At 53.4% G+C, this 71,067-nt stretch overlaps 1 protein-coding gene, 1 long non-coding RNA gene and 1 other non-coding gene across 8 annotated transcripts; 2 read left to right on the forward strand and 1 right to left on the reverse strand.

Moving 5' to 3' along the window:
• Nucleotides 1-2,228: 2,228 nt before the first annotated feature.
• stard7 (StAR related lipid transfer domain containing 7) lies at nucleotides 2,229-51,701 on the reverse strand. 4 transcript variants are annotated; one of them, XM_072486033.1, is made up of 10 exons: nucleotides 51,591-51,701; nucleotides 37,328-37,414; nucleotides 23,790-24,276; nucleotides 17,243-17,424; nucleotides 15,564-15,613; nucleotides 14,343-14,453; nucleotides 11,814-11,896; nucleotides 11,466-11,565; nucleotides 5,136-5,220; nucleotides 2,229-3,010 (listed from the first exon to the last, which is right to left on the reverse strand). In XM_072486033.1, exons 3-10 carry the CDS (start codon nucleotides 24,242-24,244, stop codon nucleotides 2,835-2,837), a joined length of 1,242 nt encoding a protein of 413 aa, XP_072342134.1. In that variant the 5' UTR covers nucleotides 24,245-24,276; nucleotides 37,328-37,414; nucleotides 51,591-51,701; the 3' UTR covers nucleotides 2,229-2,834. The 4 variants fall into 4 exon arrangements, with proteins under 4 accessions (XP_072342134.1, XP_072342133.1, XP_072342136.1 ...); XM_072486032.1 differs by lacking the exon at nucleotides 51,591-51,701 and adding an exon at nucleotides 48,163-48,226; XM_072486035.1 differs by lacking the exons at nucleotides 37,328-37,414; nucleotides 51,591-51,701 and adding an exon at nucleotides 24,781-24,921.
• LOC140397007 (uncharacterized) lies at nucleotides 24,705-35,129 on the forward strand. Of its 3 annotated transcripts, none has more exons than XR_011936661.1 (4): nucleotides 24,705-24,857; nucleotides 31,154-31,348; nucleotides 33,038-33,253; nucleotides 33,904-35,129. It is a non-coding gene; the product is annotated as an uncharacterized lncRNA (long non-coding RNA). The 3 variants fall into 3 exon arrangements; XR_011936663.1 differs by having other exon boundaries at nucleotides 24,732-24,755; XR_011936662.1 differs by lacking the exon at nucleotides 24,705-24,857 and adding an exon at nucleotides 30,131-30,180.
• On the forward strand, nucleotides 31,475-31,611 carry LOC140397427 (small nucleolar RNA SNORA77). Its single transcript, XR_011936866.1, has one exon. It is a non-coding gene; the product is annotated as a small nucleolar RNA SNORA77 (small nucleolar RNA).
• Nucleotides 51,702-71,067: the final 19,366 nt, after the last annotated feature.

Raw genomic sequence — 71,067 nt, forward strand, 5'->3', positions numbered from 1 at the left:
TCTTTCCAAGGGCTGGTGCAGACTCGATGGGCCGAATGGCCTTCTGCACTGTATGAATCTATGGTCTCCCGCCATTGATTGGGTGGCACGGTCACTGTCTGTGTGGAGTCTGCGTGGGTTTCCTCCGGGTGCTCCGGTTTCCTCCCACAAGCCCTGAAAGACGAGCTTGTTGGGTGAATCGGACATTCTGAATTCTCCCTCTGTGTACCCGAACAGGCGCCGGAATGTGGCGACGAGGGGATTTTCACAGTAACTTCATTGCAGTGTTAATGTAAGCCTACTTGTGACAATAAAGATTATCTTTTGCATATCCTCTCTCCCGCACAGGAATACTATAATTTCAGTATGTTGAGGGCTGGAGCTCTGCACAGTATAGTTTTGGGCTGTGATTGCCATATTAATTCGCCCTGGTGTCCTAATCTGCTCTCTCAAAGCAAAGTTGAACAGAGGAGCATGCAACAACCATTCAGCCCTTCGAGCCTGCTCTCCCCCCTCCCCGGGTCTTAATAAAAATCTCCCTCACTTAGCCAGGTTAACTTCGGGTCTGTAACACACCTAGAGACTTTCCAAAGGGCCCCGGTACCCCATCGCAGGCGGAATACAAATACTAACGGTGACTTGGCTGTACAGAGCTTGGACATTGCTGAAGAGAGACGTGCTGCCGAAGCTTTTTGCCTGGAACTCATCAGGACGAACGCAAGAATGCCAAATTTCAACAACTCTCACCACATTTTATACCACAGGAGAAAAGGGTGCCAAAAAAAAGGAGGGCAGCATTTGACGAACAATCCTGACTGCGCCATTAACGACAATAATAACCAATTGAAGGTAATCAGTCCCGCCCGTTACACGTACACTTGCTGGGATGTGAAATACATTGAGGAGTCAGGCCCCGTTCCTCTGCAAAGGAATTTGTTCCCTTTTTTGAATTACCCGGGAGCTTGGGTCAGGTTTATTTTTCTGAGATACAGTAGCTTGTTCAAATCCACTGCACTGGCGGCGGGGTGGCGCAGTGGTTAGCGCTGCTGCCTCACGGCGCCGAAGTCCCGGGTTCGATCCCAGCCCCGGATCACTGTCCGTGTGGAGTTTGCACATTCTCCCCGTGTCTGCGTGGGTCTCGCCCCCACAACCCAAAGAAGCGCAGGGTAGGTTGATTGGCCGCGCTAAATCGCCCCTTAATTGGAAAAAAAAAAATTGGGTACTCTAAATTTATATTAAAAAATAAGGAAAAGCCACTTTGCTGGTACAAACACAGTTGGCAGTGATTGGCCCAGTGACCGGCCTGTCTCGAAGCCCCACAGCAGGAACAACTGAGCAGTCTACTCCTCCCAGTTAAGTCTCCTGCATTACCTGGCGCGAGACTGCCATCTCCTGGTGGAAAGTCAGCGTTGCTGCTAAACTGTCCTGACCAGCTCCTGCGAGTCCCAATCGAACAAAGAATAATACAGCAGAGGAACAGGCTCTTCGGCCCTCCAGGCCTGTGCCGGTCATACCACCCTTGACCAAAAACCCCCCAAAAGGGCAAAGGGAAACAAAAGGGGGAGGGGAAAAGTGCAGGTTACAGTGGAACTGAATTGGCAGGGGGTGGGGGGGAATAACGCATCAAACCCCCTTTCAAACTCGCTTCCCTTCGCCATTGTCAAACATTTCGTCCATTGTCCTCCATTATAGCAACGGGGAGCAGGAACCCCGGCTAATGTTCCACCTCCAGAGCGGTGGGAATGACACAGAGCTCGTTCAATAAAAGAACTGGCAAACGGACCCCAATAAGGCACGGTAGCACAGTGGTTAGCTCCAGGGTCCCGGGTTCGATTCCCGGCTGGGGAATCTGCACGTTCTCCCAGTGTCTGCGTGGGTTTCCTCCGGGCGCTCCGGTTTCCTCCCACAAGCCACGAAAGACGTGCTTGTTAGGGTGAATTGGACATTCTGAATTCTCCCTCTGTGTACCCGAACAGGCTCCGGAATGTGGCGACGAGGGGATTTTCACAGTAACTTCATTGCGGCGTTAATGTAAGCCTACTTGTGACAATGAAGATTATATTATTACTATTATAAGGATGTGTGTGAGCAGAGATCGGTGGGATCGTTGTGATGCAGATTGAGGGAGAGAGAGAGAGAGACAAACACTCTCTCAGAGAGAGAGAGTAAGTTTCTTTGTGTGTGTGAGAGAGAGAGCACTTTGCAGGTACAACTTTGGGCAGCACTTGTGCCGACGGAGGGGAAAACCATTACAAAATAATAAGTTTTTATTCAAAAATACTCCAACAACCTCTTGCAAAAAATAAGACACTAATTCGCTCGCGGAGAAACAAGCAGGGCGACCAACTGCAACAGAACCCTGTGTAAAACGTGGAATTTTTTTTTTTTTACATGATTGAACGATCAACTAGGAGCTGATGACATCACAAGAAAGTGATTCTCTCCCCACCACCCTCACCATTCCCCTAACTGGCTCCCGGAGGTTGAGCAGATTCAAGAGGCTGTCCCAACAAGGCAGAGAGGCAGAATTGGACCAAATTTCGACTCGACACTCGAACGTTTAATTTCAAATGCAGTGCTAGGATACGTAGGTGTGTGAGATTTTTTAAAAAAGTACTTTGACGTTTTGGAGATAACGGGACTCTTTCAAGCACACCCTCGGCAAACCTTGTAGGCCTCCGCCCGTGCATCGCCCAAGATGGCCGCCTCAACGCACCGGTCTTCTCGGGAAGCTGCTCGCTCGTGAAAGTCGCTCTTGTTTGGCAGCGTAACTCATAGCCAGATTCTCCCCCCTCCCCCTCGGGTGCACAGCACCTCACCACCGTCTATGTGGTCGCCGGTGGGGGGTGGAAATCTTACGCGTAGTCCATTTGCTGCGAACTACAGCTGCTCCCTTTGCGCTCGGGATTCTGCAGCTGCTTGGCGTCGACGCTCTCGGAGGCGCGGGAGCTGATGTAGTCCTTAATCTTGATCTCCATGTTCCTCGCTCGGACGGCCGCCGTGTGCAACTTCTCCAGGAAGTCGGGCATACCTGGGAAGAAGATCAACAAGGGAGTGACCCATGCATGTTGCCTCAATTGAACCTGCCTCACCACACTCTTCCAGACCGGGTTTTCCACCCCCCCCCAACCACTGCCTCACGGCGCTGAGGAGGCCTCAATTGAACCCGACTCCACCACACTCTTCCAGACCGGGTTTTCCACACACCCCCAACCACTGCCTCACGGCGCTGAGGAGGCCTCAATTGAACCCGACTCCACCACACTCTTCCAGACCGGGTTTTCCACACCCCCCAACCACTGCCTCACGGCGCTGAGTTCCTGGGTTCGATCCCGGGTCACTGCCCGTGTGGAGTTTGCACATTCTCCCGGGTCTGCGTGAGTCTCACACAACCTAGAGATGTGCAGGGTAGGTGGATTGGCCACGCTAAATTGCCCTTTAATTGGGAAAAAAAAAAGAATTGGGTACTCTAAATTTATTTTTTAAAAGAGCTGTTTGTCAGGAATTCTGGGGTTACATAATTAAGGGCACCGTGGAAGATTTCAAATCACAGACCAACCCTAACGGGCATCTGATATTTGGTGAAAGGACGCATTGGCGTAATGGGATTGTCGCTGGACTAGTAACTCAGAGACCCAGGTTGAAATCCCACCTCCGCAGATGGTGAAATTCGAATCCCGCGACATCCTGGAATGACCACCAAACCGTTGTCGCCTGTCCAAAAACCCATCGGGTTCACTAATGTCCCGTTTACACTCCTGCTCTGAAGTTCGGGATTCCTACAGGGAAGGAAACGGCAATTCTTACCTGGTCCTACGTGTGACGGCAACAAAAAAACCCGTCTGAAATGGCACACCAGTCAGTTCAATTAGGGTCGAACAATTCGACGAGGAATTTCGGCTCCCCATTGTTACCGATGGCAACGCGAGAACAACAACCAGGGAGTGGGTTTGTGCGCAGTACTCACTTCTCCAACAGCACCACATCCCCATTATATACTGGTGCAATCTATTAAACAATTAAAACCCCAATTCTAATTTAAATACTAGGGAACTCTTTCCTAATACCCTTTTTCCCTCTCGAGTGACACGATTTGGAGAAGAGCGAGGCCTCCCTGGTGGCCCTGGCTAATATTTATTCCTCAAAAGCTGATGATCACGGTAGCATTGTGGATAGCACAATTGCTTCACAGCTCCAGGGTCCCAGGTTCGATTCCCGGCTTGGGTCACTGTCTGTGCGGAGTCTGCACATCCTCCCAGTGTCTGCGTGGGTTTCCTCCGGGTGCTCCGGTTTCCTCCCACAGTCCAAAGATGTGCAGGTTAGGTGGATCGGCCGTGGTAAATTGCCCTTAGTGTCCAAAATTGCCCTTAGTGTTGGGTGGGGTTACTGGGTTATGGGGATAGGGTGGAGGTGTTGACCTTGGGTAGGATGCTCTTTCCAAGAGCCGGTGCAGACTCGGTGGGCCGAATGGCCTCCTTCTACACTGTAAATTCTATGATAATCTATGAATTATCCCTCTGTTATTTGATTCATAGATTCCCTACAGAGCAGGACGCGGCCATTGTCTAAAGACTCTCCCGATCCTTTGGTGATTTAACAATAATACCTGTTTCTGTAGAGAAGTTAAACCTGATGTCTTTCTGTAAAAAGTTTTTTTTTTTACTCTTATGGAATTGCAAGGAAAAATTAAGAGTTACTTATAGAGTACTGTATTCTTTGGGGATTTATTGGTGTTGATAGTTGTTAAGATGTTTACTGTGGGTTTATAAAGTGCTAACTGGTTTCATAAATAAACATTGTTTTAATTCAAAAGTACTTTAGCTCTCTGTTGCACTACACCTGTCGAGTAGGCCATGGCCCATAATAGAGCCAACCCCTGCCACACCAGCGGGCTAGAGGAGACGCCCCCCCCCCTCCCCCGATTGTGTCATTGTGGACTGGGCCCACGGGCGAATCTCCCAGAGACACGCTCCCAGCAGCACTGCGCTGGCCTGAAACGGGGATATTTTGTCCGATAGGACATGTTTGATTCCTCTCGGGATTCCGGCTCTGAACGAGGCACAGGCAACAGCCTCGGACTCTGCCCAGCGCCCTTGACCCTTGCCGCAGCGCCACCCCCGGGGGATGCTCAGGGACTTGACGTTTTGTCAGCTTACCGCTAGACATCATCCAGCTGACACAGTAACGCGGGAACACGGTCTGTGGGTCATCGCTGTACGTAAGGAGGTAGTCAAAGCCATTCTGAAAGTTAAAAAGAATTGAAGTTTCAATCATACCACTGTCAAACAAAGACCCTGGCGCACGCAGACAGTCACAGGGACTGGTCCGCACAGACGCGGCGAACAGCGCGCACAGTCGAGGAGAACAATGCACACGGACGGGGCAAACAGTGGTGCAGACACGGGGACCAGCACGGACAGTGGCACACATACGCACCGACAAGGGCACATATACGCTCGGACAAGGGGCACGCAGGCGCACGGACAAGTACAGGCAGACGCACGGACAAGGGGCACGCAGACGCACGGACAGGGGCACGCAGAGACAAGGGGACAAGGGCACACAGATGCGGGGACAAGGGCACACAGACGCACGGACAAGGGGCACTCAGAGACAAGGGGACAAGGGCACACAGACGCACGGACAAGGGGCACGCAGAGACGAGCGGGGACAGGGGCACACAGACGCGGGGACAGGGGCACACAGACGCGGGGACAGGGGCACACAGACGCGGGGACAGGGGCACACAGACGCGGGGACAGGGGCACACAGACGCGGGGACAGGGGCACACAGACGCGGGGACAGGGGCACACAGACGCGGGGACAGGGGCACACAGACGCGGGGACAGGGGCACACAGACGCGGGGACAGGGGCACACAGACGCACGGACAAGGGGCACTCAGAGACAAGGGGACAAGGGCACACAGACGCACGGACAAGGGGCACGCAGAGACGAGCGGGGACAGGGGCACACAGACGCGGGGACAGGGGCACACAGACGCGGGGACAGGGGCACACAGACGCGGGGACAGGGGCACACAGACGCGGGTACAGGGGCACACAGACGCGGGGACAGGGGCACACAGACGCGGGGACAGGGGCACACAGACGCGGGGACAGGGGCACACAGACGCGGGGACAGGGGCACACAGACGCGGGGACAGGGGCACACAGACGCAAAGACAAGGGCACACAGACAAGGGCACACAGGCGCGGGGACGGGCACACAGGCGCGGGGACAGGGGCACACAGGCGCGGGGACAGGGGCACACAGGCGCGGGGACAGGGGCACACAGGCGCGGGGACAGGGGCACACAGGCGCGGGGACAGGGGCACACAGGCGCGGGGACAGGGGCACACAGGCGCGGGGACAGGGGCACACAGGCGCGGGGACAGGGGCACACAGGCGCGGGGACAGGGGCACACAGGCGCGGGGACAGGGGCACACAGGCGCAACGACAGGGGCACACAGGCGCAACGACAGGGGCACACAGGCGCAACGACAGGGGCACACAGGCGCAACGACAGGGGCACACAGGCGCAACGACAGGGGCACACAGGCGCAACGACAGGGGCACACAGACGCAACGACAGGGGCACACAGACGCAACGACAGGGGCACACAGACGCGGGGCCAGGGGCACACAGAGGCGGGGCCAGGGGCACACAGAGGCGGGGCCAGGGGCACACCGAGGCGGGGCCAGGGGCACACCGAGGCGGGGCCAGGGGCACACCGAGGCGGGGCCAATGAGCACACCGAGGCGGGGCCCGGGGCACACCGAGGCGGGGCCCGGGGCACACCGAGGCGGGGCCCGGGGCACACCGAGGCGGGGCCCGGGGCACACCGAGGCGGGGCCCGGGGCACACCGAGGCGGGGCCCGGGGCACACCGAGGCGGGGCCCGGGGCACACCGAGGCGGGGCCCGGGGCACACCGAGGCGGGGCCCGGGGCACTCCGAGGCGGGGCCCGGGGCACACCGAGGCGGGGCCCGGGGCACACCGAGGCGGGGCCCGGGGCACACCGAGGCGGGGCCCGGGGCACACCGAGGCGGGGCCCGGGGCACACCGAGGCGGGGCCCGGGGCACACCGAGGCGGGGCCCGGGGCACACCGAGGCGGGGCCCGGGGCACACCGAGGCGGGGCCCGGGGCACACCGAGGCGGGGCCCGGGGCACACCGAGGCGGGGCCCGGGGCACACCGAGGCGGGGCCCGGGGCACACCGAGGCGGGGCCCGGGGCACACCGAGGCGGGGCCCGGGGCACACCGAGGCGGGGCCCGGGGCACACCGAGGCGGGGCCCGGGGCACACCGAGGCGGGGCCCGGGGCACACCGAGGCGGGGCCCGGGGCACACCGAGGCGGGGCCCGGGGCACACCGAGGCGGGGCCCGGGGCACACCGAGGCGGGGCCCGGGGCACACCGAGGCGGGGCCCGGGGCACACCGAGGCGGGGCCCGGGGCACACCGAGGCGGGGCCCGGGGCACACCGAGGCGGGGCCCGGGGCACACCGAGGCGGGGCCCGGGGCACACCGAGGCGGGGCCCGGGGCACACCGAGGCGGGGCCCGGGGCACACCGAGGCGGGGCCCGGGGCACACCGAGGCGGGGCCCGGGGCACACCGAGGCGGGGCCCGGGGCACACCGAGGCGGGGCCCGGGGCACACCGAGGCGGGGCCCGGGGCACACCGAGGCGGGGCCCGGGGCACACCGAGGCGGGGCCCGGGGCACACCGAGGCGGGGCCCGGGGCACACCGAGGCGGGGCCCGGGGCACACCGAGGCGGGGCCCGGGGCACACCGAGGCGGGGCCCGGGGCACACCGAGGCGGGGCCCGGGGCACACCGAGGCGGGGCCCGGGGCACACCGAGGCGGGGCCCGGGGCACACCGAGGCGGGGCCCGGGGCACACCGAGGCGGGGCCCGGGGCACACCGAGGCGGGGCCCGGGGCACACCGAGGCGGGGCCCGGGGCACACCGAGGCGGGGCCCGGGGCACACCGAGGCGGGGCCCGGGGCACACCGAGGCGGGGCCCGGGGCACACCGAGGCGGGGCCCGGGGCACACCGAGGCGGGGCCCGGGGCACACCGAGGCGGGGCCCGGGGCACACCGAGGCGGGGCCCGGGGCACACCGAGGCGGGGCCCGGGGCACACCGAGGCGGGGACAGGGGCACACCGAGGCGGGGACAGGGGCACACCGAGGCGGGGACAGGGGCACACCGAGGCGGGGACAGGGGCACACCGAGGCGGGGACAGGGGCACACCGAGGCGGGGACAGGGGCACACCGAGGCGGGGACAGGGGCACACCGAGGCGGGGCCCGGGGCACACCGAGGCGGGGCCCGGGGCACACCGAGGCGGGGCCCGGGGCACACCGAGGCGGGGACAGGGGCACACCGAGGCGGGGACAGGGGCACACCGAGGCGGGGACAGGGGCACACCGAGGCGGGGACAGGGGCACACCGAGGCGGGGACAGGGGCACACCGAGGCGGGGACAGGGGCACACCGAGGCGGGGACAGGGGCACACCGAGGCGGGGACAGGGGCACACCGAGGCGGGGACAGGGGCACACCGAGGCGGGGACAGGGGCACACCGAGGCGGGGACAGGGGCACACCGAGGCGGGGACAGGGGCACACCGAGGCGGGGACAGGGGCACACCGAGGCGGGGACAGGGGCACACCGAGGCGGGGACAGGGGCACACCGAGGCGGGGACAGGGGCACACCGAGGCGGGGACAGGGGCACACCGAGGCGGGGACAGGGGCACACCGAGGCGGGGACAGGGGCACACCGAGGCGGGGACAGGGGCACACCGAGGCGGGGACAGGGGCACACCGAGGCGGGGACAGGGGCACACCGAGGCGGGGACAGGGGCACACCGGCCCGGGGACAGGGGCACACAGGCCCGGGGACAGGGGCACACAGGCCCGGGGACAGGGGCACACAGGCCCGGGGACAGGGGCACACAGGCCCGGGGACAGGGGCACACAGGCCCGGGGACAGGGGCACACAGGCCCGGGGACAGGGGCACACAGGCCCGGGGACAGGGGCACACAGGCCCGGGGACAGGGGCACACAGGCCCGGGGACAGGGGCACACAGGCCCGGGGACAGGGGCACACAGGCCCGGGGACAGGGGCACACCGAGGCGGGGACAGGGGCACACCGAGGCGGGGACAGGGGCACACCGAGGCGGGGACAGGGGCACACCGAGGCGGGGAGAGGGGCACACCGAGGCGGGGACAGGGGCACACCGAGGCGGGGACAGGGGCACACCGAGGCGGGGACAGGGGCACACCGAGGCGGGGACAGGGGCACACCGAGGCGGGGACAGGGGCACACCGAGGCGGGGACAGGGGCACACCGGCCCGGGGACAGGGGCACACAGGCCCGGGGACAGGGGCACACAGGCCCGGGGACAGGGGCACACAGGCCCGGGGACAGGGGCACACAGGCCCGGGGACAGGGGCACACAGGCCCGGGGACAGGGGCACACAGGCCCGGGGACAGGGGCACACAGGCCCGGGGACAGGGGCACACAGGCCCGGGGACAGGGGCACACAGGCCCGGGGACAGGGGCACACAGGCCCGGGGACAGGGGCACACAGGCCCGGGGACAGGGGCACACAGGCCCGGGGACAGGGGCACACAGGCCCGGGGACAGGGGCACACAGGCCCGGGGACAGGGGCACACAGGCCCGGGGACAGGGGCACACAGGCCCGGGGACAGGGGCACACAGGCCCGGGGACAGGGGCACACAGGCCCGGGGACAGGGGCACACAGGCCCGGGGACAGGGGCACACAGGCCCGGGGACAGGGGCACACAGGCCCGGGGACAGGGGCACACAGGCCCGGGGACAGGGGCACACAGGCCCGGGGACAGGGGCACACAGGCCCGGGGACAGGGGCACACAGGCCCGGGGACAGGGGCACACAGGCCCGGGGACAGGGGCACACAGGCCCGGGGACAGGGGCACACAGGCCCGGGGACAGGGGCACACAGGCCCGGGGACAGGGGCACACAGGCCCGGGGACAGGGGCACACAGGCCCGGGGACAGGGGCACACAGGCCCGGGGACAGGGGCACACAGGCCCGGGGACAGGGGCACACAGGCCCGGGGACAGGGGCACACAGGCCCGGGGACAGGGGCACACAGGCCCGGGGACAGGGGCACACAGGCCCGGGGACAGGGGCACACAGGCCCGGGGACAGGGGCACACAGGCCCGGGGACAGGGGCACACAGGCCCGGGGACAGGGGCACACAGGCCCGGGGACAGGGGCACACAGGCCCGGGGACAGGGGCACACAGGCCCGGGGACAGGGGCACACAGGCCCGGGGACAGGGGCACACAGGCCCGGGGACAGGGGCACACAGGCCCGGGGACAGGGGCACACAGGCCCGGGGACAGGGGCACACAGGCCCGGGGACAGGGGCACACAGGCCCGGGGACAGGGGCACACAGGCCCGGGGACAGGGGCACACAGGCCCGGGGACAGGGGCACACAGGCCCGGGGACAGGGGCACACAGGCCCGGGGACAGGGGCACACAGGCCCGGGGACAGGGGCACACAGGCCCGGGGACAGGGGCACACAGGCCCGGGGACAGGGGCACACAGGCCCGGGGACAGGGGCACACAGGCCCGGGGACAGGGGCACACAGGCCCGGGGACAGGGGCACACAGGCCCGGGGACAGGGGCACACAGGCCCGGGGACAGGGGCACACAGGCCCGGGGACAGGGGCACACAGGCCCGGGGACAGGGGCACACAGGCCCGGGGACAGGGGCACACAGGCCCGGGGACAGGGGCACACAGGCCCGGGGACAGGGGCACACAGGCCCGGGGACAGGGGCACACAGGCCCGGGGACAGGGGCACACAGGCCCGGGGACAGGGGCACACAGGCCCGGGGACAGGGGCACACAGGCCCGGGGACAGGGGCACACAGGCCCGGGGACAGGGGCACACAGGCCCGGGGACAGGGGCACACAGGCCCGGGGACAGGGGCACACAGGCCCGGGGACAGGGGCACACAGGCCCGGGGACAGGGGCACACAGGCCCGGGGACAGGGGCACACAGGCCCGGGGACAGGGGCACACAGGCCCGGGGACAGGGGCACACAGGCCCGGGGACAGGGGCACACAGGCCCGGGGACAGGGGCACACAGGCCCGGGGACAGGGGCACACAGGCCCGGGGACAGGGGCACACAGGCCCGGGGACAGGGGCACACAGGCCCGGGGACAGGGGCACACTGACGCAGGGACAGGGGCACACTGACGCAGGGACAGGGGCACACTGACGCAGGGACAGGGGCACACTGACGCAGGGACAGGGGCACACTGACGCAGGGACAGGGGCACACTGACGCAGGGACAGGGGCACACTGACGCAGGGACGGGGGCACAATGACGCAGGGACGGGGGCACAATGACGCAGGGACGGGGGCACACTGACGCACGGACGGTGGCACACAGATGCACAGACATCATACCTCATCAAACGATCGATGTGGCTTGATCACCATTTGGGACTGATAAGTTGACACTCGCACATAATTGGGGCTCTCCGGAACCTCTGGATGCTCGACAGCCCTGAATAGAAAGAATGAGACCTCTGTGAAGGCTGCAATTGGCTGAGACAGACAGACAGACAGACAGACAGACAGACAGACAGACAGACAGACAGACAGACAGACACAGATATACAATCTCAAAGAATTTTCTGAAGACTTTCCGAGGATGGACAGACTGAATTTATTTAAACTATTACACACGAGAGGATGGGAGGAAGTCCAAACGTGTGCAGAGCAAAAGAGAAGTGGAAACCCTCAAACTCTCACCTTGACACCAGCACCATTATATTGCTATTCTGGTCCACGTGATAGCGTCGGATGTACAGGTAGTCCCGTGAGTAAAGGGGATACTAGGAGACAGAGAGAAACGCAGAATTAAAAAGCTCACCCCATCACCGCCAAGTCGTTTTAACCTCCTTTCTTTCCCCTGTACTTTCGCTCTGGGATTCATGGCAGCACAGTGGTTAGCACTGTTGCTTCACAGCGCCAGGGTCCCAGGTTCGATTCCCGGCTTGGCTCACTGTCTGTGCGGAGTCTGCACGTTCTCCCCGTGTCTGCGTGGGTTTCCTCCGGGTGCTCCGGTTTCCTCCCACAAGTCCTGAAAGACGTGATTGTTAGGTGAATTGGACATTCTGAATTCTCCCTCTGTGTACCCGAACAGGCGCCGGAGTGTGGCGACGAGGGTATTTTCACAGTAACTTCATTGCAGTGTTAATGTAAGATTATAATAAATACCAGTACTACAAGCCTTGCCTTTCTGCTCAAGGTGAATTGACATTTTAAAGTCAGCTGATCAGATAACCTTAGAGGGACAATATGATAAAACCCAACTTCAGAAAAATCACTGTGTCTTACACAGTCATCGCCCAGATAAAATCATCTGGCTTCATATCAAATGGCACCAATACCAACATCCTGGGGGTTACCATTGACCAGAAACTGAACTGGACCCAGCCACATAAATACTGTGGCTACCAGGGCAGGTCAGAGGCTGGGAATCCTGCGGAGAGTAACTCACTTCCTGACTCCCCAAAGCCTGTCCACCATCTACAAGGCACAAGTCAGGAGTGTGATGGAATACTCCCCACTTGCCTGGATGAGTGCAGCTCCAACAACACTCAAGAAGCTCGACACCATCCAGGACAAAGCAGCCCCGCTTGATCGGCACCCCATCCACAAACATTCACTCCCTCCCCCACCAACGCACAGTGGCAGCCGTGTGTACCATCTACAAGATGCACTGCAGCAACTCGCCAAGGCTCCTTCGGCAACATTCCAAACCCACGACCTCTACCATCTAGAAGGACAAGGGCAGCAGATACCTGGGAACCCCACCGCCTGGAGGTTCCCCTCCAAGTCACTCACCATCCCGACTTGGAAATATATCGGCCGTTCCTTCACTGTCGCTGGGTCAAAATCCTGGCGCTCCCTCCCTAACAGCACGGTGGGCGTACGTACACCTCAGGGACTGCAGCGGCTCAAGTAGGCGGCTCACCCACCACCTTCTCAAGGGGCAATTAGGGACAGGCAACAGATGCTGGGCCCAGCCAGCGATGCCACATCGAGAAAGTTTTTAATAAAGACACGTCCATATGTGTCGAGGGGACACCGAGCCAAACTCGAAAAACTTGATGTTCCGGACTGCTTTAGCCAGACCCCTGGTTGCAGTCGAGGCCATCGGGGTATCTCGATCAAGGCCGTCTGCACTGCAAGAGGTTGTCTGTCCACCACTGTCGGCAGCGCCCATTTGAGCGCTGGGCTGGCCATTAGGTGCCAAGGCCGGGATGCACTGCCCTGCGCGGCTGCTGGGTAGCACTGTAGCCACCTAAAGTGGCCAACTCCCGATTTAAAATGGCGAACGGCAAAGGCTGATGGGAAAGTCAGCCAACAAGACAAAAACCAGCAGCTGCAGGTTGGCTGTGTATTTACCTCTGCAAAAACCAGACAACATCGATACCAGCGACCATCAGCATAACAATGTAGCAGCCATCTGCATACTGATGAGCAATCCTCGGGAACAATAAGCAACATTTAGACACACAAAGCAAAACCAGACTCCTCGGCGCCAGCAGGAGCCGACACAAAAGGAGGTGAACGAGCACCTCAAGACCGCCCATCGATCAGGGAACCGCTCCAGTATTGGAGAAAATCGAACCAAGCGATTGGGACAAAGTCCAATCACTTGGGACCAGGTACAGGGTCCGCCCAGAAAGGCGGGAAGCCCCTGGGGACTATAAGAATTGAGCCCCAAGTTCAAATCGCTCTCTTCACCTCTGTGTCCTGCCCGGGTCACCCAGCAACACGAACCAACCGTGACCGTGACCGGTGCAGTGACTCCAGTGATCATCAAAATCGTAAGTCTCAATTCAACGCTCGCTACGAGATAGGCGCTCCTAGCTACCAATCCGTACCAACTTCGAATCCCGCAGACTCAGAATCCGAACGAAAGGCCATTTGTTTCCCTGACCTGGTGGGCCAGTCCAAAGTTAAGTATAGGCCTGTTAGTTATAGAAGTAGCTTAGACGTAGAATTTGTGCATGAGTAGCGATTACGGTGTATAATAAATGTGCTTTGATTTGAATCTTATTAATCGGTGTATTGAGTTATTGATCATTGCTCAGACTTGAACCTCGTGGTGGTATCATAAAGATACCTGGCGACTCGAGAGCAAGGGTAATAAAACAGAGCAATTGAACCAAGGAGAAAATCAGAAACAGCACTGACGCCAGGGGGAACCGAGACACAAAGGCACCCACGCACGCGCCCGTGCACACACATGCATACCAACCAGCTTACCGGGAAGTGCGTGACCCAGTGGACGATCTCCGATCCTGACAAATCATCCCGCTCGATCACTTCCAGTTTGATGACCAGCTCGTCCCATTTCTTCCTGTACTCCGTGTCGAGCTGTGCAGAGAGACTCCGTTAGACGGCACGGCAACAGGAGCCAGCCCTTTCCCACGTTAATCTCTAGCAGCGGCGTTGGGGGGCGGGGGGGGGGGGGAGGGAACACGAGAGACAACCTGTTCGGGGGCCATTGCAGCGAGGTTGCCCACAGACGAGAGGTGGGCCCATGAGAGCCATTGGGATTGAAGTTAAGGTACGGAGATTTGCGATGGGAGTTCAGAGGAGGGCTTCAGTGTTTAAACCGCAGGAAATGCCCCCGAGGCGATGCCCGACAGCTGCGGCCGAGGTATAGCCGAGTAGGAGGATCAGAACGAAAGCTGGCTCTCTCTCGCAGCAAAGAGCTGGAACGGCAACATAACAACACAACTGGGAGTTGGCCGGGAGGCCCAGTGGAAGGAATTGGAAGGCAAAACGAGACGCAGGGTGACAGGTCGATAGAACCTTGCTGGAGGGAGAGGGCGATTAACACCACTGATCTGCGAACCGTGAAGGGCCACACGGTAGCACAGCGGTTAGCACTGCTGCCTCACAGCGCCAGGGTCCCGGGTTCAATTCCCGGCTTGGGTCACTGTCTGTACGGAGTCTGCACGGGTCTCCCCATGTCTGCGCGGGTTTCCTCCGAGTGCTCCGGTTTCCTCCCACAAGCCCCGAAAGATGTGCTGTTAGGTGAATTGGACATTCTGAATTCTCCCTCCGTGTACCCGAACAGGCGCCGGAATGTGGTGACGAGGGGATTTTCACAGTAACTTCATTGCAGTGTTAATGTAAGCCCACTTGTGACATTGATAAAGATTATTATTCTAAAAGGAGGCCACCAGCAGCTCTAGAATTGATAACATCCAAGGTGCTAATCCCAGAAATCAACATTCCCATTTCTGCTGGTCTGGTGGGAAAAGAATAGGAATTTTTTTTTGGGGGGCGGGGTCTAGAAAATGTACCTTCCATTGATTTGATATATTAAGGATTGTATTTCAAAGCCGTTCATTGTCCACAAAGTGCTTTGAGACATCAGTGAGCGATATGGTACGGTGCTGTATAAAATGCCGGGACCTAACCGTCTTTTACTTAGATACAGGGAGACGCACTTTCCATTCGATTCCAACGCTGTACCTGCACATTGAAGAACTGTCGAGGGGTGACGTCGGTGTATGTTCCAAACACTGCGGAGGGAAACGCAATGAGAGACGGAGACACATCAACCAAACACCAGCTTACGAGGCATCGCAATGACTCCCGCTGACCGCCATTGCCCGCCTTTCCAACTCAAGACGTGCCAACCTGGAGCCTCTGAGGAACATGACGCCCCCCACCCCACCCCCGCACCATCCCGATATCCCTTGGTACCTTTAATACCGAGAAATCTATCTCTTGAATTTGCTCAATGCCCAAATCCCACCTTCTTGTGTGTGGGTTGTGCACTTTGCTAAGAAGAATAGAGGCACAGACTATTTACCAAATGGGAAAAGGATTTGGAAATCAGAAGCACAAAGGGACTTGGGAGTCCTTGTTCAAGATTCTCTTAAGGTTAACGTGTAGGTTCAGTCGGCAGTTAGGAAGGCAAGAAGGGGCTGATTTAGCACAGAGGGCTAAACAGCTGGCTTGTAATGCAGAACAAGGCCAGCAGCGCGGGTTCAATTCCCGCACCGGCCTCCCCGAACAGGCGCCGGAATGTGGCGACTAGGGGCTTTTCACAGTAACTTCATTGCACTGTAAATTCTATGATATCTATGAAGCCTACTTGTGACAATAAGCGATTATTATTATTATTGTTAAATGCAATGTTAACATTCATGTCGAGAGGGCTAGAATACAAGAGCAGGGATGTACTTCTGAGGCTGTATAAGGCCCTGGTCAGACCCCATTTGGAATATTGAGAGAGGAGTTTTGGGCCCCGTATCTAAGGAAGGAAGTGCTGGCCTTGGAAAGGGTCCAGAGGAGGTTCGCAAGAATGATCCCTGGAATGAAGAGCTTGTCATATGAGGAACGGTTGAGGACTCTGGGTCTGTACTCGTTGGAGTTTAGAAGGATGAGGGGGATCTTATTGAAACTTACAGGATACTGCGAGGCCTGGATAGAGTGGACGTGGAGAGGATGTTTCTACTTGTGGGAAAAACTAGAAGCAGAGGACACAGCCTCAGACTGAAGGGACGATGCTTTAAAACAGAGAGGAGGAGGAATTTCTTCAGCCAGAGGGTGGTGAATCTGTGGAACTCTTTGCCGCAGAAGGCTGTGGAGGCCAAATCACTGAGTGTCTTTAAGACAGAGATAGATAGGTTCTTGATCAATAAGGGTTATGGGGAGAAGGCAGGAGAATGGGGATGAGAAAATATCAGCCATGATTGAATGGCGGAGCAGACTCGATGGGCCGAGTGGCCTAATTCTGCTCCTAGGTCTTATGAGTGAAGGAATTCCTCCTCGCCTCAATCAGAAATGGGCTGTCCCTTTTTCTGAGGCTGTGTCCCCAGTGAGCTGTCCCTCCCCCAGACAGGGGAAATGTTCTTGCATGTACCCTGTCGAGCCCTGTAAGAATTTCCTATGTATCAAAGAGATCGCCTCTCAATCTTTTAAACTCCAGCGAATACCGGTCCAGTCTCCTCAATCTCTCACTGGATAATCCCACCATCCCGGGAATAATCCCGAATTGGGATTCCCGTCCTTTGGCAAGGAGACAGAAACGGTGCGCGAGACTGGACGCTGTTTGGTCGACATCCCGACAAGTCACTCTCGCGCCGAGAACATTTGCCATGCGGGTTGGCTACGCGGAGAAGGTTGGGACGTGCGGCTCTTACCTCGGTACTGGTAGAGGTGACTGCCTGGAATGGGCCGACGCCATAGCCGGAAGCTAGGCCTGTCCATCACCAGCTCCCACGCATCGTCCTCCTTACGGTGGACCGGCTCCCATTCCGCCAGCTCCCGGTTCCGCTGCTTCTCGGGGGCCGGGGCCTCCACGCTTTTGAAATCGCTCAGGCATCTGTGTTGGGACGGTAAAGCATTCGTCCGATTAGCAAATCGAGTAACAAACTGGCCTCTCCTTCCGCACGGACTGATAAACCCTTCAGAATCTTTTTCTTCCCCCGTTTTATGGGAAGTAGGCATCGCTAGCTGGGCCAGCATTTGTTTACTGAAATACCCTCCATTTCGGAGGACTTTTTTTTTTGAGAGCGAACCGCATTGCTGTGGGTCTGGAGTCACACGTAGGCCAGACCGGGTAAGGTTGGCAGATTTCCTTCCCTAAAGGACGTTCGTGAACCAGTGGGTTTTTGACGACAATCGACGATGTTTTCAGTCATTATTCGACTTTCAATTCCGAGATTTCTTCTTTTTTCCCCATAAATTTAGGGTACCCAATTCTTTTTCCAATTAAGGGGCAATTTAGCGCGGCCAATCCACCTACCCTGAACATCGGTTTGGGTTGTGGCGGTGAAACCCACGCAGGCACGGGGAGAACGTGCAAACTCCACACGGACAGTGACCCGGGGCAGGATCGAACCCGGGTCCTCAGTGGCGTGAGACAGCAGTGCTAACCACTGCGCCACCTTGCTGCCCCTCCGAGATTTGGTATTGAATTCAAATTTCACCATCTGCGGGTGTGGCACGGTGGCCTGACCCAAACTTTTACTAGATTGTGGTATGGGGAGCACACGGCCCACTCTACAGGTGTGGGACAGCAGAAATGGAAAAGTATTTTTTAAAGCAAAACAATGTTTATTCTATGAACTCAAGTTAACCTTTTTAAAACATGCAGTGAACATCTTAGCAACCATTAATTCAAATACAACACTAAGTAATGCTTACGCTGTCCTTTTAATATCAAGACTTACAAAAAACATAACCTTTAGCAGAAGCACGTTAGGTTAAAGTCACTACTCAGTACAATTATAATTCTGAATTCACCAAATGATCCAGAGATAGTCTTTTGATGGCAGAGAGAACAGCAGTACACCTGCTCGGTCTGGCTTCAGCTCCAACACTGAAAACGAAGCTAAAACACACCCTGCAGCAGACAGCCTAAAACGAAAGTAAAAAGCTGACAGACAGCCCAGCTCCACCCACTCTCTGACATCACTGCAGTAGTAAACACACATTTCTTAAAGGTACTCTCACTGCAGATATTTAAATACACACCCATTTATAAACACCCATTTCTTAAAGGTACTCTCACTGCAGATATTTAAATACACACCCATTTATAAACACCCATTTCTTAAAGGTACTCTCACTGCAGATATTTAAATACACGCCCATTTATAAACACCCATTTCTTAAAGGTACTCTCACTGCAGATATTTAAATACACACCCATTTATAAACACCCATTTCTTAAAGGTACTCTCACTGCAGATATTTAAATACACACCCATTTATAAACACCCATTTCTTAAAGTTACACTCACATGACACAATCCAGGAAAGACCAGCATTGGCACAATTCTTTGCCAGGGCACCTCGAAGGAATATCCCCCTCTCACTGCCCTCCCCAACCCCCCACCCACCACCCACCGCCGACTAGACACACAATATTCAGCTGGTTTTCTACGTCCCCTGCTTTTCATATTAAACATATTGGCAGCAATATACATTAGCAAGGTTGCATAGATTAACAGCTCAAAAAATGAAGGGCTTTGAAGCTAACTGCGGAAAACAGAAAATAAAAACATTATTCTGGGAAACGGGAGTGGCTCAAACAGTCCCCCGCAGGAACAGAAGATATCGCGACACGGTTTTTCTCCACATAGAGGGGAACACAGGAAATAAGTCACGCCATTTTCATCAAGCTTTCTATTTAAAGCAAAGTGTGATGAAGATCTCTATTTAAAAGAGGAATTAGCTGCCTGCAATCTGGACGTCCCACATATAGAAGCAGTGTGGTCTGTATTTTCCAGCAGTAACGACAGATGTGAGTGCAGAGAGGAGCCAGAGTACAAACCAGCAGAGAAACAGCAGGAAAAATAAACCCCGTCTCAATTAACTCCAGCACCTTCAGCATCACACCCCCTCCCGACGGCACAGTGGTTAGCACTATGGCGTCACAGCGCCAGGGTCCCAGGTTCGATTCCCGGCTTGGGTCACTGTCTGTGCGGAGTCTGCACGTTCTCCCCGCGTCTGCGTGGGTTTCCTCCGGGTGCTCCGGTTTCCTCCCACTGTCCAAAGGTGTGCAGGTTGGGTGGATTGGCCGTGATAAATTGCCCCTTAGTGTCCCAAAAAGGTTAGGAGGGGCTATTGGTTTACGGGGATAGGGTGGAAGTGAGGGCTGAAGTCGGTCGATGCAGGCTCGATGGGCCGAATGGCCTCCTTCTGCACTGTAAATTCTAAGTTTCTCCCAATTTACACCCACTCCCCGCACACACTGTCCCCCTTCCCTCTAGTCCCGCCGTTCTCCCTGTCCTTCGCCCCAGTCCCTCCTCACTCCCTATCCCCTCACCCCAGTCCCTCCCCACTCCCTATCCCCTCATCCCCAGTCCCTCCCCACTCCCCCTCACCCCCAGTCCCTCCCCACTCCCCCCCAGTCCCTCCCCACTCCCCCTCACCCCCAGTCCCTCCCCCTCACCCCATCCCTCCCCACTCCCTATCCCCCTCAACCCCAGTCCCTCCCCACTCCCTATCCCCCTCAACCCCAGTCCCTCCCCACTCCCTATCCCCCTCACCCCCTCCCTATCCCCCTCACCTGGAGTCCCTCCCACTTCCTATCCCCTCACTCCCAGTCCCTCCCCACTCCCTATCCCCCTCACCCCCAGTCCCTCCCACTCCCCCTCACCCCCAGTCCCTCCCCACTCCCCCTCACCCCCAGTCCCTCCCCACTCCCTATCCCCCTCAACCCCAGTCCCTCCCCACTCCCTATCCCCCTCAACCCCAGTCCCTCCCACTCCCTATCCCCCTCAGCTGCAGTCCCTCCCACCCCCTATCCCCCTCACCCCCAGTCCCTCCCCACTCCCTATCCCCCTCAACCCCAGTCCCTCCCCACTCCCTATCCCCCTCACCCTCAGTCCCTCCCGCTCCCTATCCCCCTCACCTGCAGTCCCTCCCACTCCCTATCCCCTCACCCCCAGACCCTTCCACTCGCCATCCCTCCTCACTCTGTCCCTTTTAGCTTCAGCGGAGCCTGAATTCCTTGGCTTGTTTTATCAGCTAACAGCATAGCTCATATTGTGTTTCTATTTCCAGTCTGTTCATGAGGTCACCTCGCAACAAGTCTCGAGCAAGCCAGGCCATTCAGCCCCATGATTAACTATCGGTTACGTTCCAAACCCAGGCCCTCCTCCAAACCCCCTTCCCTCTCACACCGAACCTCCTGCACTACCTCCCTCCCTCATCTGTTGAACCATCTTTCCTTTAAGCACACCGGCCCTCTTCACCTCAAAGCCTTCCCTGTGGGAGCGAGCGCCACGTTCACAGCCTACTCTGGGAACAGAAGCTCCTCCCTAATTCCCTGCTGGAGTTATCCGCGACTCCCTCACTGTGATCGTACCCGTATGTGGAAACAGTCCCGCACTGGCCCTCTCAAATCGCTTCATTTTAATATTTTTAAAATAAATTTAGAGTACCCAATTCTTTTTTTCCGATTAAGGGGCAATTTAGCGCGGCCAATCCACCTACCCTGCACATCTTTGGGTTGTGGGGCAGAGACCCACGCAGACACGGGGAGAATGTGCAAACTCCACACGGACGGTGACCCAGAGCCGGGATCGAACCTGGGACCTCGGCGCCGTGAGGCAGCAGTGCTAACCACAGTGCCACCGTGCTGCCCTCCCCACCCAACCTTTAAAGGGCAATGCAGCGTGTCCAATCCACCTAACTTGCACATAGAACATAGAACAGTACAGCACAGTACAGGCCTATCGGCCCACCATGTTGTGACGACCATTTATCCTAATCTAAGATCAACCTAACCTACACCCCTTCAATTTACTGCTGTCCATGTGCCTGTCCAAGAGTCGCTTAAATGTCCCGAATGACTCTGACTCCACCACCTCTGCTGGCAGTGCATTCCACACACCCACCACTCTCTGTGTAAAGAACCGACCACTGACATCTCCCCTATACCTTCCTCCAATCACCTTCAAATTATGCCCCCTCGTGACAGCCATTTCCGCCCTGGGGAAAAGTCTCTGGCTATCCACTCTATCCATGCCTCTCATCACCTTGTACACCTCTATCAAGTCACCTCTCTTCCTTCTTCGCTCCAGTGAGAAAAGCCCGAGCTCCCTCAACCTTTCTTCATAAAACATGCCCTCCAGTCCAGGCAGCATCCTGGTAATCTCCTCTGTACCCTCTCCAAAGTATCCACATCCTTCCTATTCCAAGTGTGGTCCAACCAGGGTTTTATAAAGCTGCAGCAAAACCTCACGGCTCTTAAACTCAATCCCCCTGTTATTGAAAGCTAACACACCATACGCCTTCTCAACAACCTATCAACCTGGGTGGCAACTTTGAGGGATCTATGTACGTGGACCCCAAGATCCCTCCGTTCCTCCACACTTCCAAGAATCCTGCCTTTAACCCTGTATTCAGCATTCAAATTCGACCTTCCAAAATGAGTCACTTCACATTTATCAAGGTTGAACTCCATCTGCCACTTCTCAGCCCAGCTCTGCATCCTGTCAATGTCCTGTTGTAACCTGCAACAACCCTCAACACTACCTACAACTCCACCAACCTTCGTGTCACCGGCAAACTTACTAACCCACCCTTCCACTTCCTCATCCAAGTCATTTCTAAAAACCACAAAGAGCAGAGGTCCCAGAGCAGATCCCTGCGGGACACCACTGGTCACCGACCTCCAGGCGGAATACTTTCCATCCACTACCACTCGCTGTCTTCTTTCAGCCAGCCAATTCTGTATCCAGCCAGCCAAATTTCCCTGTATCCCATGGCCCCTAACTTTCTGAATGAGCCTACCATGGGGAACCTTATCAAATGCCTTATTGAAATCCATATACACAACATCCACTGCCCGACCTCTTTGGACTTGTGGGAGGAAACCGGAGCAGACACGGGGGGAACAAGCAGACTGCGCACAGACAGTGACCTAAGCTGGGAATCGAACCTGGGATCCTGGAGCTGTGACGTAACAGTGCTAGCCACTGTGCTACCGTGCCGACCACCGTTCAGTACATGAGGCACCTCTTCAAAAATATTCAATCAAGTCATCAGACATAACCTGCCCTTTACAAACCGTCTTGACTCTCTCTAATCAACTGAAAATGCTCAAGGCCACATGGCTTGGGTCCCAGTCTATGCGGAGTCTGCACGTTCTCCCCATGTCTGTGTGGGTTTCCTCCGGGTGCTCCGGTTTCCTCCCACATGGCAAAGATGTACAGGTTAGGTGGATTGGCCAGGATTGCCCTTAGTGTCCAAAAAGGTGTGGTGGAGGCGTGGGCTCAGGTGGGGTGCTCTTTCCAAGGGCCGGTGCAGACTCGATGGGTCAAATGGCCTCCTTCTGCACTGTAAATTCTATTATGATATCTACAATAGTCCATAGGGGCAGCACGGTGGCGCAGTGGGTTAGCCCTGCTGCCTCACGGGGCACCAAGGTCCCAGGTTCGATCCCGGCCCTGGGTCACTGTCCGTGTGGAGTTTGCACCTTCTCCCCGTGTTTGCGTGGGTTTCGCCCCCACAACCCAAAGATGTGCAGGCTGGGTGGATTGGCCACGCTAAATTGCCCATTAATTGGAAAAAATGAATTGGGTACTCTAAATTTACAACAAAAAAAAAATCTATGATTGTCCATGCCGCCCAGTTTCTATCACTAAGCCAGTCCCACTTGCCCACATTTGGCCCATACCCCTCTATACCCACCCTGCCCATGTAACTGTCTAACTGCTTTTTAAAGGACAAAATTGTTCCCGCCTCTACCACTGCCTCTGGCAGCCCGTTCCAGATGCTCACCACCTTCTCATCATCATAGAATTTACAGTGCAGAAGGAGGCCATTCGGCCCATCGAGTCTGCACCAGCTCTTGGAAAGAGCACCCTACCCAAGGTCAACACCTCCACCCGATCCCCATAACCCAGTAACCCCACCCAACACTAAGGGCAATTTTGGACACTAAGGGCAATTTATCATGGCCAATCCACCTAACCTGCACATCTTTGGACTGTGGGAGGAAACCAGAGCACCCGGAGGAAACCCACGCACACACGGGGAGGATGTGCAGACTCCGCACAGACAGTGACCCAAGCCGGAATCGAACCTAGGACCCTGGAGCTGTGAAGCAATTGTGCTATCCACTATGCTACCGTGTTGCCCTTGTGCTGATAAATTCGGGCTACATTTATGCAATAACTTCGAAGGTTATTTCAGTTTTCTGCCTCCTGCCATTAGTGGATCGACACCTACCGTTGCAGTTCCTCGTCCCGAATCCTCTCGTTATCCCACATGAAGACGGCGGCGAAAGCTGCCACCAGCTTGCCGGAGCCCGAGTGCCGGCTCTGGAATCTCCGCCACAGGTTGGTGAACAGGCTCCGGCGGGAGTGCTCCGAGTACAGGTTGCTGTACAGCTGCCCGATCTGCTGGGCCCTCCGCAGCCGCTGGCCGGTTACGTAGCTGCACTGGCTCGCCAGGATCGACACCATCTTCCTCCTGGCCGCGCCTCCCGTGCCGCCGGCCGCCCCGAACCCTTCCCGCAGCAAGCCCAATGCCCGCCTGGTCCAGGCCCCCAGCCAACCGGCCTCGCCCCATCTCACGGCCTGGCTGGAAGAGCGAGCGGGCCGCAGCCACGGGTATGGACGGCCAGCGAGCGGCTTCGAGCGGGCCGGGTTCAGGATCGCGGGCGGTCTCCTCAAAGACAACATGGTGCACGCCGCGTGCAGTGGTCACGGCTCAGCTGGAACGAGAAGAGAGAACACATTGGTGAATTAGACAGTGCCTGGCAGAATACAGTACCTTCCATGTGCAGCTAGAACTTTTGCACAATTTACTTTTTTTTTGCAGGGGGGCTATTTTCACTGCTCTGAATGTTGCAATGTGACCATTCCTCCTGCCAGATGTTGCCAGGGGTTTTAGTGTGAGAGGTGTTCAGAGTGCTGACCCCCAGCACCAGGCTGTGTGAATGGGCCTGCTCAGCCGCCTGCCTGTCTGTCAATCACATACACACACCACGTGGGCCAGCGCACCCTAACCTGTTGCCTCCTCCCACCCCGCTGCCTGATTGGAGCGGCGCCCCCGCCCATTGGCCGGCCGCCCTGTCACTCACGTCGCGACCCCGCCTCCACCCCGGAAAGCTGCTGTGCACCAGCACCGCCCCGCCCCCCGCCGCCGTCCACAGCCCCCAGCCAGCGATTTCAAACATTCCGCCTTTCCGCGGTGAAGTACTTTTTTTTAAATTTACCGGGCGGCTGGGGGGGTGTCCGCTCTATTCGTCGATCGGATTATCCGTTGCGCCAAAAAGAAGTTGGAGGAATGAAGGCAAGGACTTAGACCGCAAACTCGGGCCCCGGAATCTGAATTGATTACGGCCCAAGACGTTGGGCGGGGGGGCGGGGCGGGGACTGAGCATGCGCTGGCTGTAAAAGGAGACGAGATACGCTGTGAGCATGCGCAAACGGGGGGGGGGCTCTCACACAAGAGACTCTGAGCATGCGCGAACGGGGGACACGATTGAGACGAGACGCTCTGAGCATGCGCAGCTTAGGGGCAACTAGGCTGGGAGACACAAGAGACGCTGTGAGCATGCGCAAAACGGGGTTGAGCCACAGAGACAGAGCATGCGCAGACAAGGCAGACACAGTCCTGAGGGCAGTTTTTCAGTCTCCCTTGTCCCTGAGGATAAGGTTCTTATGGAACACAGAATTTGCAGTTTTTAAACTTAGATTAGCCCCCTTCTCCAGCAATCCCACACATTAATATAGCCCTTTCACAGAACTGGGCATCAGGAGTGGGAACATTTATTGAAGAATCACAGCTGTGTTTTTTTAGCATCCCAACAACTTTGTGACCACCTCGAAGGGCTTTCGAGCCCACAAAGTACCTTGCGGCAGCGCAGTCACTGTTCTGATGCTGGAAATGCCAATTTGGGCCCAGCAAGCTCCCACAAACAGCAATCTGATAATGACCAGATGGCCTCTTTGAATGATATTCATTACGGGATAAATATTGGCCACAACAGCGAGCAGAATCCCCTGTTCCTCTTCCCAAAGTCCACCTGAGAAGGCAGGCATGTCAGATTTGTAAAAAGGCACCTTTGCCAGTGGAGCATTCACACAGCATTGCACTGGGAGCGTCAGACTTGATTTCTGCTTGGTGTAGGACTTGAAGGAAGTGTGTGCTGGCCTTGTAAAGGGTCCAGAGGTGGTTCACAAGAATGACCCACAGAATGAAGGACTTGTCATGAGGAGCAGTTGAGAACTCTGGGTCTGTACTCAATGGAGTTTAGAAGGATGAGGGGGGATCTTATTGAAACTTCTAGCATGCCGTGAGGCCTGGATAGAGTGGATGTGGAGAGGATGTTTCCACTAGTGTGGGCAGCACGGTAGCACAAGTGGATAGCACTGTGGCTTCACAGTGCCAGGTTAGATTCCCTGCTGGGTCACTGTCTGTGCGGAGTCTGCACGTTCTCCCCGTGTCTGCATCGGTTTCCTCCGGGTGCTCCGGTTTCCTCCTACAGTCCAAAGACGTGCAGATTAGGTGGATTGGCCATGATAAATTGCCCTTAGTGACCAAAAAGATTAGGAGGGGTTATTGGGTTACAGGGATAGGGTGGTGCAGACACAATGGGCCGAATGGCCCCCTTCTGCACTGTATGTAATATGTTCTAGTAGGAGAAACTAGAACCAGAGGGCACAGCCTCAGGCTAAAGGGATGATCCTTTAAAACAGAGATGAGGAATTTCTTCAGACAGAGGGTGGTGAATCTGTGGAACTCTTTGCTGCAGAACAAGGCTTTGGAGGCCAAATCACTGAGTGTCTTTAAGACAGAGATAGATAGGTTCTTGATCAATAATGGGATATGGGGAGAAGGCAGGAGAATGGGGGTGAGAAACATATCAGCCATGATTGAATGGCGGAGCAGACTCGATGGGCCGAATGGCCTAATTCTGCTCTTATGGTCTTGAACCCCCTTCAACTTTCTAAAGTGTTAACAGTAAAGGAGGCTGACACCATTGATCAGGGTAAATACAAATAATTATTTATCAGTCTGTAAAGAAAGGTCATTAAATGAGATAATTGCAGTGGGGAGGCGTTGGTGTAGTGGTATTGTCACTGGTCCAATTAACCACAGACGCAGTGTAATGCTGGGGTCCCAAGTTCAAATCCCACTGCAGGTGGTAAAATTTAAATGTAATAAAAATCTAGAATTAAATGTCTAACGATGACCATTGTCGTAAAAAGCCATCTGGTTCGCTAATGTCCTTTAGGGAAGGAAATCTGCCGTTCTTACCCAGTCTGGCCTACGTGTGACTCCAGACCCACAGGAGTGCGGGTCTTAACTACCCTCTTCCCCCCCCCCTCCCATCAAGGGCAATAAATGCTAGCGAAGCCTGCAATGTCCAGGTCCCATGAACGAATTTTAAAAATTGGAACTATTTCGATAACTAAGTATTCTCACGGCACCGAGGTCCCAGGTTCGAATCCCGGCTCTGGGTCATTGTCCGTGTGGAGTTTGCACATTCTCCCCGTGTTTGCGTGGGTTTCACCCCCACAACCCAAAGATGTGCAGGGTAGGTGGATTGGCCGCGCTAAATTGCCCCTTAATTGGAAAAGATTAATTGGGTACTCTAAATTTATATTAAAATTTTTAAAAAGATAACAAGTATTCAGCGATACAACGTTGGTTTGAATATCACAGGGGACTGTGCTGAGATCAAACTTTTCCATTATTCTTCCCAAGATTGAGGAATAAAATCATGTAAAATTCACTGTAATCTACGTGTGCTGTGAGGTGATAGTGAGCGATACAGCCCTGCCGCTAGGCCCCAAAGTAACAGTTTGGCCATTCCGCAACTTCCAGCACTTTGCAGGAAGATCATATCCAAAAGTCTAAAAGTGCAGAAACTAAAATGGGGATACAGGTCAGGCACTCGATGGGTGCAAAGTCAGAAAAGGCAATGCAAGGGGCAGACAGTGGTTGAGGAGGTAATGGGGCGGGGGGCAGCTAGTCCCAGAGGATGAGAAGTGTGGGAGAGGAGGAATATAGACAAAGATAGTGAGGTATGTAATAAAAAAATTGAAAAATGTGGCATTTGAGCTGTGGGTGTTGTCCTGGGAGGACTTAGGAATTTTGTTTGGGGAACCAATGTTGGACGAAGGCAGCAGATGACCAACTTGTGCTAGAGTCTTCAGAGGAATGGGACGTCACCAGTCAGTGCTTTGAAGCTCATCTGCCTGCCATTCAATTAAAAATCATGTCAAATCTTTGCGGGGGAGAAAAAAAGATGGTTGGCCACTATTTTGATCTTCGGGTGTGTGTGGAATCGACCCCAGTGGGAGTTTTTGTTGTTTAGGAACAAAAATGTTTTATTGGAAAGGGACTCGCTGTTGCTGTTTAAAGAAAGGCGGCAGTTGGCAGCGGGAGGCACGCGTTGGCGCTCGCGGCAGCCATTATGTAAAAAAATAACAAAGAGCAGTTGGGGCTGTTGAAAGCAGTCAGTTGGAGAAAAGCAGCCGGAGAGGAAGGCAGCCGACAACCGGAGCAGACGAAAAAAGCCAACGGCATGCGGAGGCTGGGCAAACGGCCCCGCAAAGCGAATAAAGTGCCAGTGGCTAAAGAACGAGGTCATGAAGAAATAAATAAAGAGCAGGAGGAAGAAAGAAGAAGGAAAAACCAAACAACCCAGAAAATATATCGGAAGACTAAAAAATAATGATTGACAAGGAAGACCTGAAGGTCTTACTACTGGCCCAATACATCGAAAGAAAAAGATCTGTTATATCCTTCCTAAAAGAAAAGTTTGAATCTTTTAATTTTGAAAATAAACTTTATTTCAGTTAATATCCTGAAAGAATTGCTAGTAATTCCAATTGTAAAGTTTACTTATTCTACTTAAAAAGCCTGATCCGTGTGTAGAGCTATTAAATGATAAGTAAATGAAATCTAGGAAGATATGGGTTATGCCGGTGATTAACTTCCAGTGATTAACCGGTCTACATCAATGGGAACGAAGTAGAAAGGGTCGAGAGCTTCAAGCTTTTAGGTGTACAGATCACCAATAGCCTGTCTTGGTCCCCCCATGCCGACACTATAGTTAAGAAAGCCCACCAACGACTCGACTTTCTCAGAAGACTAAGGAAATTTGGCATGTCAGCTACGACCCTCACCAACTTCTACAGATGCACCATAGAAAGCATTCTTTCTGGTTGTATCACAGCTTGGTATGGAGCCTGCTCTGCCCAAGACCGCAGGAAACTACAAAAGGTCGTGAATGTAGCCCAGTCCATCACGCAAACCAGCCTCCCATCCATTGACTCTATCAATAATTCCTGCTCGCTCGGAAAGGCAGCCAGCATAATTAAGGACCCCACGCACCCCGGACATACTCTCTTCCACCTTCATCCGTCAGGAAAAAGATACCAAAGTTTGAGGTCACGTACCAACCGACTCAAGAACAGCTTCTTCCCTACTGCCATCAGACTTTTGAATGGACCTACCTCGTATTAAGTTGATCTTTTCTCTACACCTTGCTATAACTGTAACATTATATTCTGCAGTCTCTCCTTCCTTCCCTATGTACGATACGCATTGTTTGTTCAGCATGCAAGAAACAATACTTTTCACTGTATACTAATACATGTGACAATAAATCAAATCAAATCAAACTTGAAAAATTAGTTTGATCCGAATAGCACCCACCTAAGTCTGTCTAGCAGTCAGGGACAAGGGAATCCCTGTGCACCACATAGAATTTCTCGACCCTTTTTGGTGTAGGGGAGATTTCTTGGTGATACCTTGACCCTTTGTGGTTTAGGGGAGATTTTGTGGTGATATCTCGACCCTTTGTGGTTTAGGGGGAGATTCTTTGGTGATATCTCGACTCTGTGGTTTAGGGGGAGAATTCTTGGTGGTATTAACTTCAGGTAATGTGAGAGTACAAGGATCTCTGTGAATTCGGAAGTCTGGGAACACTGAAATGTGTCTGTTTTAAACTCGCGCTTCGGCACCCAACACGTTCCTTATCTCAGCTGTTGCCTCACAGCGCCAGGGACCCGGATTCAATTCCGGCCTCGGGGTGACTGTGTGGAGTTTACACGTCCTCCCGTGTCTGCGTGGGTTTCCTACGGTTCTCTTCCCCTGGGTCCAAAGTCCCAAAAGACATGCTGTTGGGTGAATTGGACATTCTGAATTCTCCCTGTGTACCCGGACAGGCGCCGGAGTGTGGCGACTAGGGGCTTTTCACAGTAACTTCATTACAGTGTCAATGTAAGCCCACTTGTGACAATAATAAAGATTATTATTATAAGACGGTTCGAGTCCACAAGGCTCTTCTTCAGAAGAATATTGGCTCCTCTTCGGCTCGAAACGTCAACCCTATTGCTCTCTCCGCCACTACTGCCAGACCTGCTGAGTTTAATACGGTGATAAATGTTTTTACTTCAGATTTCCAGTTTATAATTCAGCTAGGCCTGAACAGAGAAAGAACTACAATTCCCGAGCTGCACTGCGAGGGAAGGGTGATTGACACACCCGGCAGCCAATAGACGAGCACCATAGCTTCTTAATCTGCCAATAGGAATAGAGGGGGCGGGGCCATGGCCTACTGAGTGAAGATGGCGGCTGCAGAGACAGAGAGACAAAGGTTATGGTTTCTTGTGATACAGGGTGGTATTTTCTACTCTTTTTTATTGTTTATTCGAACAAAAAGCAAGGGAAAAGTGCCTTCAGAGTAAAACAACCAGCAAAAAACACCTCCTGGTCCTTTAAGTATAAGAAAATCAAAGAAAACTGATCCAGGGAACCAAAACTGGTTCTGCTAAGATGCTATTGTCTGGAGTGCAATGTTCTGTGGGTTGCACCTCCGTCTGAACATGAGGAGCAACATGTCCCGCGTCAGAGCTGGCAGGAAGGGGATGGGCATAGGGAGGATGTTCTCTATCTCTCTTGACAATGGGCGGCACAGTAGCACAGTGGTTAGCACAGTTGCTTCTCAGCGGCAGGGTCCCCGGGTTCGATTCCCGGCTTGGGTCACTATCTGTGCGGAGTCTGCACGTTCTCCTCGTGTCTGCGTGGGTTTCCTCCGGGTGCTCCGGTTTCCTCCCACTCGTCCCGAAAGACGTGCTGTTAGGTGAATTGGACATTCTGAATTCTCCCTCCGTGTACCCGAACAGGCGCCGGAGTGTGGCGACTAGGAGATTTTCACAGTAACTTCATTGCAGTGTTAATGTAAGTCTAATCGTGACACTAATAGAGATTGTTATCTGGGGAAATGCGCTGTACGAAAGGACTGGAGTTGAGGGCATTTGCCAGGTCCACGGTGGGGGGGGGGGGGGGGAAGGGGGTGGAGATTGTAGTGGGGTCGGGGGACGACGACACATAATGGGTGGATTTGGACCTGGCCGGATCGCTGAATGGGCCGAGGAGGCCTTGTCTCAGCTGTCTGGAAGTCATTGTGACAATGGTGGAAAATAATCCCCCGCCCCCGCTACACCCTTCAGTTGTGACAAAGGGTAACCGTGCTCCTTCCGCACATGCTTCCTAACCGGCTGAGGGGGGTTTCCAAATGCTGCAGTATTTTCTACCTGCTCGAATTAAAATCAAACTCTTGCTTTCAGGGAGCAACCAGCTGTGCACTTATGTACCACCTGTAACGACGGAAGGGCGGCCAGATGCAAGGCTTTGGACGCAAGCGGTGGGAGTAGGCCGGATGGAGGTTTGAAATACGTGCTGCCGGTGCCAACTCGCAAACCAGGAAAGCTGCGAAGGCCTCCAGTCTCATCGTTATGGATGCCACCAAGGCTAAGAATGAGGTGAACCCAGTCCCAGCGACATGGTGATGCCGAGCTTGCCTTTCAGTCGCTTTGAGGGCGGACGGGAAGAATGACGGCAGCAAAATGTATTTGTAATCATTCAGGCCGGGCTGTCGGGTCTATTTTGCAGACTCACTCTGGGTTAGACCCTTCCCCTGGTCTGGCACTTTTTAAAGTCTGCTACAGGAAAACCCCAGGGCACCTGCGCATACTCTGTGTCCTATCAGGGGGCACAATTGTCACAGGTCCTCTGGGACAGTTGCAAGCATATTCCCAGAGCAAAGACAGTGCTGACTTTCTGGGATGGAAGAGGAAATGGGCATAAATCCATTGAATGCCAACAATTCTGGGTTAGAGTGTCCACCCGTGTTCTTGAATCCCAATTAGACTCTTTAGTCTGGATGGGAATTACCCACATCAATTCCTCTTCACTAAAGAGTGTGGGGGTTAGTTGCTGAATAAAGAGACATACTGTCTAAGCACTTTGTCCTGCACTTATCAGGACAGATGAAAGAATGCCAAATTTCAAAGGGAACATCAATGTATGTTTGAGAAAAGGGTGCCGATTCGTTGGCAAGTCATCTCTGCTTTGTAGAGATGTTGCCACGGAGAATGCACCACGGCACTATCGTCCCCGACAATTCTGGTGAATTCAAAACGGGTTCAATGCCTGTACATGTTCCTTTAGGGCAGCATTGCTGAACAAGCCTGAGTGCGCTAACTGTTACACCAACAAGCAATTTAAGATAGAACGCGTTAACATGGCTCATTTCTGCTTACTAGCAGTGATGTGCAGAGGCGCAGTGACGCGTCCCCTGCAACCAAAAGGAGCATGTCCAAGTCTTGCGCCTTTTCCTTACCTGGGAGCTTGGAGAGCCAATTGTTCCCCACTGCTTCCTCCATGGCAACGTCTGTCAATCAGAGTCCAATTGCCAACCAATCAGCACCCTGATCTCCTGCGGTATAAAGTATTGTGATCGTTTGAAATTTGGCATTGTTATGTTTGTCATGGTGAGTGCGAAACGAGAAGGCTGAGCAACGGGTCTCTCTTTTCAGCCGTGTTCAATATTAACTCGATTGGCTTTGTCTCCGGTTTCCTTCTGGTCAGGATTATATAGCCTGATAGCAATCGAATGGCCTCTGCTGTATCGTACTCCGTCGTGATGCTCTCCATGGGCTGTGACCACTTGTCAAGGTTCCAACAGGGGGAAGCACCATATAGGTAGGCATCCCACCCATCAAGAGAAAATGATGTGGTAAAAAAGTGCGAATTAACCATTTATTTAATCTGGAGAAGAATATTGTACTTTACTTACATTATGTCAAATCAACTGGGAATTGAAATGGATATATCTCTGTCCACTGTCTGAAAGAAAGCGCCCAGGTACAGCAGGCAGTAAAGAAGGCAAATGGCAGGGCGGCACGGTGGCGCAGTGGTTAGCACTGCTGCCTCACGACACCAAGGTCCCGGGTTCGGCCCCGGGTCCCTGCCCGTGTGGAGTTTGAACATTCTCCCCGTGTCTGCGTGGGTCTCACCCCCACAACTCAAAGATGTGCAGGGTAGGTGGATTGGCCGCGATAAATTGCCCCTTAATTGGAAAAAAACATTTTTTAAAGTTTAAAAACATGCTTGAATAAATTTGCAGATATTTAAACTAATTGATACTAATAGACCTGCTGTCTTTTTAGGAGATTTCAACACTGAAGCAGTCGCCTCGAATCATCCTCAAACCTCCAGGCTGTCAATTCAAACAGGATAAATCCGTTGACTGGGCTGCGGGCGATGTACAGTCAGAGCTCAGTGGAGCCCAAGGCTGCAGATGCTGGACAAGTGGGTAAAGGCTTCATAGAATCCCTACAGTGCAGAAGGAGGCCATTCGGCCCATCGAGTTGGCACCTTCGAAGGTAAGCCCAACCTAGGCCCACACCCCCGCCCTATTCCTACACCCCCACCCTCCGGGGCAATTTAGCCAGTCCATCTAACCTACACATCTTTGGACTGTGGGAGGAAACCGTGCAGACTCCGCACAGGCAGGGACCCGAGGCCGGGAATCGAACCAGTGACCTGGAGCTGTGAAGCAACAGTGCTAACCACTGGTCTATCGTACTGCCCGATAATCGGTTGAACTTGTAACTTGGCTCATTTACATTCGCTAGCAATGATGTCCATTCCCTAATAGCTACACTAATGGCCATTTTAAGGGTTCATAGCGCGGCTCATTTATACTTATTAAAACCGCCATGTATTCGTCCACAGAGACACGTACTCTGCAAACAAAAGAAATGTGGTCAGGCCTTGCCACTTTGCCAAATTACCCGGGGGTTTGGGGAGCCTATAATTTCCCATTGCTTTCCCCCACAGCAACACCTCAGCCAATCAGTGTTGACTTGCCAACCAGTCAGCACCTGTGGTTGGCCTGATGAGTGAAAAATGAAAAGCTTTGACGACTGTTTTCTGATGGTCCTCTGTGACAGTCGGCGTGAGGTGGTCACAGATCGAAGTCGTGATCTGGCACAAATTCATGTTTTCACCTTCCCCGCTTTTTTTTTGGCAGGCGTGTGGAGTCTCGGAGAGAAGTTGATGCCGAGCTGTCACGGCGTTTGCATTTTGAAATAAAGGTGTGGAGTTGAAGAAACGGGAAAAGGTTCACTTGGCTCCACAAGCTGTCCTGTCGAATAAATGTTGAAGGAACAAACGCCCGTGGTTTAAAACGACAATTGAAAATGGCCGCCTTGGGTGAGAGAGAGACCCCCCGTCCCATTCGGATCATTACAGCTTTCGGATGAGTCTTTACATTTAGAGTACCCAATTCATTTTTCCAATTAAGGGGCAATTTAGCGTGGCCAATCCACCTACCCTGCACATCTTTGGGTTGTGGGGACGAAAACGAGGCAAGCACGGGGAGAATGTGCAAGCTCCACACGGACAGTGACTCAGAGCCAGGATCGAACCTGGGACTTCGGCGCCATGAGGGAGCAGTGCTAAGCCACTGCGCTGCCCTGGATTTGAGTCTTTTTGCCAAATCTTAGTGAAGAACCCACAAAAATCCGGAACTGCACCATCGTGCTGGTATAGCTGATGTGTGCTATGCGGTGGCTGGCCAACAGGTGGCAGCAGCCACCAGCCGGGCAAGATGTTGGTGCTCTCTTTCCATCAAGTAAGGAACCAAAGGGGGCAGGACAGCACCGAGGCCGAGGAAAGATTAAAGACTGGTGTAAATGTGGTCTCCTCTAGCCGGGGTAGGTTCAGCACCTGAATGCGGCCCTGGCCTTGGAAGCACGGTCTCCCCTTGAGGGTCTTCCATTCGCTAATGGGGGTGGAGGCTAACCCTTCAGTCAACAGGTTCTGCCACAGACGGTGCACCGGAAGCCGCCACGTGGCGCGTCAGGTTGGTGTTGGCGCCTCTTGCCAAGCTGTTGTACCCTCCAGTTGTCACAGGAGGGCAATTCCGCCAGCTCGTGGCTCCCGGGTGAGACAGTCGCTGCTCAGGTCCTTCAAGTCAGGCATGCGAGCATGGGCGCCCCCCCCCACTGCTCGTCCAGCTCCAGCTACCTTATCCCTCAGGTCTTCCATGCTGCAGACATGCCCGAGGGGTGGCACGGAAGCACAGTGGTTAGCACTGTTGCTTCAGACCGCCAAGGTCCCGGGTTCGATTCCCACTTGGGTCACTGTACCACCCGAACGGGCGCCGGAGTGTGGCGACGAGGGGATCTTCACAGTAACTTCGTTGCGGTGTTAATGTAAGCCTACTTGTGACACTAATAAAGATTATTATTATTATCCGCCTCTGTTTGGTACACACTTGGAAACTCTGCCTTTAAGGTGGGGACTGACTGCCACGCTTGTGATTGAAATAGTTTTCCGGTAGTTGCAAGTAGCCCAGCAAGCGGTTGAGAACACAGGCCTTATAAAGCATCATCAAGTGCCCACAGTGCAGAAGGAGACCATTCGGCCCATCGGGTTTGCACCGACCTTCTGAGAGAGCATCCTACCTAAGCCCACTCCCCTGTCCTATCCCTAACCTGCACATCTTTGGACTGTGGGAGGAAACCGGAGCACCCGGAGGAAACCCGCATAGACACGGGGAGAACGTGGAAACCACACAGAAGAACCCCGAGGCCGAAATTGATCTCGGGTCCCTAGCACTGTGAGGCAGCAGTGCTGACCGCCGTGCCGCCCCATCATGATCTCTCTTGGCGCACTCCTGTGTGTGCACAACCTCTTCCGGTATGGGAGCTGCCCCATAGCGAACTGTAAACGGGTACAGCCGCCATGGGGGAAGGGACAAAACTGAGCGATGCGCGGGGACCCCCTAGTTAATGTGCCCATTTCGCATTCAGGGTGAACGCTTTATATTATTGAACTGTTTCAATACACGATGTTTGGCATGCACATTTGTCCGTCAGGACTTGTGCATCCTTCTGGTTTGGGGGGGACATTGCATTTGGGCGACACGGTAGCACAGGGGTTAGCATTGTTGCTTCACAGCGCCAGGGTCCCAGGTTCGATTCCCCGTTGGGTCACTGTGCGGAGTCTGCACGTTCTCCCCGTGTCTGCGTGGGTTTCCTCCGGGCGCTCCGGTTTCCTCCCACAAGTCCCGAAAGACGTGCTGTGAGGTGAATTGGACATTCTGAATTCTCCCTCTGTGACCCGAACAGCCGCCGGAATGTGGCGACGAGGGGATTTTCACAGTAACTTCATTGCAGTGTTAATGTGAGTCTACTTGTGACAATAAAAAGATTATTACCCGTTCGTGTTAAAAATCCTGATCGAACGTCACCGTGCCAACCACCACTGATTAATGCAGAGGACCTTGGTTGATAGCTGCTCATATTGCAAACTCAGCAAAATCGGGCTGAAATCAGTCAGCCGAGCTTGTACAGATAAGGAGCTCCTGGATTGCTGAACTGCTTATCTCAGAGCTGCTCGATGGGCACCACCTGTCCTGGGTATCCGGGAGGAAACTCTGCCAATCTCGAGTGACTCAGTGCTGGAGTTACCTTTGTACCATTGGTCAATGAGTAAACCAGACTAGGTAGGCCACCGCCACCTTTCCCACTAAATAGCTCAGATACGGAGATCTGCATTTATATAGCTCCTTTAATTTGAAACATCCCGCGATGCTTCACAGGAGTATTTAAGGAGCGTCCTAAAGGGGTAGAGTGAGGGAAATGCAGAGCTTGGGGCCTCGGCTGCTGATGGAGCAATTAAAATCGGGGACGCTCAAGAGCCCGGAATTAGGGGAGCGCAGATATCGCGGAGGGTTGTGGGGGCTGGAGGAGATACGGAGAGATGAGACCAGGGAGGGATTGGGAAACCAGAGAATTTTGAAATCAAGATGTTGCTTGACTGAGAGCCGGTGTAGGTGAGTGAGCACAGAGGGGGAGGGGGTGGGGTGATTAGGGGAATGGGTCTGGCCTCGGGTCAAGACTCTGGCAGCAGATGAGCTCAGGTTGACGGAGGGCGGAATGTGGGAGACCAATCGGGGGTGGGTGGAAATAGTCGAGTCTAGAGGTAAAGAAGGCACGGACGTCCTTAAGGGGATCAGGGATTATGGGGAGAAGGTAGGAGAATGGGGATGAGGAACATATCAGCCATGATTGAACGGCGGAGCAGACTCGATGGGCCGAGTGGCCTAATTCTGCTCCTGTGTCTTATGGTCGAGGGTTTCAGCAGCAGATAAGGTGGTGACATCAACGTCAGGGAGGTAGGAATAGGCGGCTTCAGAGATGGCTCGATTCTGAGGGCGCGGTCAAAGGAGGTTGTGTACAGCCTGGCTTAACCTAACTGTTGCCCGGAGAGATGGATGGAGTCGGAAGCTTGGGAACCGTGTTTGGAGTGGGAATTGGAAGCCCCCACGTCAGACTTCGCAATATTTAAGTGGAGGGAGAGAAGCCGTTTGGTCTGAATACCGTTGGGGGGGGGAATACCGGTGGAAGAGGGAAGGGAAGGCATTTCTGGGGGTCAAGGAGACTCACCTCCACCCATCCTCTGGAACAGGCCCAAAGGCTTCAGCATTCCACTTGACGGAAATTTGTTACCTATTCCGCTTGGATCTGTAGCATCTGACAAGAAAAATAAAGATATTAACACCTTGCGAATGCTATCTGCAAAAGACTTCTTACAAAATTATACATCGCTTGTGATACCTTAAGGATTGGCTAGAAAACCGTCAATATAGAAAATAGGTGCAGGAATCGGCCATTCGGCCCCTCAAGCCTGTACCACCATTCAATATGATCAAGGCTGATCGTGCAAATTCAGTCTCCCACTCCCACTTTCTCTCCGTGCTCCTTGATCCCTTTAGCCACAAGGGCCACGTCCAGCTCCCTCCTGAATATATCCAGCGAACCGGCTCCAACAGCTTTCTGTGATCGAGAATTCCACAAGTCCACAACTCTCTGAGAAGACGTCCTTCCTCATCTCAGTCCTGAATGGTTTACCCCTTTTCTTAGGCTGTGACCCCTAGTTCTGGGCGTCTCCAACATCGGGAACATTCACCCGGCATCCAGCCTGCCCAGTCCCATCAGGATTTTATATGTTTCTATGAGACCCCCTCTCATTCTTCTAAACTCCAGTGAGTACAAGCCCAGTCGATCCCGTCTTAGAATCATAGAATTCACAGTGCAGAAGGGGACCATTCGGCCCATCGAGTCTGCACCGGCTCTTGGAAAGAGCACCCTACTCAAGCCCTCGCCTCCACCCTATCCCTGTAACGCAGTAACTCCACCTAACCTTTTTTTTGGACACTAAGGGCAATTTGGCGTGGCCAATCCACCTAACCCGCACATCTTTGGACAGTGGGCGGAAACCGGAGCCCCCGGAGGAAACCCACGCAGACACTGGGAGAACGTGCAGATTCCGCACAGTCACCCAAATCGGGAATCGTACCTGGGACCATGGAGACGTGAAGCAACTGTGCTAACCACTGTGCTACCTGCTGTCCATATGCCCTTTCTTCATATGTCAGTTCTGTCATTCCGGCAATTAGTCGGGACACCCTCAATAGCAAGAATGTTCTTCCTCAAACTAGGAGACCAAAACTGCACACAATACTCAAGGTGTGGCCTCACCAAGGGCCTGTACAGCTGCAGCAAGATATCCCTACTCCTATACTCAAATCCTCTCGCTGTGAAGGCTGGTGTGCCATTCCTCAGCGTCTGCTGTACCTGCGTGCCAACCTTCAGCGACTGTTCCACCATGACATCCAGGCCTCGTTTGATAATGAATTGTATTTGACAATGAATTTTAGTTGATGATGAATTTAGGTAATATTTAATCATTTTGACTAGAGTAGGGCCTTGAATTTTTAAAATAAATTTGGAGTACCCAATTTGGGGGTTTCCAATTAAGGGGCAATTTAGCGTGGCCAATCCATCTAACCTGCACATTTTTGGGTTGTGGGGGTGAAACCCACGCAGACATGAGGAGAATGTGCAAACTCCACATGGACAGTGACCCAGGGACGGGATTCGAACCCGGCGGCGTAGGCAGCAGTGCTAACCACTGCGCCACATGCCATCCCTTGTAGGGCCTTGATTGACCGACAGGTGACTGGGGAATGCAGGGCAGGTATTGGTCTGAGTCTGTGATCCACCACACTTCGCATTCAGGATCAAGAGGTTGGATATGTGGCCATCTAAAATGGCCGCCCACAAAGAGTGATGGGAAATTTGGCCAAGCTTGACCACTGACAGGCTGTAGCCTGCAATATTGTTGTCCTGTTCTTTATGAGGACTGACTGAAATATTTACGCAACTCTGGAGTAGATTGGTCTGGTCACTGCAAGCTGATCAGTTGGCAGGCACTACATGGGAAGTTATGATGCCGATGATTTTGGAATGCTTTTACAATGGCAAACATGAGCTTCGGAAAATGTGATGTGTTCATGAGGCAAGTTGACTAATTTCCGAAGCAGTTCAAAACAACAGCTACAAAGGCCGTTTCCGCTCCTGATTTAAAAAAAAAATACATAAATTCCAGGATGGAAACGCCAACACGATGTATTAAGAACAGAATATTCAAGACTCTCTTCTGATCCGTGCTCCCTCAGCTGTGCACAACATGGGAGTTCACATCAAAGGAAACATTGTTGACATATTTCTGCCAGACGAGGCGGCCTTATCGAAAAGCCAATCCTGCATTTGAAACGCATTCCCTCTTTCGCTCTGCTCGCCCAACCCCTCCAGTCAATTCCGACAATTAACCCTTCTTGATCTGTCAGCATTGCAAGATAGATTCTCAGTAAAGGCTAATTTGGCTCCGTAATTTGGAGGGCAAAGATGGTTGTATTTCCTGCTCCTCATGGCTGACAAAATGGCCGCCCGACAGCTCGGCCAAGAACAGAGAGAACTGATTGGATGGAGCTCCAGGCGTGAAAGCAACCAGGAAACACGCATCCTTCAACCTTCCCGCCAGCAACAAGATAATATCTTTAGGGAAAAAGGAAATCGCCTTAAAAACCGCAATAAAATTGCATTTGGAGAAATGAATATGGCAGGAGCTTTAAAAGCCTACCTGATAAGATAGGGAAGCAAAATTGTTCCTTGCTGTCTAATGAGTCACAATCTTGCAACATTCACTGTATGTATTAACATATGAAACGTTACAAGGAGCATAATAGAACAAGATTTAACACCGGGCCACATAAAGAGATATGTTGTCAGAAGACCAAATATTTGGTCAGTGAGGTAGCTTTAAAAGGAGTTTCTTAAAAGGAGGGGGAATGAGGTAAGGAAACGGAGGGAATTCCAGAGTTTGGGGCCAGGGGCAACAGGAGCGGTTAAAATCGTGAATTCTCAATAGGCCAGAATTAGAGGAACGCGAATATCTCAGAAGGTGTGTGGAGGCTGGAGGAGATACGGAGAATGAAAATAATAGAACATTACAGCGCAGTACAGGCCCTTCGGCCCTCGATGTTGCTCCGACCTGTGAAACCACTCTAAAGTGGTTTCTACACTATTCCCTTATCGTCCATATGTCTATCCAATGACCATGTGAATGCCCTTAGTGACAAGCGAGTCCACTACTGTTGCAGGCAGGGCATTCCATGCCCTTACTACTCTCTGAGTAAAGAACCTACCTCTGACATCTGTCCTATATCTATCTCCCCTCAATTTAAAGCTATGTCCCCTCGTGCTGGACATCACCATCCGAGGAAAAAGGCTCTCACTGTCCACCCTGAAAATGAAAATCGCTTATTGTCACAAGTAGGCTTCAAATGAAGTTACTGTGAAAAGCCCCTAGTCGCCAATTCCGGCGCCTGTTCGGGGAGGCTGTTATGGGAATTTAACCCGCGCTGCTGGCCTTGGTCTGCTTTACAAGCCAGCTATTTAGCCCACTGTGCTGAGAGACGGTGGCGCAGTGGTTAGCACCGCTGCCTCACGGCGCTGAGGACCCGGGTTCGATCCCGGCTCTGGGTCACTGCCCGTGTGGAGTTTGCACATTCTCCCCGTGTCTGCGTGGGTCTTGCCCCCACAACCCAAAGACGTGCAGGGTAGGTGGATTGGCCACGCTAAATTGCCCCTTCATTGAAAAAAAGAATTGGACACGTTAATCAGTAACTCCACATCTTTTCCAGACCCCAGGGGGAGGCTGCCACACATGTAACAGAGTCAAACCCTTGAAAGCTTCTGCCTGAAACCCTGTTCCTGACATGAAACGGAAGAAGGAATGCAGGGTCAAATCTGAGTCAGTTCCAGCGAGCAGAGACAAAATAATTCCAAAGTCCTTCAGGCAGCAAAGCAAACAGAAAATACGGGTTGACCTTGCAGGAGGGAATAAAGTGCTGAGTGCAATCTTCAAGGGAAATGAGGGCACAAGACAATTGAATGCTGGTCAGAGGACATTTTAATGTCAGATTTTAAATTTGGGGTATCAACGCATTATTTAGAGGCAAGTAGCAAAAGGGCAGTGGGAAGCAGAGAAACAGTTGTGTGGAGTGCAGGGGTTTCTCTGTTGTGATGCCTGGAGTGCTAGCACTTGTGAGGAAAAGGGGCTGGACACAGGGAGCTAGTCTGTAAGGACAATGTGGAAGGTCATGGGTTTGAGGTGGGAGTATCTCAAGGCGAAAGGGAACCGTACCCGCGAGGGGTGGGCGCTGCAGAGTGATCCCAGAACGTGATCAGAAGTGGACCTTCTTTGTGGCTGACAAGAAGGCATGGGCGGCTCGGTGGCACAGCGGTTCGCACTACCGCTTCACAGCGCCAGGGTGCCGGGTTCGATTCCCGGCTTGGGTCACTGCCTGAGCGGAGCCTGCACGTTCTCCCCGTGTCTGCGTGGGTTTCCTCCGGGTGCCCCGGTTTTCTCCCACAAGTCCCCGAAAGACGTGCTTGTTGGGTGAATTGGACATTCTGAATTCTCCCTCTGTGTACCCGAACAGGCGCCGGAATGTGGCGACTGGGGGCTTTTCACAGTAACTTCATTGCAATGTTAATGTAAGCCTACTTGTGACAATAAAGATTATTATTTCATTCGAGTTGACAAGGAGGTAGCCATGAAAATGGGTGGGGGAATTTACACGCAGGGGGAGATTTGGGAGGGGATAAGACGGCAGTGAACTCAGAGAATCCCTATAGTGCAGAAGGAGGCCATTCGGCCCATCGGGTCTGCACCAACCCATTGAAAGAGCCCCCTACCTAGGCCCACTCCCCTGCCTAATCCCGTAACCCCACCTAACCTTTGGACACTAAGGGGCAATTTAACACGGCCAATCCACCTAACGTGCACATCTTTGGGCTGTGGGAGGAAACCGGAGCACCCGGAGGAAACCCACGCCGACACGGGGAGAATGTGCAAACTCCACACAGCCACCCGAGGCCGGAATCGAACCCAGGCGCTGTGAGGCAGCCGTGCTCAACCGCTATGCCACCCCAGGTAGATCAAGGTGTCATGATGGATTTGTGAGGACAGCGTACCCGAGAGGGGAGGAGTGAAAGGAGGCACAACGAAACAAAGTGGAAAAAGGGGGGGGGAAATAAAAGTGATGGGGCTCGAGAGTGGTGGAACAGGACACGCGAGATTGGATACATTGGCCTGGCGACTGTGCAATGGTTCGGAAATCTATCCTGACAGGAAATAGAGAATCAGGAGGGGACGACAGGAGGGAGACCAGTTATATTCTGTGGTGGGATAAAGTAGATGTCGGGAGGGTGGAGTCAGCAGCGACAATCTCTGCCCGAAGCTGGAGTCCAGGAGCCATCTGAAGAATGGAATATCTCCCTGCGAATGGGGGTAAATTCCCGGGCAATGGAAATCCAGGAAGTGTGCAGGATTGGCAGAGAAATAAAGGGCGGGGGGGGGGAGAAACAAGACATGCTGGAGATGGAGATCTCCGCGAGGTCCAGCAACGTTTAGGAAAAGATCCAAAGGTCACGGAGGAGAGCAGAGATGGTCAGGCCAAGGGATGTGGAAGTTTAAAAGCAGTGGTTAACTTGTAGTTGGAGCTAGAGTAAAATGTACCAAGTATTGGGCGGCACGGTGGGTTAGCACTGCAGCCTCACGGCGCCGAGGTCCCGGGTTCGATCCCGGCTCTGGGTCACTGTCCGTGTGGAGTTTGCACATTCTCCCCGTGTTTGTGTGGGTTTCGCCCCCACAACCCAAAGATGTGCAGGATAGGTGGATTGGCCACGCTAAATTGCCCCTTAATTGAAAACAACGAATTGGGTACTCTAAATTTTTTTAAAACGTACCCAGTATTGGAGAGAAGAGATCTTAAACAATGGAGTGGATATGATGTGGAGATGCCGGCGTTGGACTGGGGTGAGCACAGTAAGAAGTCTTACAACACCAGGTTACAGTCCAACAGGTTTGTTTCGATGTCACTAGCTTTCGGAGCGCTGCTCCTTAGGTGAATGAAGAGGTATGTTCCAGAAACACATATATAGACAAATTCAAAGATGCCAGACAATGCTTGGAATGCGAGCATTAGCAGGTGATTAAATCTTTATAGATCCAGAGATGGGGTAACCCCAGGTTAAAGAGGTGTGAATTGCATCAAGCCAGGACAGTTGGTAGGATTTCGCAGGCCAGATGGTGGGGGATGAATGTAATGCGACATGAATCCCAGGTCCCGGTTGAGGCCGCACTCATGTGTGCGGAACTTGGCTATAAGTTTAAACAATGGAAGAACGGAGACTGGGGTTGGGGCGGGGGGGGAGCGATAAGGCCAAAAAGCTCCCTCGCGCGCATAAGATCTATAGGGTCACTCGTTTTGTGTGCATTCATTATCAAAGTTGGTCAGGTACTCGGCAGTGTACATAGTCAGGCAAGAGTGAAAACAACCCCCATTTTAATATAACGCCTCTCACACAGCAAGATCTCACGAGGAACATGATCAAATGAAATTCCTCACGGTCGCGTAGCTATCCCTGCAACGTTGTGGCAAAGATGGACACTTTGCTTTCTAAAAAGCAGCGGGGAAAGTGGACAGTTTACCTTGACTCAAAATGGAGTCGGGGTGGGTCAGGTGACCTTCTGCCTTCTCTGGGAACGAACATAAAACGGTCTGGGCAGCACGTTAAGATGTAAACAATTCTTTGAACATTCCTTTGTGGAGACAATGGCACGAGGTTCAAGTCGCATCGTGTCGGTGCTGATCGTGTCGAGAATCCTTTGGACGGACAATGAGAACGCCGCCATCTTAGCTCACATCGCGAGCCCTCAGCCCAGTCAGTCTGGGAGACAAAGACCACAAAATGCGAAGGCAAGGACCCTGCTTAGTATCTCTTTGCTGGCAGAAAAAGTGCAGGGGGGACGTTTAAGGGAGATGTGCGGGGTAAGTCTTTCATGCAGAGAGCGGTGGGTGCCTGGAACACGCTGCCAGAGGATGTGGCGGAAACATTAGCAACATTTAAGAGGCATCTGGATGGATACATGAATAGGGGGGAAATACAGAGATACGGACCGAGGGTAAGGGCAGGTTTTTTTTTTTGTTAGGGCATTTTTGTGAGGGCCACGAAGAATCCAGCACGAGTTGAAGGATAGAAAGAAATAACATTTATTTACAATAACATATATATACAACAGCAGCAGCAACTCCCTTGCTGCTCACTCTCCTCTAGCCGGTTCCAAACTGGCCAGCTCTATTTAGGCAGGGAATCTGCTCATGATTTCTCCGCCCCCCCTCATTGGGGACGCTCATACTCCCAAAGGATTGTGGGATTGCCATTAGTGCCCAGCCAGTGGTAAGCAGGCAGGTTATAACAGGCACACGATCGGCACAGGCTTCGAGGGCCGAAGGGCCTGTTCCTGTGCTGTACTTTTCTTTGTTCTTTGTCCAGTATGTTCTGTTATTTCAGATTCCAGCATCCACAGTAATTTGGCCTTGGAACGGAATAAACACCCTCTGTCGAAGCCAAAACGGAGCGGTGTGAGTCACATGACATTGGCGGGGCGTTGAGATCATTGAGGATTGTAGCACTGAAGGAGATTACAGAGATAGGAGCAATTTGATAACAAGGATGGGAATTTTAAAATCAAGGGACTTGCTGAACAGTCCTGAGTGTGCTAATAGCTACATTAACAAAGAACAAAGAAAAGTACAGCACAGGAACAGGCCCTTCGGCCCTCCAAGCCCGTGCCGACCATGCTGCCCGACTAAACTAAAATCTTCTACACTTCCGGGGTCCGTATCCCTCCATTCCCATCCTATTCATGTATTTGTCAAGATGCCCCTTAAACGTCACTATCGTCCCTGCTCCCACCACCTCCTCCGGCAGCGAGTTCCAGGCACCCACTACCCTCTGTGTAAATGAAAAATGAAATGAAAATCGCTTATTGTCACAAGTAGGCTTCAATTAAGTTACTGTGAAAAGCCCCTAGTCGCCACATTCCGGCGCCTGTTCGGAGAGGCTGTCACGGGAATTGAACCGTGCTGCTGGCATGCCTTGGTCTGCTTTCAAAGCCAGCGATTTAGCCGTGCTAAACAGCCCCTAAAAAACTTGCCTCGAACATCTACTCTAAACCTTGCCCCTCGCACCTTAAACCTAGTAATTGACCCCTCTACCCTGGGGAAAAGCCTCTGACTATCCACTCTGTCTATGCCCCTCATAATTTTGTAGATCTCTATCAGGTCGCCCCTCAACCTCCGTCGTTGCAGTGAGAACAAACTGAGTTTATTCAACCGCTCCTCATAGCTAATGCCCTCCATACCAGGTAAATCTCTTCTGCACCCTCTCTAAAGCCTCCACATCCTTCTGGTAATGTGGCGACCAGAATTGAACACTATACTCCAAGTGTGGCCTAACTAAGGTTCTGTACAGCTGCAACATGACTTGCCAATTCTTATACTCAATGCCCCGGCCAATGAAGGCAAGCATGCCGTATGCCTTCTTGACTACCTTCTCCACCTGTGTTGCCCCTTTCAGTGACCTGTGGACCTGTACACCTAGATCTCTCTGACTTTCAATACTCTTGAGGGTTCTACCAGTCACCAGTTTAAGATAATCAAGCTCATAATGCAACATATTTACAGCTGGAAGCGATGTACATTAGTTTGGAGGGATCCTTTCTCTGCAAACAGAAGGTACAAGATCAAGCCTTGCCCCTTTTTTTGAATTATCCAGGAGCTTGGAGAGCTAATAATTCCCTGCTGCTTTCCCCATGGCGACACCATAGCCAATCCAGCAGCACCTCTTTCTCTTGTAATCAAAACTGTCGCAACTGTTTGAAATTTGGCGCTCTTGCACTTGTCTGAATGCGTGCAAGGTGAAAAGCTTCGGGCTACCCGTCTCTCTTTTCGGCAAGGTGCACGTTCTGTGCAACCGAGCAACTTCCCACACGTAACGTCTCCCGTGAGAAAAGCCTGAAACTGCCGTGATTTAAATTGCCTTGTACGGCCATGCGACGCCAACATGGCCCTCTTATACGGAAAGGAAGAGGTACTTCACAAGGGGAACGCAAGCTTTCAAACTGGTCCGAGGAAACAAGCGACCGGCGTGGTGTAAACATTAACACGTTGATGCACACTGCAATCGGTCAGCTCATGCCTCTTGCCTGTGCAGAATAGCCGGCAGAGATAAAGACCCGCCAGGGTATTCTCTAATGAGCACTGAACCTTTGAGGTCTCCTGTGGATCATCATTTCTGCAAACAAATCGCTTCGTTGAGCACTTATTCCTCAGCAAATTTATTTTTTAATTTCCCACCTTCAAGGAGTCAATTAAAATCTTTTCTCGCCTGTGGTCTGACAGCCTGACGCTGGGTGACTTTGCAAATAAGTGAACTGCTTACAGCTCCCCAGTGAATCTTGACTCTATCTTTATTAAAATAAATTTAGAGCACCCAATCCTTTTATTCCAATTAAGGGGCAATTTAGCGCGGCCAATCCACCTACCCTGCACATCTTTGGGTTGTGGGGGTGAGATCCACGCAGACACGGGGAGAATGTGCAAACTCCACACGGACAGTGATCAGGAGCCGGGATCAAACCCGGGTCCCCGACGCCGTGAGGCAGCAGTGCTAACCACCATGCCGCCTTGCTCGACTCTCTTGATGCTCGCTATCCCCTCTGGGAGTCCTGACCAAGTTGCGCTCAACTGCAAAGTAGGGCAGCACGGTAGCACTGTGGCTTCACAGCGCCAGGGTCCCAGGTTCGATTCCCTGCTGGGTCATTATCTGTGCGGAGTCTGCACGTTCTCCCCGTGTCTGCGTGGGTTTCCTCCGGGTGCTCCGGTTTCCTCCCACAGTCCAGAGATGTGAAGGTTAGGTGGATTGGCCACGCTAAATTGCCCCATAGTGTCCAAAAAGGATAGGAGGGGTTATTGGGTTAGGCGGATAGGGTGGAAGTGAGGGCTTGGGTGGGTTGGTGCAGACTCGATGGGTCGAATGGCCTCCTTCTGCACTAAATGTTCTATGTTCTAAAAGATTTGCCACGTGCTCACATTTCCCAGGTTCCCAACCGGGGCTTGCGAATGGAATCCTCGGCCTAGTTGCAAACGGGTAACCTTAAGCCGCCAACACGTTCACAGCCAATTTCACAATCATGAGGGTTGCTGTCGCCAGCACGTGCATTGTATTTCCCCACAAGGCAAATTCAGCCAAATTCTGCAATGAAGTTGGTAGCACGACCCATCTCCAAGTCACTAACCTCTCCATTCAAGTCCCACAACAGGGCTGGAGTGTGAAATTCAAGGGTGGCACTCCAATACAGCGTACTGAGGGAGCACTTCACTGCCATCTTTCAGATGAAGCATTAAAGAGCGATATGTCCCTCACAAGTGGCTATTAAAGGCCCTGTGGCTCTACCTCGAAGGAGAGCAAGGGTGTCCTGGCCAACATTCACCCCCAGTCAACATCGCCAAAAATTAATTATCTGCTCCTGATCACCATACACATTCACTCTCTCCACCACCGACGCACAGTGGCAGCTGAGTGTATTAGCTAGAGAATGCAAATCGCCAAGGCTCCTTTGACAGCACCTTCTGTCCGTGACCTCGACTATAGGACGAGGGCAGCAGATACCTGGGAACACCACCACCTGGAGGTTCCCCAGGTAGCACGGTCGCACAGTGGTTAGCACAGTTGCTTCGCAGCTCCAGGGTCCCAGGTTCAATTCCCGGCTTGGATAACAGTCTGCGTGGAGTCCGCACGTTCTCCCCGTGTCTGCGTGGGTTTCCTCCGGGTGCTCCGGTTTCCTCCCACAGTCCAAAGATGTGCAGGTTAGGTGGATTGGCCATGCAAAATTGCCCTATAGTGTCCAAAAAGGTTAGGTGGGGTTACGGGAATAGGGTGAAGGGTGCTCTTTCCAAGGGCCGGTGCAGACTCGAAGGGCCGAATGGCCTCCTTATGCGCTGTAAATTCTATAAGTCTCTCACCTGCCTTGGAAATATCTCGCCCGTTCCTTCAATCTCGCTGGGTCAACATCCTGGAACTCCGTCCCTTTTAAAAAAAATAAATTAAGAGTACCCAATTCATTTTTTCCAGTTAAGGGGAAATTTAGCGTGGCCAATCCACCTACCCTGCACATCTTTTGGGTTGTGGGGAGCACGCAAACATGGGGAGAATGTGCAAACTCCACAATGGACTGTGACCCAGAGCCGGGATCGAACCTGGGACCTCGGCGCCGTGAGGCAGCAATGCTAACCACTGCGCCGCTGTGCCGCCCTCTGCTATAAAGTGCTTTGAGATGGTTATGAAGAGTGCTTTTTTAATGCAAGTCTTTTATTTTCTGCCAGTATTTAAGCAGAGAGTCGGGAACACTGATTTAGCCTCTCGATGAATAAATGCTACATCACACTGGGATGCCAGGAAGTATGTTAAGATTGATATTTTAATATTAAGGAATCATAATCTTTATTCGTGTCACAAGTAGGCTTACATTAACTGCGAAGTAGGCCACATTCGACGCCACATTCCGGCGCCTGTTTGGATACACTGAGGGAGATCAGAATATCCAAATTTCATTTGTGAAACAAGCACGTCTTTCTGGATTTAATATGAACTGAGTGGTGCAGAGGGCAGCACGGTGGTGCAGTGGGTTCGCCCTGCAGCCTCACGGCGTCGAGGACCCAGGTTCGATCCCGGCTCTGGGTCGTTGTCTGTGTGGAGTTTGCACAATCTCCCCCGTGCTTGTGTGGGTTTCGCCCCCACAACCCAAAGATGTGCAGGTTAGGTGGATTGGCCGCGCTAAATTGCCCCTTCATTGGAAAAATAACAAAAAAAGATTAACTGAGGTGAAGAGGGCAGACCCGAAATCAGAAACTCTTTCACACCACACCGACCCCTGCACACTGTCCAATCACACACTGGGGAAGAGGCAACACCTCTCTTTGCTCCTTATCGTTGGACAATATAACCAAATAGTGAGCGAGTCCAAAGATCAGGGGGCGTATCGCTCCCAAATTCTCAGCATTGTGGCTGGTGATAAGCGGGCACATAGCCCAGTGTTGAGTACTGAAACTACACCTTGTTTGCTGCTGGGCATTTACGTCAAGTACAAAACAACAGGAAGAGGCGAGGTGATCGATGAAGCCAGAGATGAGGAGAAATCCTTTCTCTCAGAGGGATGTTAGTCTGTGGTATTCCTTTTCCCGGAGAGTAGAGACAGGGGGCGGGATTCTCTGTTCTCCCGCGGCGATTTCAAAGAACAAAGAAATGTACAGCACAGGAACAGGCCCTTCGGCCCTCCAAGCCCGTGCCGACCATGCTGCCCGACTAAACTACAATCTCCTACACTTCCTGGGTCCGTATCCCTCTATACCCATCCTATTCATGTATTTGTCAAGATGCCCCTTAAATGTCACTATCGTCCCTGCTTCCACCACCTCCTCCAGCAGCGAGTTCCAGGCACCCTCTACCCTCTGTGTCAAAAACCTGCCTCATACATCTCCTCTAAAACTTGCCCCTCGCACCTTAAACCTATGCCCCCTAGTAATTGACCCCTCTACCCCAGGGAAAAGCCTCTGACTACCCACTCTGTCTATGCCCCTCATAATTTTGTAGACCTCTATCAGGTCGCCCTTCAACCTCCGTCGTTCCAGTGAGAACTAACCGAGTTTATTCAACCGCTCCTCATAGCTAATGCCCTCCATACCAGGCAACATCCTGGTAAATCTCTTCTGCACCCTCTCTAAAGCCTCCACATCCTTCTGGTAGTGTGGCGACCAGAATTGAACACTATACTCCAAGTGTGGCCTAACTAAGGTTCTGTACAGCTGCAACATGACTTGCCAATTCCTATACTCAATGCCCCGGCCAATGAAGGCAAGCATGCCGTATGCCTTCTTGACTACCTTCTCCACCTGTGTTGCCCCTTTCAGTGACCTGTGGACCTGTACACCTAGATCTCTCTGACTTTCAATACTCTTGAGGGTTCTACCATTCACCAGTTTAAGATAATCAAACTCATAATGCAACATATTTACAGCTGGAAGCGATGTACATTAGTTTGGAGGGATCCTTTCTCTGCAAACAAAAGGTACAGGATCAAGCCTTGCCCCTTTTTTTTAATTATCCAGGAGCTTGGAGAGCTAATAATTCCCTGCTGCTTTCCCCATGGCGACACCATAGCCAATCCAGCAGCACCTCTTTCTATTGTAATCAAAATTGTCGCAACTGTTTGAAATTTGGCACTCTTGCACTTGTCCGAATGCTTCGGGCTATCCGTCTCTCTTTTCATCACGTTCTGTGCAACCGAGCAACTTCCCACACGTAACGTCTCCCGTGAGAAAAGCCTGAAACTGCCGTGATTTAAATTGCCTTGTATGGCCATGATGGTGGCCAAGATGGCGGCCCCTACGGGCTGGATGACGTGGAAGATGGGGGCGGTCCCCGCGGGCTACACGCAGCGCTGCTGGGTTTAGAAACAGGTCGGGCCTGGCAGACTTTAGAGAAGTGGCCCTTCTTTCCGCACCCGTTGCAGATCGCGTTCCTCGCTGGGCAGCGTTGTCTGGGGTGCTTACCCTGGCCACAGAAGTAATATTTCGGGCCTCCACAGTTGGCGGGTCGCTGCGCGGCACAGGCTTGCGGCACCCCTGGGACGGGTGATCATAAAATAGAATTTACAGTGCAGAAGGAGGCCATTTGGCCCATCGTGTCTGCACCGGCTCTTGGAAAGAGCACCCTACCCAAGGTCAACACCTCCACCCTATCCCCATAACCCAGTAACCCCACCCAACACTAAGGCCAATTTTGGACACTAAGGGCAATTTATCATGGCCAATCCACCTAACCTCATTTTGGACTGTGGGAGGAAACCGGAGCACCCGGAGGAAACCCACGCACACACGGGGAGGATGTGCAGACTCCGCACAGACAGTGACCCATGCCGGGAATCAAACCTGGGACCCTGGCGCTGTGAAGCAACAGTGCTAACCACTGTGCCACCCTATTCTTCCACAAGCTGTGTGCCCATTGCTGGCCCTACTCTTTGCAAAGCCCTATCTGGCAGACTTACCCAGGCAGCTCTTCCTCCATTGCCCATCCAACCTGGCTACGTGTGTGTGTGTGTGTGTGTGTGTGAAGGGGGCAGAGGGAGGGGTTTATTTGGCCTTCTCACCTGGCTCCAGGTAGTGACCCTGTGTGACGTCACCACGCAGGATGGGCCAGCACCGTCGCGGTGGGGGCGACGTCACCGCGCAAGGGGCGGATGACGCCACCACGTAGGCACAGAGAGGGCGGGGCACGGCTAGGGCCCAACCCCCGCCGGCGCGCGCCGGTTTCCATGTCATTGGTGGCCAGTGCCGGCTGCGGGGAGGAAATCGAGCGGGGTTGATAGGGGCCGCGGGGGGCGGATCGTTCTCACCCTGGACATTGGAGGAGCCGAAGTTGGATTCGGTAAGAGGCGAGCCGGTCGTCCTTCGAGTGTTAACCCCTCAGGGGGAAAGGCGGGGTGGGGTGGGGTCGACCGACCGCGAGCGGCCGACCGGGTCAACGGTGGGGGGCGGGAGCTCAGCTGGCCGGAATCGCGTCACGTGGAGGAGGATGGGGGGGGGGGGGAATAGGGAGCGGCTCCGCGCCAATAGGGAGCGGCTCCGGGCCAATCGGGAGCGGCTCCGGCCCGTCAGTCAGCCGGAGTGGCAGCGGGGCGGGCCAATAGGGAGGGGGGATGGGAGGAGCGCTCGAGCTGAGGCTGAGAGGCGGCGGCCGCCTGGGGGAGGGGCTGGAGGGGGGGGAGGGGATGTCGCAAGGTCACCAGGTCACCCTGGGGGGGGGGGGGGGGGAGAATGGGGGCATCACCCCCCACCCTACCTCTCACCCTCAGTCCCCTCACCACCCCCTTCACCCTCACCCTCCTCAATGCCCCCCACCCCCCATCCTTGGGTTACAGCCCCTCCATCCCACCCCTCACGCCCTCCCCCTGAGGACATGGCTCAACCTCGGGGTGACCCCCACCTTGAGCATCAAGCTTACAGAGCACGAGGCCAAACCCTCGCCCGCTCGACACAGGCCCCATTGCGACCTCGCCCCCCCCCGTCTCAAATAGAAACCTGCCCGTCGCGGGGCGCGCTCTTTTCGAAAGAAAAACCCAACCGTAGGGGTGGCACGGCGACGCAGTGGTTAGCACCTCAGCCTCGCGCTGCCGCGGACCCGGGTCACCGTCCGCGTGGTGTTTGCACATTCTCCCCGTGTCACAACCCAAAGATGTACAGGGTGGGTGGACTGGCCACGCTAACCAGCAGGGGCTGGTTTAGCTCCAGTGGGCTAGACAGCTGGTTTGTAATGCGGAACAAGGCCAGCAGCGTGGCCCGTACTAGCTTACCTGAACAGGCGCCGGAATGTGGCGACTAGGGGCTTTTCACAGCAACTTCATACTTGTGACAATAATAGGTTATTATTATTATTAAATTTCCCCTTAACTGGGGGGGGGGGAAAGCATTGGGGAGTCTAAATTAGTATTTTTTTGAAAAAGAGACTGTACCAGACTTTCCCGATGGGGATGTGGGTGAGGCTGGCACTAATTTGCCTGTTCTCCCTCCCCACCCCCTGCCTACCCCATCACCCGCGCCCCTGGCGAAGCAATTTCTGAGGGCACTTCGCGTTCAGTTGCCGCGCAATGGATACAGAAAAATGCTGTCCCATTTCTGTTTTTATTCCAGATTTCTGGCGCTCCTCCCCTTGCCCAGTTTGGTACTCTGCAGTGTCTCACTCTTAACAATCTGATAGGTCGTGTTTGCAATATACGTTTCATGCCAAACGTGCAGCCCAAACATGTTCCAGGCCCTTGGGTGGGATTTTGACCTCGGCCTGTGTGCGTCAGTAGTCCTGCCTCTTGGGATGTGCCAGTCTTGAATGCTCAAGGACAAGTCCAAAGATGTGCAAGTTAGGTGGATTGGCCATGGTAAATTGCCCCTTAGTGTCCAAAAGATTAGGTGGGTTACAGGGATAGGGTGCTTGAATGGGGTGCTTGTTCCACAGGCTGGTGCAGACGCGATGGGGCGAATGGCCTCCTGCACTGTAAATTCTATGAAGCTATGACATCTCTGCGCTGGGATACCGGCAGTTTCAGGCAGACCAAAGGTCCTCCAGCACCATCTGGTATTTATCCCGGTGTGGGCCCCTGGGATAAGCCTGTAGAGTCCCGTGTCACCAGGCTGCTCGGGGATGAGGCCTTTACGAAAACTGTCCATCTTTCCGACCTTCCTTGCGAATCTTCACTCTAGAAACAGATGGGTGATTGTCTTTTCCCCACCACAGCCGAGGCCTCAAGGGCAACGAGTCGGGCTACTGAATCTCCTCGTGCGCAGGAAGAATCATAATAGGGAGGGTCATTCTTGCCACCAGCCAAGCTACGTCTTAATAATCTTTATTAGTGTCACAAGTAGGCTTACATTAACACTGCAATGAAGTTACTGTTAAAAGCCCCCAGTCGCCACACTCCGGCGCCTATTTGGGTCACAGAGGGGGAATTCAGAATGTCCAATTCACCTAACAAGGAAACCGGAGCGCCCGGAGGAAACCCACGCACACACGGGGAGAATGTGCAGACTCCGCACAGACAGTGACTCAAGCCGGGAAGCGAACCTGGGACCCTGGCGCTGTGAAGCAACAGTGCTAACCACTATGCTACCGTGCTGCCCACGTCTTGTTCGATAGTTCTGCTGATGGGGCAGGCTGCTCAGGGAGCTAGGCAACAGGTTCCACCATCGCCTTTCCCTGTGTGGCGTTGCAAGCAGACTGAAGGGTTGACATTTTTATGTGCCTGCTTCTTATCAGGAGAGGGCGAATTCACCGTGTTTTCTGGTATGTGCAGAATCAATGATCGAATTGACAAATTTTTGTAGAAAACAGGAGTTGGTTTTCTTTGCTCCATCTCCATCTGACACCTACTCGGCCTCTTTCTATCCCTCTTCTTTGAAGTGACTAGCGGCCAGTGGTTTTTTTAAGAATTTGTCTCATCCTGGTGGGCGAAATGTTTGTCCCGGGTGCACGGTTTCTTGCACACAAAGTAATATCAAGGGGACATTTTGTTCCTTGTACCCAGTGTCAGACTAATTAGGCTGAGGCCCCATGAGTGTGCTGTGGAACTGAGAGGCCTGGCAGCTCAGAACATGAACAAGTTGCCAATTGGACCTAATATTCCAAAAAGGCCTTGCCGTGACCGGTTGCACCGGTAAAAACGAAGGTGGCGCTTCCACACTGGCTTTGAATATCCCTCCTCGCCTAAATGTTTTCCAACAGGGCTGAGGGGGATGTGATTGGGGCTGGCGACGCAGTGGGACAGGCATTCGTAGCCAGCGCGAGCAATTGGGACACGGAATGTTGTTTTGTTTTTGGAAGAATTAACGCTTGGAACATCACACTCTGCTGCTGGCAGACAGGTTGGACAGACTGGAGCCGGCCAGCTCGCGGCAGTGTCCACGGGCACCATCGAGATCTTCCGTGACCAGTGGGCACCGCAAGGTCTCGAACGCTTTATTGACCCGTTATAATCCTATTTCAGTTTGATGTCTTAAGTTACATTTGTTTTTGTTTAAAATAGTACCCCTTTAAAGGGCTGCCCCTTTTATTTTGGTCTCCGCTTGTGTAATTTAGTTATTAGGCTCAGTCCAAATAGTTGGTGCTGGCCAGCCGGCTGCTGTGGTCTCGGAGGCCTGTCTGCCTCTTTCTCCCATGGCAGCGGAGAAGGGATGGTTAGCACTGTTGCTTCACAGCGCCAGGGTCCCAGGTTCGATTCCTGGCTTGGGTCGCTGTCTGTGCGGAGTCTGCAGATTGTCCCCGTGTCTGTGTGGGTTTCCTCCGGGTGCTCCGGGTTCCTCCCACAAGTCCCCGAAAGACGTGCTTGTTGGGTGAATTGGACATTCTGAATTCTCCCACTGTGACCCGAACAGGCGGCGGAATGTGGCGACGAGGGGATTTTCACAGTAACTTCATTGCGGTGTTAATGTAAGCCCACTTGTAGCACTCGTAAAGATTATTATAATTTGAACATGCCATTGAGCCAAATTTGCTGGAGGAGGATTGGATTGGGGCGTTGGTCGCTGACGGCTGGAATAGTTGAATCATGCCTTGGAAATTACTGAGAGATTGATTCCTAATGGGGTAGGAAGTGGATGGCGAAGATGTAGCCTTTGTGATGCATAGAATGCGGAATGGAATTGGGGCTAGCGATTGGGGTGGGGAACGGATCAACCCTGTCATAATAATCTTTAGTGTCGCAAGTAGGCTTACATTAACACTGCGATGAAGTCACTGTGAAAATCCCCTCGTCGCCACATTCCGGCGCCTGTTCGGGTCACAGAGGGAGAATTCAGAATGTCCAATTCACCCAACAAGCACATCTTTCGGGGACAGATGAGCTGCCAGGGAGTACTTCACCCTCGTTGTCCTTTTATAAGGTGGTCGGGGGCACTCTCGAGTCCAAAGACCTTTTGCGAGACCCCCCCCCCCCCCCCCCATACACACACACTCTTTCTGAATTGCACATCCTCTAAACTATTGAATGATGGCAATAGAGGGGATTATGTATCTGCTGTTAAGTGTCAGTATAAGTGTAAAATATTCTACTGAAGGGGGTGCGGGAGAGAGAGAGAGAGACAAGTTCCCGAGCTCTCGGGAAAGTTGGAGAGCCTTTAACCCCGGCCCTGTACTCCACCATAACTGGCCGAGTTTCAATTTGTTCCTGCTCGGCAACACGGTCGCATAACCTTCGGGAACGCACCTTGTGGTTTGGAAATATTTGCTCTCCGCTCGATAATTGGCTGTCAGGCCTGCTCACCTATAGGAGCTCAATACGTTTGACCATTGAACAGAATGCGTTCGCCAGTAAGCGAGATAAATCCTCTTCCTCATCCATTCACGTGGAGCCTTGCTTAGAGGCACACTTTACTGTAATTTGATCTCGCGGTGACCCAGCTCCATAATGATGCCCCCGGGAGCTGATTTCAAGAATCGTCTTCTCACTTGGTGATTGCTACCCTTCATTCTCAAGCTGTAAGAGGAATTCCACTTGAGGTTCTCAAAAATACAATCTGATGTATCATTATTGATGTTACATTATTACTCGCAATGGAACTTGCTTCGCCGACGTCCTTGTGCAATATAACCGCCGCGTATTTGCGAGCGTGCACCATTAACGATTGGAAATAGTTGCTTTTTAAAAAGATTTAGACTACCCAATTCTTTTTTTCTTCCAATTTAGCGCGGCCAACCCTCCCACCCTGTGCTTCTTTGGGTTGTGGGGGCGAAACCCACACAGACACGGGGAGAATGTGCAAACTCCACACGGACAGTGACCCGGAGCCGGGATCGAACCCGGGTCCTTGGTGCCATGAAGCAGCAGTGCTAACCACTGCGCCGCACTGCCGTCCCAATAGCTGCGTTTAATATCCGTTGACATATCAAGTTTGACTGCCGCCTAAGGCAATATAATAAAATGGTTCTAAAGGTTTGCGTACTTTGTGGTTCAAATTGGGAACCGCTTGTTCTAGACATTGGACTTATTATTCAACACTTGACTTTTGCATTTGTCGGTTAAGATACACACAATTTAGCAGTTCAAAGTGTTAATTTGATTGGACCTCTGGGAGACTGAAACCAGGGTTATGAAGTAAACTTGGGACATTGAATCTAACCATCTCCCCTTGACATTATCATCGCTGAATTCCCCCACTGTCAACATCCTGGGGGTTACCATTGACCAGAAACTGAACTGGACCCAACCATATAAATACTGTGGCTCCCAGAGCAGGCCAGAGGCTGGGAATCCTGCGGAGACTAACTCACCTCCTGACTCCCCCAAAGCCTGTCCACCATCTACAAGGCACAAGTCAGGAGTGTGGTGGAATACTCTCCACTTGCCTGGCTGAGTGCAGCTCCCAACAACACTCAAGAAGCTCGACACCATCCAGGACAAAGCAGCCCCGCTTGATCGGCACCCCATCCACAAACATTCACTCCCTCCCCCACCGACGCACAGTGGCAGCCGTGTGTACCGTCTACAAGATGCACTGCAGCAACTCACCAAGGTTCCTTAGGCAACATTCCAAACCCACGACCTCTACCATCTAGAAGGACGAGGGCAGCAGATACCTGGGAACCCCACCACCTGGAGGTCCCCCTCCGAGTCACTCGCCATCCCGACTTGGAAATATATCGGCCGTTCCTTCACTGTCGCTGGGTCCAAATCCTAGAACTCCCTCCCTAACAGCACAGTGGATGTACCTACACCACACGGACTGCAGCGGCTCAAGGAGGCGGCTCACCCCCCACCTTCTCGAGGGGCAATTAGAGATGGGCAACAAATGCTGGGCCCGACCAGCGTCGCCCACATCCCGTGATCCTAAACAAACTCGGCCAATGTCACAGAGACATCTCCTAACCCCTTGGCAGGTTTGACCTGTTCTGCAAGTAAGCAGTCTCTTCTGAACTGCTGTGTAGGTATCCCCTGAATTCCGAGTTCACATAAAAGAAGCTAAAACAATAGGGTATCCTGTTTCCTGGCATTCCAGCACTGAAGTGGCGATCACCCTTTCACAGTGAGCCACTGGAGAGACGGAGTGAACCGGCAGGGGACACGACTCGGCTGAGACAGGGCAATGCTGATCTTTTGGAATCTGATAACGTGAGGCTGGGGAGCTATTACTGTGCATGGGGGGGAAAAGTTGGACCGTGTCGCCGTGACCTTGACCTTATTTTAGATTGTTGCCGCAGAATGCTGCTTCGATTTGAGAGTAACCTGATAGCTGGTACCGGTCACCATGCCGTCAAATCAGCATTGCGTGTCAAACAAATCCGGTCTCCTCGCAGTATGCCCTGATCGCTCCAAGCACCAGCTCTAAAAGCCGTGAGCTGGAGACAGTTCCAGACTTTTTAAAGCCCGGATCGTGTGCCGTTTTGAAAGTTTGCCCCGGAGCGTTTCAGTCCCGACGTGTGCATCGCCTGCCTCCTGTGTCGCTGTTTAATACGGAGGCTGCAGTGGAATGAGCCAGGCCTCGGATCTGTCGATCCGACAAGGGGGTGCAGATGAGAGGAAGCAGATGTTTGACAAGCGTTCCAGCGAGCTGCCTTTTGTTAGGATTCTGCTCCTCGTCGTCCCCCCCTGCTAACCCTGACTGAATTATTAAGATACAGTGATGGATTAAATTTGGGACCAAAATAGAAAATGCTACCCAGTGCAAGCGCCGGGCGGCATCTATGTTGCTACGTTTTATCGAATACAGTGTGAGCTCTGTTACCCCCTCTTTGCGGACCTGCCGAATATTTGTCCAGTTTTTCTGTGGGACGTTCGGTATTTCGCTCCTGCTTTTAAATGTGATGATGTGGAGATACCGTGTGCGTTGGACTGGGGTGAGCACAGTAAGAAGTCTTCCAACACCAGGTTAAAGTCCAACAGGTTTGTTTCGAATCACTAGCTTTCGGAGCACTGCTCCTTCCTCAGCAGCGCTCCGAAAGCTAGTGATTCGAAACAAACCTGTTGGACTTTAACCTGGTGTTGGAAGACTTCTTACTGCGTTTAAATGTGTTTTTCTTCCCGACACAGTGCCGATTGTTTTGTGACTCGTGTGTTGGAGGTGGCCCCTGTCCTGCCACTAGGACACTTCACTACTTTTGATGTGTTGCTCCTGTCCCGCATGAGGCGCGCAGCCCTTCGAGTCTGCTCTGCCATCCAATAAGATCGTGCCCTCATTCCACTTTCTCCCAACCCCTGGAAAACTTGACTCCCTTGTTCGTTGAGAATCTGCCAACGTCTGCCTTCAAAAAAAAAATCATTCACTCTGCCTCCACCAACTCCGGGGAAGTGAATTCCAAAGATTCACGACGCGCTAGAGAGAGAATTCCTCCTTGTTACGCCCCCCCGCCCCCGATGTTAAATGCGAGGGTATCTTCAATTTGGTATGCAGCGGACAATTACCATCCACGGGTTATTGGTCCACATTTGGGGAATCTGCCTTCAGCAAAGGCGTAATCCTCTTGGTTCGAGTTTTGGTTTGTAGTAACTTGTTTTCATGGTGGACTCTTTTCAGCAGCTGGGCGTGGCCATGTTGGTATTTGTTGCTACTGTGACCCTTCCTCCAGTTATTGTGCTAAGGATATATCATTCTTTCCCTTTGATGTTACCCCCCCTGTGGATCCGTATAAGTGCCAGTTTCCTTATCTGTCCACACCGAAGTTACTACTTCTACACCCCATTGTTCTCCCCGAGTCACAAAGGGTAAAGACTTGCTTTTCTCACTGGTACCCGAATTCACGTATCACCCCCTTATCAATTCCCCATTTTATTATAACCCCATTAATTTTTAAATCTTACCGTTCCCCAATTCTTATCACTCCTCCTCTCCATCTTGCAAGAGATGCTTTATTTTCAATTTGTGTCCCCTTGGTCCGAGTCTCTTCCATAAGGGACAACGTCCTTTCTTCAATAAGATCACCTCCCATGCTTCTAAACTCCAATCGTGTCGGATTCCCAGCCTCTGACCTGCTCTTGCAGTATTTCTATGGCTGGGTCCAGTTCAGTTTCTGGTCAGTGGTAACCCTTCTCTCTTTCTCCCCCCCCCTTCAAGACAATGACTGTCTCTCACCTTCCCGAGGGCAATTCGGGACGAGCAATAAACGCTGGTCCAGCCAGCGACAATCCTATCCCGTGAACAAGTGAAAAAACTAGCCATATAAATACTGTGGCTACCAGAGCAGGTCAGAGGCTGGGAATCCTGCGGAGAGTAACTCGCCTCCTGACTCCCCCAAAGCCTGTCCACCATCTACAAGGCACAAGTCAGGAGTGTGAGGGAATACTCCCCACTTGTCTGGATGAGTGCAGCTCCCAACAACACTCAAGAAGCTCGACACCATCCAGGACAAAGCAGCCCCGCTTGATCAGCACCCCATCCACAAACATTCACTCCCTCCACCACCGACGCACAGTGGCAGCCGTGTGTACCATCTACAAGATGCACTGCAGTAACTCACCAAGGTTCCTGAGGCAGCACCTTCCAAACCCCCGACCTCTACCATCTAGAAGGACAAGGGCAGCAGATACCCGGGAACCCCACTACCTGGAGGTTCCCCTCCGAGTCGCTCACCGTCCCGACTTGGAAATATATCGGCTGTTCCTTCACTGTCGCTGGGGCAAAATTCCTCCCTAACAGCACTGCGGGTGTACCTACACCACGCAGACTGCAGCAGCTCAAGAAGGCGAATCACGCCCACCTTCTCATGGGGCAATTGGGGATGGGCGACACATGCTAGGTTAGCCAGCAAAACCCACAACCTATAAATGACCCTTTCCAGAAACAGCGACGAACGATCTGCCTTGCACAACGCAACAATTTGACTGCTCACAAAGCAAACATTTACGAACAACAAATTTTTATTTAATCACCGCCTCTTCTCATGCGGCTATTTTTATCACTTCGGGGAGTGAATTATATATCGAGACAAATTGATTCCTTCTGGTGTCAACACTGTAGAGCTGAAACGTCCGTTGCCCATGGAGGGGGTAGGGAAGGAGTCTGGATCAGAGAGTCAGCAACTAGTGAATGGCAATAGAACTTTGACCCGGATTTCTCTATTGCATTGTTCGCTGACCTGTGTGAGTGGGAGTTGAAACGCTCTAGAAAGGATCCTACACTCGTGGTTCCAGACATGCCCAAGTAATAATAATCGCTCATTGTCACAAGTAGGCTTCAATGAAGTTTCTGTGAAAAGCCCCTAGTCGCCACATTCCGGCGCCTGTTCGGGGAGGCCGGCACGGGAATTGAACCCGCGTGGCTGGCCTTGTTCTGCATTGCAAGCCGGCTGTTTAGCCCACTGTGCTAAACCCGCCCCACGCCTGCGGGTTTGAGGGAACTGCCACGTTAGCGTCATTAAGAGGCCACCTTCAGACTCGTCAGTGACTGCAGAGCGTGTTGTCTCGCGTTTATCTGCCAACAATCAGTAAAGTACGCACGAATCAAGTCTGTCCCATCTATCGCTCTGGAAACGAAATCATCGTGTAGCTTGTCGGATCGGGAACAGCTTTAAAATCATTGCCTCCCCAAAAAAAAGCAGCGTGAGGAAAGCTTTTATCCACACACTGACTGACTGAGATCTGGAATGCATTACCCACAAATGTGGTGGAGGCAGGTTCGGTGGAGATATTCGAATGGGACTCTTTAATCACGACCCCGCCCAACATTCCACTGTTGAAGCTGGCTTCGCTCCTTCCCTATTTTTTTTGCTCCCTTCGAATGCTTCACGAGTTTAAAAAAAAGAAATTAGCTGACAGTGTGACTCCCTCACGTGGCTTGATGGCAGCTTTCCAAAAGATGATCACGCCTAACTACGTGCAAGCTTCCTGTGGAGATGGGGGGGGGGGGGCGCGGCGCAGTGGTTAGCACTGCTGCCTCACGGCGCCGAGGACCCGGGTTCCATCCCGGCTCTGGGTCACTGTCCATGTGGAGTTTGCCCATTCTCCCCGTGTGTGCGTGGGTCTCACCCCCACAATCCAAAAAGATGCGCAGGGTAGGTGGATTGGCCACGCTAACTTGTCCCTTCATTGGGGGAAAAAAAAGAATGAGGTACTCTTTAAAAAAAATTTTATAAGCGCTTCCCGTGAAGAGAGGCCGCGCTGGGACGATGATTTGTGATTCTCCGAGGATGTTGCGACATTTGAATGGTGTGAATCACAGAATTGGTACAGAATTTGGCCCATCCTGTGTGCGCCAGCTCTCCAAACGGGCATCGCGACTTAGTGCAATTCCCCGAGCCCCTAATCATCCAATGGCCCTCTCGAACTCCTCAATTGACCCTGACCGTCACCTCAGCTCTAAAATGGCTGCCGTCTCCATGGACGTTATCGCCTTTCTAAAATTAGCCTCCCGGGGGGGAGGGGGGGGGGCTTCGCTGGTAGGTCCATCCCGAATTGCCCCTTGAGAAGGTGGTGGTGAGCCACCTTCTCAAATGGACGCAGTCACTGCGGTGTAGGCACACCCATTGTGCTGTTTGGAAGTTCCCGCATTTTGACGCAGACGCAGTGAGGAACGGTATACAGCGTACGGCACAGTGCCAGTATTATAATAGAATCCTCCCTCCGTGTACCTGAACAGGCGCCGGAGTGTGGCGAAGAGGGGATTTTCACAGTAACTTCATTGCAGTGTTTCTAAAAAAATCTTTTTATTCGCATTGTCCACATTTATAAACCGTTATATACATTTCTTCACCGTGTTAATTTATTTTATTGCACAGAAAGGTTTCCCCTGTCCTTCCCGTAATATATTTTATGTACATTTCGCCGCCCCCTGGTTCGGCCTGTGCCCCCTTCCGCCCCCCCCCCCCCCCCCCCCCCCCGCCCCGTCGATTTTGGCTGTGTTTGCTTTGTGATCGGATGGGGGAGGGGTTGCCCCCCTCCTATGTCGTTCCCTATTTCCGGCCTTTCCTCTTTCTCCCCCCCCCCGGGGTTGCGCCTTCCTTTGGTTCCCCCTCTATCTTTGTTTTCCCCCTTGTCTTCCCTCTTTCCCTTCCTCTCCCGTTTTCCTATTAGAACATCGAACATACAGTGCAGAAGGAGGCCATTCGGCCCATCGAGTCGGCACCGACCCACTTAAGCCCTCACTTCCACCCTATCCCCGTAACCCAATACCCCTCCTAACCCTTTTTGGTCACTAAGGGCAATTTATCGTGGCCAATCCACCTAACCTGCACGTCTTTGGACTGTGGGAGGAAACCTGAGCACCCGGAGGAAACCCACGCAGACACGGGGAGGACGTGCCGACTCCGCACAGACAGTGACCCAGCGGGGAATCGAACCTGGGACCCTAACGCTGTGAAGCCACCGTGCTAATCACTTGTGCTACTGTGCTGCCCCAAATCTTGCTCCTCGCTGCTGGCCTCGAACAGGTTCCGGAACAGGCCGTCGATCTGCCCCCTTGTATCTCAAAAAGCCTTCCTCCGACCCTCGGGCGGCGTACTTTACCTTCTCCAGGTGGGGAAATTCCGAGAGGTCAGCGAACCAGTCTGCAGCTGTGGGTGAAGCTGCTGATCGCCAGCCGAGCGGGATTCTCCGGAGTGCGAATAGGGAAGCGACAGCAAGGGCATCGGCCCCCTTCCCCCATGTGTAGTTCACTTGATTGCAGTGTTGATATAAGCTTACTTGTGACACGAATAAAGATTATGATTACTCGTGTCTTCAGAAAATGACAGCAAAAAGCTCCAGTCAACTGCGGTTAAAATCCAATGCCTCTGGGGTTGCGCTGAATCCGGAGATTGAACCTCCTTTTTCATCTGTTATCCCCATTATTTGTGTAAAGTGCCTTAACATTGAACAATGGGATGTGGACACGCACGTGTAGCATTCACGCCACACAAGTGCCAGGCCTCCAACAAGGGAGGATCTATCTGTCAATCCTTGATATTCAATGGCATTACCATCGCTGAATCCCCCACTATCAACATCCTGGGGGTTACCATTGACCCGAAGCTGAACTGGGCCCAGCCATATAAATACTGTGGCTACCAGAGCAGGTCAGAGGCTGGGAATCCTGCGGACAGTAACTCACCTCCTGACTCCCCCAAAGCCTGTCCACCATCTACAAGGCACAAGTCAGGAGTGTGATGGAATACTCTCCACTTGCCTGGATGAGTGCAGCTCCCAACAACACTCAAGAAGCTCGACACCATCCAGGACAAAGCAGCCCCGCTTGATCGGCACCCCATCCACAAACATTCACTCCCTCCACCACCGATGCACAGTGGCAGCCGTGTGTCCCATCTACAAGATGCACTGCAGCAACTCTCCAAGGCTCCTTCGGCAACATTCCAAACCCACAACCTCTACCATCTAGAAGGACAAGGGCAGCAGATACCTGGGAACCCCACCACCTGGAGTTTCCCCTCCGAGTCACTCACCACCCCGACTTGGAAATATATCGGCCGTTCCTTCACTGTCGCTGGGGCAAAACCCCCGAACACCCTCCCTAACAGCACTGGGTGTACCTACACTACACGGACTGCAGCGGCTCAAGAAGGCGGCTCACCCCAACCAGAATACTGGGCCCGGCCAGCGACACCCACACCTTGTGAATTGTTTTTGAAGTTACCTTTTTTGTTTAGCCTGTTCCTGCTCTTACAGTTTGCCTGCGTGCAGTCCGTGACTCAACTAAAAGCTGAATTTTGTTTTGCTCACCTCTCCTGTAAACTCCCCTTGTTCTCTCAGGGAGTGAATCTGATTCAGACATAGAACAGTACAGGCCCTTCGGCCCGGGATGTTGTGCCGACCATTTATCCTAATCTAAGATCAACCTAACCTACACCCCTTCAATTTCCTGCTGTCCATGTGTCTGTCCAAGAGTCGCTTAGTGAATTCAAATTCCACCATCTGCCCTGGTGGGATTTGAACCCATGTCTCCAAAACATTATCCTGGGTCTCTGGATTACGGGTCCAGCGACAATAACCACTCCGCCACTGCCTCCAAATATTTCTACAATGTTGTAATCCCTTCTGTTTTACTGAAGGGGGTGGAGGGGGGGGAAGGAGATGGGGGTGAGGAAGCGGGGGAGGGTGTCCCTGCCTTTGCCCCTGCCTATGCCCCTGCCCCTTTACTATGCGTTAAAAGCCGCTCTGCATAAATGCCGATGTTCTGCCCCTGATCCAGTAAGCGACCGTAATCAGTGTTCCCACTCGCTTGATTCGGGCCAGAATAAATACTGCTCCGTGTTTCATTCATTGACTGTGAGTGAGGCCAACTTTTTAACTTGCTCAAGGTCCAAAAACCCAAACGTGAAAAATGCAGTGACTGCGCTGTACAGTGCGGTGGTCAAAGCGCCGCATGCGCTCGCGTTTCCCCTTCAAGCACAGCGGCGCTAGAGGTATGCCCCAGTGGACCCTGTCCAAATTGGTTGCTTTGAGAGCCACTTGGCAGATTCTTTGGCAAGTTTTTTTTAAAAAAAACTAATAAAGAGCTTCTTCCAGCCTTGGCTGCCCCCTCCCCGAGAGATGTCGGAGTACCTACTCGCTTCTGAAGGTGAGGGTAATCGTGGTTACCGGCACGGCCCGGTAGAGCTGCTTCTGCTGAAGGAGGAAACTGCAATTATCGGCTCATTAGACCAGCGAAATTGGCAGTCAGCAGTTCATTGTTGTAGAATGTGTGTCGTCATAATTGTCACCGAGCGAATCTGTGTCAACAGTTCGGGGAACATTCTGAGGGCTTCGTATTGACTTTTTCTTTTCCCAACCAGAGCTGATAGTATTTTGATCCCTCCCCACTCCTGCTGACTCATATCGGTCGCCCGTTTGTACTGTGATCCTGTTCTTGTTGACAGGTCAGTACATGGGCCCTGGCCAAAGAGTGGGTCACAGCTGAACTCGGTGCGTCCTCTGGCGCTCCCCGAGCGGCGATGAAGGGAACGGCCATGACTGTTCCTTGCCTTCCCCCACCCCCCACTACCCCGCCAAACGGGGTTGTCCTCTCTGCCGACCTTCGCCTGGCTCCCAACCTTTGACTGAGCCTTCAGGCCCCAGTTCGTTCCCAACATGCCCCCCCCTCACTGTGTGCCTCTGCCTGTCTTCCGGCACCCACGATCTGAAGGGGCTGACCATTTCAGGAAAGGATCGCGTGGACTGTGGCTGCCTGCAGGTTACCATTTTATCTTTTACCAGATTTTGAAATGCGCTCGACTCCTTTTTTTCCTCGTTTTTAACCGCCTTGCTAATTCCCTTGTTTTATTTTTGATTTTGCAGCGACGCTGTGGTGAGCTCAGGAGGTGAAAGATGCATCGTTTAAGGACTTGTGCTGCTAAATTGAGGCCATTGACTGCCTCGCAGACTGTTAAAAAACTATCACACAATGGGCCAGTGGTGTCCAGGACGTTTCAACCAAGCCGTTTCTACACGGCGCCAGTGGCTTCTGAGCCCTTTCTGAGTGGGACAAGTTCGAACTATGTTGAGGAAATGTACTTTGCTTGGCTTGAAAACCCACAGAGCGTTCATAAGGTAAGGCCCGCCCGGGTGGAGCAGATTAGTGTTTCTGCCACGCTCGCTCAATGGCTATTCTTGCCAGCAAAACTCTCACCCCCGGCCAGGTAAGTGTAGAGAGGTGAGCAACCAAGGAGGCTCGGGACGTCGTGGGCAACCCGGCCAGTTTTGTTTGCGAGACATCAGTTCAAGGACTACAGCGCTTCGGAGTGACGAGACCCCAACAGCAACTCTCGCCCAAGACCGTTCCAAATGGTGGATTATTTACCCAGAGGCGTACAACGAAGTTGCCGTTAATCTGTCACCGTTGTTCTGGATGCTGCTTACTTTAACTGAAATGATGGGCGGTGCCAAGTCCGGAATCGGCAATTTAAAGATCTTACCGGGACTACCACTCGGATCGAACGATGGCTGCGGGAATATCATTCTCACTCCCTGTATTTTGAGTTCTTGCTGATGTGCGTGACACGTGCCGATACTAACCGTTATTTTTTTCTGGGTGGAAAAAAAAGCTTGCGCCAAGAGTGTTGTCGAAGCTTTTTGTCTTGGACTCATCAGGACAAACACAAGAATACCAAATTTCCGAGAAAACGGCGGTTTAGTCTACTGCGGATTGACTGGCAACTCTACTCTGATTGGCCAAAGTGTCGCCACGGCGAAGGCACCGGGGCAAGACACTGCAATCAGAGTCAACTTGCCAACCCAATCCGCACCCTTTTTCTCCTGTCCAATAAATTGTCAGCCCTTTGAAATTTGGCATTCTTGTATTTGTCCGAATGAGTGCAAAATGGGAAATCATTGCCGATGAGAGACACATGCCCAATTTTCAAGTTTTGTCCTGCCAAGAGATCCCCCCCGAAAGATTTACTGGAGTACAGGGGTGAGAAGAGAAGGTGTAAAATATTGGTAAGTCAAAGGAAAACCCAAAGAGATTTTTTTTTCTAAATGCGCACCGAGCTAGTGGTTAACAAAGGAAAGAGTAAGAGACCGAGACAGCAACCTGTGTGCGTGGAGGCCAAAGATGTGGGCATGGTTCTTCAGAAATACCCTCCATCGTCATCAAAAAGGGGCGGGGGGGACGATGCCAGTATTGTAGTCGAGGAGAAATGTAAAATATTAGACTGTATAACATTTTAAAAAAATAATTTAGAGTACTCAATTCATTTTTACAATTAAGGGGCGATATAGCGTGGCCAGTCCACCTACCCTGCACATCTTTGGGTTGTGGGGGCGAAACCCACGCAAACACGGGGAGAATGTGCAAACTCCACACGGACTGTGACCCAGAGCCGGGATCGAACCTGGGACCTCGGCGCCGTGAGGCAGCAGCGCTAACCCACTGCGCCACCATGCTGCCCCTAGACTGTATAACATAATGAGAAACAGTAACGTTACAGCGCAGAAGGAGGCCATTCAGCCCATCGTCACTGTGTAACGATGCCCCGCCCCAGGGCTGACGCCCTGCAGGTTACATCGCTTCCAAATGAACATCCAAGGATTTCTGAAATGCAATTAAGGTTTCTGCCTCGACCACGCGTGACTGCCCTGCCCTCTCCATCAGCCTGGATTTTAAAAAAAAATACATTTAGTGTACCCAGTTCATTTTTGCCCCCCAAGTAAGGGGCAATGTAGCGTGGCCAACCCATCTACCCTGCACGTCGTTGAGTTGTAGGAGTGAGACCCACGCAGACACGGGAAGAATGTGCAAACCCCACACAGACTGTGACCCGGGGCCGGGATTGGCCCATCGCGTCTGCTCCGGCATTCGATCATGGCTGATCTCACCCTGGCCTCAACTCCACCGTCCTGCCCGTTCTCCATAACCCTTCAACCCATTACAAATCTGCCAATTGGCCTAATTCTGCTCCTATATTTTACCTTGTATTTAATATTTGGTTGTTGTAATATTATTAAAAACCCCCGAGTTCAAATATATAAAAGCAGCATGTCTGCTAAAGTGGTGATTAAGGAGTTGTAAAAGTGAGGTACTCATGGCTTCTAATCATTTACCTATTTACATATAGATCTGTCTAACTGCTCCTTAAAGTTACTCACTGTCCCAGCATCCACCGCACTCTTGGGTAGCGAATTCCGTTAATTCACAAACCTTTGGTAGAAGTAGTTTCTCCTCCACTCGGTTTTAAATTTGCTGCCTCTTATCCTAAGACGATGACCTTGTTTTAGAATTCCCCACAAGAGGCAGCATCGGCTCCACGTCTACTTTTACCATCTTGGGCACCTCAATCGGTTCTCCCCTCATTCTTCTAAACTTGAAAGAAGTGTCAGTCCGCCTGAAATCATTAACACCCACCGTGTAGTGGGGCACATTTTCTCTTGATCCTTTCTGCTGGCTTCTTCAAGTTTATATGGTGCATTTTTGCACTGTCTTGCAAATTCTTCCTCCCTCTCTGTCACCCCCCCCAGTAACGATGGTCCACATTCCGGGTCTCCTGGGAAATTCCCCATTTGCCTGTGTATCCTCCTTGCCCCTTGAAGGGATGTTCCAACTTTTTATTCTTTTGTGGGATGCAGCTGCTGCAGACCAGATCTGCATTTTATTGCCCGCCCCTAATTGCCCCCTTGAGAAGGGGCTGGTGAGCTGCCTTCCTGAGCCGCAGCAGTCCATGTGGTGTAGGTGCACCCACAGTGCTGCTAGGGAGGGAGTTCCAGGATTTTGACCCAGCGACCGCGAAGGAACGGCCGAAGGAAGCACAAGTGGCTAGCACTGTGGCTTCTCTGCGCCAGGGTCCCAGGTTCGATTCCCGGCTTGGGTCACTGTCTGTGAGGAGTCCGCACGTTCTCCCCCGTGTCTGCGTGGGTTTCCTCCGGGTGCTCCGGTTTCCTCCCACAGTCCAAAGACGTACAGGTTAGGTGGATTGGTCATGTTAAATTGCCCTTGGTGTCCAAAAACGGTTAGGAGGGGTTACTGGCATAGGGTGGAAGTGAGGGCTTAAGTGGGTCGGTACAGACTCGATTGGCCGAATGGCCTCCTGCACTCTGTGTTCTATGATATATTTCCAAGTCGGGGTGGTGAGTGACTTGGAGGGGAACCTCCAGGTGGTGGGGGTTCCCAGGTATCTGCTGCCCTTGTCCTTCTAGATGGTAGAGGTCGTGGGTTTGGAATGTTGCCTAAGGAGCCTTGGTGAGTTGCTGCAGTGCATCTTGTAGATGGGACACACGGCTGCCACTGGGCGTCGGTGGTGGAGGGAGTGAATGTTTGTGGATGGATTGAGCCAATCAAGCTCCTGGATAGGACTGGTGCCTATCATTTAGTAACCCTAATCTCAAAATGCGGGATGAAGGAAAAGGCTGGGAATGGCGGTGAAACTCTTCCATCAGCGTAATTCCTGCCCGCCGTGTTGAAAAAGAATGGAAAGCATTTGAACTTGACGCACGTCTCGTGGCGTCTCGCCAAGTCTGACACCGCCAGCGACTGAGATCCACGTGTACCCATTCAGCAGAACTTCCAGTCGGTGTTCCCCGCCTGCTGCAGAGGGTGAATCAGTCGGCTATCCGTCCACATGTAGTGACTTCTGCCTCCATTGGGCTGTCAGTGGGTACAATGTTTTGCACCGCTCCCAGCACACGCAAGAATTTCACCCGGCAAATGGGCAAAATCCTTTGATCCCGAATTCTGAGTTTCGCCCTCCACGCGGGTGAATGGGGTTCTCCAGAGTTTACAGGCAATACGCTCAACCCAATGTGAAACGTTTCCGGGTCACTGCTCTGTGTAGCTGCATGTCCAAATGTTTACTCCACTCACTGACTTTCCAATTCGGCCCTTTCCCTGACTACAGGTAGAGTTACCTACGTCCGTCCCCGTCCTCCTCAGTGACCTCTGTTCACAACCACACGCCGCGCTCTCTGCAGAGTGACCGCTTCCCTTCCCCCCTCTAACCCGTCTCCTATTTCACTTCCTGCATTCTTTCCCTTGGTGACTGTACCTGAGGTCACTGCAGTACCACCCTTTGTGTCTCTCTCTCCCTCTGCCTGTCTCTCTCTCTCTCCTCTGCCTCTCTCTCTCCCTCTGCCTCTCTCTCTCTCTCTCTCCCTCTGCCTGTCTCTCTCTTTCTCTGCCTGTCTCTCTCTCTCTCTCCCTCTGCCTCTCTCTCTCTCTCTCTTTCTCTCTCCTCTGCCTCTCTCTCTCTCTCTCTCTCTCCCTCTGCCTGTCTCTCTCTTTCTTCTCTGCCTGTCCTCTCTCTCTCTCTCTCTCCCTCTGTCTGTCTGTCTCGCTCCTCCCCTTGTCTGTCTGTCTCGCTCTCCCCCTGTCTGTCTGTCTCGCTCTCCCCCTGTCTGTCTGTCTCGCTCTCCCCCTGTCTGTCTGTCTCGCTCTCCCCCTGTCTGTCTGTCTCGCTCTCCCCCTGTCCTGTCTGTCTCGCTCTCCCCATGTCTGTCTGTCTCGCTCTCCCCCTGTCTGTCTGTCTCGCTCTCCCCCTGTGTGTCTGTCTCGCTCTCCCCCTGTGTGTCTGTCTCACTCTCTCCCTGTCTGTCTGTCTCGCTCTCCCCCTGTCTGTCTGTCTGTCTCGCTCTCCCCTGTCTGTCTGTCTCGCTCTCCCCCTGTCTGTCTGTCTCGCTCTCCCCCTGTCTGTCTGTCCTGTCTCGCTCTCCCCCTGTCTGTCTGTCTGTCTCGCTCTCCCCCTGTCTGCCTGTCTGTCTCGCTCTCCCCCTGTCTGTCTGTCTCGCTCTCCCCCCTGTCTGTCTGTCTCGCCTCTCCCCCTGTCTGTCTGTCTCGCTCTCCCCCTGTCTGTCTGTCTCGCTCTCCCCTGTCTGTCTGTCTCGCTCTCCCCCTGTCTGTCTGTCTCGCTCTCCCCCTGTCTGTCTGTCTCGCTCTCCCCCTGTCTGTCTGTCTCGCTCTCCCCCTGTCTGTCTGTCTCGCTCTCCCCCTGTCTGTCTGTCT

The sequence above is a fragment of the Scyliorhinus torazame genome, chromosome 20 (assembly GCF_047496885.1).
Source record: "Scyliorhinus torazame isolate Kashiwa2021f chromosome 20, sScyTor2.1, whole genome shotgun sequence".
NCBI classification, from domain to species: domain Eukaryota; kingdom Metazoa; phylum Chordata; class Chondrichthyes; order Carcharhiniformes; family Scyliorhinidae; genus Scyliorhinus; species Scyliorhinus torazame.

Excerpts from the sequence above, each read along its gene's own strand:
- stard7 (XM_072486033.1), bottom strand. The coding sequence starts at position 24,244 with ATGTTGTCTTTGAGGAGACCGCCCGCGATCCTGAACCCGGCCCGCTCG. Across the intron at positions 17,425-23,789 it reads CGGGACGAGGAACTGCAACG|ATGCCTGAGCGATTTCAAAA; the intron begins GTAGGTGTCGAT and ends GTCCCAACACAG. Across the intron at positions 11,897-14,342 it reads ACTGGGTCACGCACTTCCCG|TATCCCCTTTACTCACGGGA; the intron begins GTAAGCTGGTTG and ends TCTGTCTCCTAG.